The 72,089-nt window shown below is 35.8% G+C and overlaps 3 protein-coding genes and 11 non-coding genes across 14 annotated transcripts; 4 read left to right on the top strand and 10 right to left on the bottom strand.

Annotated features, from left to right (window-relative positions):
- Positions 1–2,750: 2,750 nt before the first annotated feature.
- On the bottom strand, positions 2,751–4,157 carry LOC115443794 (SOX domain-containing protein dichaete-like). Its single transcript, XM_030169360.2, has one exon. The coding sequence runs from the start codon at positions 4,063–4,065 to the stop codon at positions 3,325–3,327; it is 741 nt and encodes a 246-aa protein (XP_030025220.1). The 5' UTR covers positions 4,066–4,157; the 3' UTR covers positions 2,751–3,324.
- Positions 4,158–13,365: 9,208 nt separating this feature from the next.
- On the bottom strand, positions 13,366–13,484 carry LOC115443869. Its single transcript, XR_003938667.2, has one exon. It is a non-coding gene; the product is annotated as a 5S ribosomal RNA (ribosomal RNA).
- Positions 13,485–33,309: 19,825 nt separating this feature from the next.
- On the bottom strand, positions 33,310–35,406 carry LOC115443764 (transcription factor sox-2-like). The gene has a single exon (XM_030169322.2). It carries the CDS (start codon positions 35,197–35,199, stop codon positions 34,540–34,542), a length of 660 nt encoding a protein of 219 aa, XP_030025182.2. The 5' UTR covers positions 35,200–35,406; the 3' UTR covers positions 33,310–34,539.
- A 2,967-nt stretch (positions 35,407–38,373) lies between these two features.
- On the bottom strand, positions 38,374–38,492 carry LOC115443946. Its single transcript, XR_003938690.2, has one exon. It is a non-coding gene; the product is annotated as a 5S ribosomal RNA (ribosomal RNA).
- Positions 38,493–38,565: 73 nt separating this feature from the next.
- On the bottom strand, positions 38,566–38,684 carry LOC115443906. Its single transcript, XR_003938678.2, has one exon. It is a non-coding gene; the product is annotated as a 5S ribosomal RNA (ribosomal RNA).
- A 72-nt stretch (positions 38,685–38,756) lies between these two features.
- LOC119190360 lies at positions 38,757–38,875 on the bottom strand. The gene has a single exon (XR_005112876.1). It is a non-coding gene; the product is annotated as a 5S ribosomal RNA (ribosomal RNA).
- A 73-nt stretch (positions 38,876–38,948) lies between these two features.
- On the bottom strand, positions 38,949–39,067 carry LOC119190368. The gene has a single exon (XR_005112882.1). It is a non-coding gene; the product is annotated as a 5S ribosomal RNA (ribosomal RNA).
- Positions 39,068–39,139: 72 nt separating this feature from the next.
- LOC119190359 lies at positions 39,140–39,258 on the bottom strand. The gene has a single exon (XR_005112875.1). It is a non-coding gene; the product is annotated as a 5S ribosomal RNA (ribosomal RNA).
- Positions 39,259–39,330: 72 nt separating this feature from the next.
- Positions 39,331–39,449, bottom strand: LOC119190358. The gene has a single exon (XR_005112874.1). It is a non-coding gene; the product is annotated as a 5S ribosomal RNA (ribosomal RNA).
- A 72-nt stretch (positions 39,450–39,521) lies between these two features.
- On the bottom strand, positions 39,522–39,640 carry LOC115443862. Its single transcript, XR_003938666.2, has one exon. It is a non-coding gene; the product is annotated as a 5S ribosomal RNA (ribosomal RNA).
- Positions 39,641–40,614: 974 nt separating this feature from the next.
- On the top strand, positions 40,615–40,733 carry LOC115443902. The gene has a single exon (XR_003938677.2). It is a non-coding gene; the product is annotated as a 5S ribosomal RNA (ribosomal RNA).
- Positions 40,734–41,791: 1,058 nt separating this feature from the next.
- On the top strand, positions 41,792–41,910 carry LOC119190357. The gene has a single exon (XR_005112873.1). It is a non-coding gene; the product is annotated as a 5S ribosomal RNA (ribosomal RNA).
- Positions 41,911–41,983: 73 nt separating this feature from the next.
- LOC115443895 lies at positions 41,984–42,101 on the top strand. The gene has a single exon (XR_003938676.2). It is a non-coding gene; the product is annotated as a 5S ribosomal RNA (ribosomal RNA).
- A 10,123-nt stretch (positions 42,102–52,224) lies between these two features.
- On the top strand, positions 52,225–71,686 carry LOC115443708 (transcription factor SOX-14). Its single transcript, XM_030169234.2, has 3 exons — positions 52,225–52,723; positions 68,192–68,492; positions 68,766–71,686. Exons 1-3 carry the CDS (start codon positions 52,521–52,523, stop codon positions 68,928–68,930), a joined length of 669 nt encoding a protein of 222 aa, XP_030025094.1. The 5' UTR covers positions 52,225–52,520; the 3' UTR covers positions 68,931–71,686.
- The last annotated feature ends 403 nt before the right edge of the window (positions 71,687–72,089 follow it).

Genomic DNA, 72,089 nt, shown 5'->3' with positions numbered 1-72,089 from the left:
ATTAATATTTTTTTTATGAATTAAATCAACTTTTAGTTAAATATTTCTGACTGCATATTCTTATCTTTAATTTGTTTATATTTTCTTTCTTAATTAATATTTTTTTTATGAATTAAATCAACTTTTAGTTAAATATTTCTGACTGCATATTCTTAACTACTAAATTTACTCTTTAATATTTGCTATTGAATGGAAATAACAATTTTTAATATTTTATCTATATCTATACTTATAATAAATCTGTAGAGAGGTCAATTCTGTACATGAAATATATTTCCAAAATAACTATCAGGGGGTAATTAGGGATCGATACTGATGCCAAAAATGCAATTAGTAAAAATTTTGTCTGTCTGTCTGTCTGTCTGTATAACCGTTATAGAAACAAAAACTACTCGACGGATTTTAACGAAACTTGGTACAATTATTTGTCATACTCCTGTGCTGGTTATAGTATACTTTTCATCACGCTACAATTAATAGGAGCAGAGCAGTGAAGGGAAATGTTGGGAAAACGGGAGAAGTTACTGCATTTTTTAAGCTTCCGTCGCGTGTGCAACCTTAATGGTTAAAGCTACACAGAAATCATGTATGACGGAAATGTTCTCCTTACAATTATGTAAAAAATATCCCACGACAGCATATGTCTATCTTTTATGGTTGACTCACAATAACACGTGTAACTCCCGATAGCTTAGCAGTTCGAAACTTTCTCATTATATTTGTCTACTCTTACGTTTATAACACTCCCAGTCATCCCTAATTAAAAAATTAACATTATTAAATATTCCATAAAAAAGAATCATAGAAATCGGTATAGAAACACCAAAGTTATACATGAAATACGCTAATAATAAGCCATCATGCGTGAATACTGAATCATGCTATAAGGATTATTTTTGTATATATATAAGGTCGCGAACGCACAGGCAGGCGGCTTGCTTGGCACCTAGAGGCTAGCGAATCACCTAGCGAGTAGCTTCGTAAAACGAACATTCTCGAACGTTCGCGACCGGCTCCATTTTTGAAGTCCGAAATCCACGCGGGCGAAGCTGCGAGCGGAAGCTAGTTGCTAATAAAATAGTAATTATACCTATTTAGACTCGTCCCTAATCATATCGTCGCGTGGGAGGGAAAAGTGGGTGCCCTATTTGCACTTCTGCTTACCCCTTCGTAGATACAAGTCGTGATGTATGTTATACTTTTGCTTGCTGTTAATCAAGGATGGCGTCACAATAACCGGCGTATAGTCGACAGTAGTTCGATTTCGGCGGTTCGATTCCCGCCTTGAAATATGTGACTTTGAACCCTGTGTCTACACTGTTATAGTCTAGAATCGAAATGGGAGTTAATATATTCTTAAGAGATCCATAATAAATATTTTAGTCAGCGATAAACTACACAAGCTTTTTGTTTATAAAATTTTACTCATAAATTATTTAAGTAACGCGAGAAAAAGAATAAGTACTTATAACAAAGTTTAAATTATTAAGTAGGTGACTAATATCTGCCACGGATTAAGTTTAATGCGTTTTATTAAATTTTTAGTTTAAATTTATATATAATTGATATTATTTGATCTCCTTCATAACTCTATATCTTTTAAATATTTAAACGTTACACACTTTCCTGACAGAAACTAATCCGGCATGCTTTACTATGCTATAATCGTGTTGAATTAAATAGTAGTAGTTGCAAGTTGTAATCTCTGTGCCGGACAAACCAGCTAATAGCTAACTTATAACTCTATAAGTAGAGTTAAGTTCAATCCAAATCGGAGTGACAAACAGTTAAAATCATAATTGAAAGCGGTTTCTTTTTGTAAAATAAATACGTGATTTAGTGATTATTGAAATTAAAATGATTTTAAATAACGAGAACCAAATCTATTATATAACATCTAAGACAAAGAATTAAGTTTTCAACTTTTAATATCAAACTCAAAATCCATTCTCAGTAAATGTAACACCGATCTTGATACCTAAAGAATAAATATTTTGTTGTAAATAAGCAAAAAAATACACGTTGAATCATAAACCTCCTTCTTCTTGAACTCGTATAAAACATTTAAAGCTGATATAAAGGTAAAACAACTATATGCCAATTAAATATTGCTAGGGCTATTCAGTTAACTAAAAAACGGCTGCAAACATTTTAGATAAAAAAAAGTTCTACCAAAATTGTCTCAAGAAGCAATAATAACTTGTAATATGATCACTATACGGTATCTTTTTCGTTATCTATACTTATAAAGAGGCAAAGTTTATAGATTTATAGGGACTAATCTTTAGAACTACTGAATCCGTTTTGAAAATTCTTTTATCAATAGGTAGCTGCATTATTCCTGAGTGTTATAGGCTATTTTATATCCCAGAAAACTTTGTCAAAGGGCGGAGCCGTGAACAAAAACTAGTTGTCAATAAATGTAAAATTATATGTTACCCGTAGAGGTGTTTTAAATAATGAACCTTCATTATATTTTGTTCAATGTAAATTCAATCAAAATTGGTATTCTTGCATAATTTACGGCAATGGTCAACGTAATTTGAATTTGTGCAAATATTATTATTAAAAATATAGTTGATGGTGTTTATCTAGAATATCAATTTCTTTCAACTTTTTTAAGATGTAGATAATACAATATTGTAATATCTATTATATTGGTTTGAAATGTGTCGAAAATCAAAATAGATAAATTAAATTGTATAATTTAATTAATCTACCGGTTGGATGTTAGATTAAAACAAAACATGTAAAATAAAAACAATTTAGTGTTTATTATGGCATTAACAAATTTGTTTCTTGTAATACTATCATACATCGTTGGTACTGACACCGAATACTTATCAACACTAATATATACACGCACTAACTTACAATCAACACAACTATTCACTTACAGTTACATCTACAACTTGAAACCAATAAATTAATACACGTTACAATTAATTGGAGCGAAGAAACTCGACTGCGAAGTGACACCGAAACAAACAAAATCAACAGAGAACTAAAGTAATACATTATCATCTATCTAACCGGCTAACTGTAATCACCTACGACAAAATAATCTCTTTTTGGTACCAATCTCACTTCACATGAACGGCGAAACAACGTTACCTTCGGTCAGATCGCGTCGAAAACGAAAATCACAGCTTAAACACGACCGGCGCAGACATATGTACAACCGCGTGACACGAGACACGCCAACTCTATACTCTATACATTATTGTTAACGAATAAATAATCGATTGTCTTTAACACAGTCTCTGGTAACCACATTGCCGCACCTGTCCGGAGCTGGCTCCTTCAAGGCAGGCAGGTTGGTCTTCAATATATGACGGAGACGGGCCGCCTGAGCTGGTCGTCGTGCGGGCTGTGCTGCGTGGGAGTGACGGGCGACACCGGCGAGGAGGGCGCCGCGCCGTACTGGTGGAACAGCGGCGACGAGAACGGCTTCGGCGGCGCCGCCGGCGACGTGTACAGCGACGAGTAGAACGAGGACACCACCGCCGCCGCCGACGACGACACCGTCGGCAGCTTCTCCGCCGTCGGCGCCATCAGCTTCGAGAACTGCAGGTGGTCCAGCTGGTGCGGGAAGTACGGCGGCACCGCCGGGTACGGCAGCGCGTCGAGCGGGCCCACCGTCGGCGCCGGGCCGGCGAAATATGGCAGCGGGAAGCTCGGGAACGCGCCGGCTCCGGGCGCACCTCCCTGCGTCGGGGGCTTGGGCTTCCTGCGCGGCCTGTACTTGTAGTCAGGGTGCTCCTTCATGTGCAGGGCGCGCAGCCGCTTCGCCTCGTCGATGAAAGGCCGCTTCTGCATCTCGGATAACAACTTCCATTCGGCGCCGAGCCGCTTCGATATCTCGGAGTTGTGCATCTTCGGGTTATCCTTGGCGATCTGACGTCTCTGCAGCCGAGACCACACCATGAACGCATTCATGGGCCTCTTGATATGTCCCTCGGACTGCGGCGAGGTAGCCGGGATCTGCTGCGGCGCGCTGGGATAGTCGGGCAGCATCCCGGGATGCATGGAAAACGCGTACGGGTGATGACTGAGGGTCGACATGTTAAGTTTGTTGAACGTTTCTGTTAGAGCATTAGCTCTGTATGGCACAATGGTGAATGAGCACTGATGAAGTGATTGTGTCGCGTCGGAGACGGCCGATGGACTGACGAGGCAGAGCGGCGCTCGCGTGGGTCTCGGCGTGCGGGGGGGCGGGCCCTGGGCGGCGTGCGCGCGACCAATGGCGGCGCGGTGCGGCCCGCGCCCCACCCTGCGCCCTGTCTCGCTCGTGCTGCGGGCGCGGGCGCGCTCGGCCCCGCTCGCCGCCACAGCTGTTCGAAGCCATGCCGTTCAATGCGACCCGCGACTCATGTAACCGATGTCGAATACAACCATTGTTGTATTTTTTGGCCGATATTGAAACTTATTTAGTGTAAACATCTTTTATGATTATTTCAAGGTCAATTTTACTTCGACCGGAATTACGTTATGCAATGTCGTACATCGCACATCGAGCTATTATTATGAATGTTGTTTTATGTACTCAATTTTATAATAAATTTATGTGTACAGACCTTTGTATCTTTAATTAAATTTGTTAGACTAACTGTGTACTTCGAAGATCTATAGACAAGTATTCATTACGAAAACACAAATATTTTATAGGTACTGAAGCCGAATCACTATTAACGCGACAGTGCTTTCCTTTTTATATTAATGTAGATCGTCACACAAAAACTCTAAGATGCTGCACAATGAAGAGTAAAAAATGTATTAACCACAGTTTCGTAGTTAAACTAAATATGCATTTCACTTATATCGACAATTTAATATATAGCATAATGTTTATTTCAAAAAGAAATGTCACCATAAAATCTAATTAATGAAAGTTGTTCAATATGAATCTACGATTTTATCAGGAACTAAATATTTTTATTAATTATAAAACAGTTACATACAACTAATAATGTAACAATGTTAAAACAATACATTTTTATAATTCTCATAACGTCGGCATTCCATTTTCAAAATCAATAAAATATGAATACAATACACAAATGAAGCGTGACAAAAACGGTTTTAAAAATAGAAACATTTGACACGCTTTTGTGTTGTCAAAGGAGACAATTTGCGGCCAGTAACAATCAACGTTACGGAATGGCCACCATAAAAATACTGTGAAACCATTATTTACTAAATGTTGTATTTAATACATAATCGGACTTAGCGAAGCCGACAATTCTGTTCTTTGTTCAAAAGAATTGTTTTAAAAATTGTTATTTCTTATTCAAATATTTGAATAATAAAATAATTATAATCTCTTTATGTTATTGTTTTTCGACATCTGTCGGTTTGGGTTTGACTATTTTTTTAACGGTCGGATTTTAACGGTACTGTAAGTTCTTAACGGAAAGACTCTACATTTAAAAACATTTAGAATCAAAATGTGTAATCTAGAATTAAAGGTGCCGATAGCTTAGTTGGCAGTTGAACAGACTGCCGAGACGAATGTCCGCAGGTTCAAAGCCCAAGGACACGCACCTCTGATTTTTTTTTAATATTTATGTGTGTATTATTTGTAAATTATCGCTTACTTTAACGAAGAAGGAATACATTGTGAGGAAGCTTGTATACCTAGGATGTTCTCTATAGAAATATTGGGCATTTTTGCATTAAACTAGCGTGGTCCGCTAAGGCCTAATCCCTCTCAGTGGTAGAGGAGGCCTGTGCCCAGCAGTGGGACAGCATATAATACAGGACTTAAATTATTGTAATATTAAATTACCTTACCTCTATGTAGAGTTTATTTTAACATACAAAAAAATAGTAGAGTCCTTAAATTTCTTCGCGAATAATATAAAACCGGCAAAACTACTTTAAATGCTAGACTATCTTACGCACTGTCTCACAGCAAACTCGAAGCGACATTTAGGTTCCGTTTCGCATGAGAGATTTACGGATGCTCAAACCCTTTTCATTATTTCTTATTCCCTTTAGGGCGGGCAGAGCATTACGATTCTTCTGATATTATTAAGATTAGTAGCTTTTTAGGCATCTAACAACAAAGCAGTGCATGTACATAGCGCCTTCGTTGTTGTTAAACTTTACATACCAGAGAAGATTATTGATTCTATCTCGACGCTACAAAAAAATACGGACAAATACCGATTTTTTGATTAAGAATGCGATTAAACAACATAGTAAGTTACAGACCGGATATCTGGAGCAAATTTGCGCTCCAACAGTTATTACAAATTGGGAATAAGCAGTCTTATTTGAACATCCGATTGACAAGATGACACAGCGTATATATTAATACAAAAATAATAACAGAAAATATGCTAATATGGGCAATAAAAACGTGCAAATCACGATATGGAAAAATATGAAGTATTTTACATTCGTGTTTTACTATTTCACGGTAGATAACCGTCGCATGAACACTAATTTTTTGTATAACAATCTACCCAATGTCCACTCTATATAATCTTAGAACTCTGGTTATTAATAAGAAAATAAATAAAATGCTGCGACTGCCTCGGTGGCGTAGTTGTATTGCATGTCCGGTACAATAGCGCTCTGAGGTCCTGGGTTCGAATCCCGGGTCGGGCAAAGTGATATTTGGGTTTTTCTGCTCAGTATCAGCCCGGAGTCTGGAATTTGTGCCCGATATGGCGATAGGCTCGCCCCCTATCACATCATGGGACGGAACATACTTGGCGAAAAGTGGGTGCCCTAGTTGCGTCTCTGCATACCCCTTCGGGGATAAATGCGTGATGTTATGTATGTATGTATGTAAATAAATAAAATAAAATACCTTATTTATCACGTAGGCAACAAAGCTGCACTTATGATACGTCAAAACAAATCATAAGAATAATTATGATTACTTCTAAACAACTATTAAAATTACTTATATAACTATGGACATTCTAAATTAGGGATAAAATTTATAATGAAAACAAGGTACAAACCGAAGTAACCAGCTCGGGCTGACTGGTAGGAGGAAGGATAATACCAACACTATAATATACGGTCTTACTGTTGGCTATGGGCCTTCTCTAGTTAGATGATACAGCGATCATTGTATTGCTTCACACAAACAAAAACCAAGACAATTCAAACACGTATACAATTATACATAATTCGAGTATGCGAGGGTACCCGGTATAATATAGTGCTGATGGTAGGATATATTTTATATCCGCCGGAATAGCTACCACCGTACAAGATATTAAAACCCGCCATAGTGGCCCACGTAAGTGTGTCGTGTTCCGGGATCAGCCAGTGTATATTCCGTTCCAACAGGCCAGTTTTCGCCACTGGTATCTATAATCTATAGTATCTTTAATGTTACAATATTCACACATAGACGCTCAGTATATACACTGAGTACTAATTCTTTTTTTTTATTTATTTATTTATTAAGAAACAAACAGTCATACAACAAACATTAAGACAACCATGTACTGATATAAAACTTTAGAGAGCATAGTATTAGCTTAAGAGACTTGTTTTAAGTTTCTAAATAAACGTACCAATACGCAAGTTTCTTTTATTTATTTATTAAGGAACAAACATTTGACAACATTGGTGAGAAATATCATGTTATAGACCTATAGTTCCCCATCTGTATTACATAGCAAAAAAATATTCAAAGCATTGTCGAAGGTAGTTGGAAAAATACCAAGTAAGTACATATATCTGATATGTTACAATGTTTATTATAACTCTAGATTACAAGCATCGATAATGCATATCAATGCTTGAAAGGCGAACATATCTAAGCGACAATCAGTAAATTTTTGAGTAGAGTGCTTTAAAGTTTTTATTGAATGAAAATTCATAACAATTCTACTTTTTATTTTATAAAGATATAATCTAATGTTATTAAAATTGTCCAAGACATACAAAATCTAGATCAAATGACGCAGAAAAATATGGCGAATCTAAATATTTATATAATTCATTTTCGTTACATTTGTCGCTTAGATATGACTGCCTTTCAAGCTTCGATATGTCTAAACCTGGCTTCGTTCAGGCCAGGTTCCATCGCTCTGTACACTATATCTTCGACCGTATTCTTTTTCTTTTTAAAATCTTTATTTAAGGAGCTTGGTCGTTATTTCACGACTATATCGCTCCGTACGTACATTTTACCCGTGCCTACTAAATTTTGATGAAATCAAAATATTTTTTTACAAAACCTTACCTCTTCTGATACAGGAACCGACAAAAGGCCGTATTCTTTTGGCCAGGAAAAACTATTACTCATTCTGTCCATTACCATTCCACTTTATAGTCTATCAAAATTTACATCTCGATATGAATCGTAAAATTCCCAAACATTTATTACATCCTCAGTTATTAAAATAATTAATTTCATTACATAGGTGGTCTCGTAAAAGACCGGTAGCGACATCTAGCGGAGTTTATTGGAATTACGCTCGTATTAATCCCGCAAGCGCCCCGCCGCGTGATTCCACTCGTGTAAATGTCATATTATTGTAGGACATAAAAATTTAACAAATTTTATTTTTACGATTAAATTAAGTTGTGTCTTATTTGCAAGATAGATAAGGAATAAAATTGTTTGTATTCCATTGTATACAAAAGATATGTAAGTAAAAATGAGAAAACTTTGTGTCTTTAAAACAAAAAATGACAAAATAACCAATTCGCCTTACAGTAAATATTAAAATCTTACAATTCGCAACAACCAACTGCAATTAGTCATATTAAGACTCAAAATCAAATGTCTCAAGATGACGAATAATGAATAGTTCCCTATAGATCTTTGCAATTATTCATGAGCCATTGAAAAAACATTGTTCTATTTTATTATTTTAAAAGTATAGTAGGGTTGCCAGATACATACTTATTATTTCCAAGACAGTCTTACTAGGGTTAGGTAGTCGGGATATAACATCAAAATAAAAAGAAATCGGTATTTAATTTGGCGTCGATAATGACTTTTACTTGGGTTTTAAAGGGAAAAGAATAAAATTACAAGTCTTTTTTAATACATACATAACTGCCTCATATTCCGGGTCATTTTGAATTAGCGTTACTTAATTAAACCATAAACTTATTTCCTAAAAAAAATAAATAAATAAAAAATAATAATAAGTTCCACAAACCGTAGATGTAAAATAAAAAGTGTGAGTTTCGAACAAACAAAAATACCAATTGAAATTGATCTTTTCATTTCATACGCCGTAATGCTAATACTAGTCTAAGAGAATTCATCGCAGCGACAAAATCACACTTTCAGTCAGAAATACACTCACGCACAAACCACATTTGTACTTAATTACAAAGTGTTAAAAATATCAGAAAACTAAAGCCGGTATTTTGGCGAAAATATTCGTTATACATAGATGATTTCTGGCACATTAACGCACGTAAAGACGAACATGTGGTTTCAAATATTACCGAAATATCAAAATGACCACAGGGCATATAAAACAGATACTAAGTATATATTTAAATAATATAATTTAACCAGTACGTAGTAAAACAAGTAAAACAAATCAAACATAACTTTGCGAGTGGCATAAGGTACTAACAAGATGTCAATTCAGTATTTAAGAAAAAAAATAGGCATTCCGATTCCAACACAGTAAAGTCAACTAAAGGCAAAATTCCACGACATTCCCAGATTTCCCAGAAATTTTGCAAACTTAAAGCGTAGTAAGTAACCTGAGCCGGTCAGTCTAAAAATATCGACAGCAACCCTACAAAATCTTACCAGTTTTTACAGCCACTAATAAAAGTTTTATATGGCTTCGATAAAATTATTCAGAACAAACACACATTACGTCTTTATTCTGAAAAAGGCAGACCAACTAGTACTCCCACCTACAAGTTCTCATGACTGGGGACGAGCCTATCGCCATATCGAGCAAGAATTCTACACAGGGGTTATATGAATACAAAAATGCAATATTACTTCCCGACTCGGAACCTCAGAGCGGTATCGTCGCGCAATACAAGTACGCCAGAAGCACTGAAAGTTATTCAGTGTTTTAAATTTCATCATCTTCATCATCTCAGCCACAGGAAGTCCACTGCTGAACATAGGCCTCCCCCAAGGATCTCCACGTCGACCTGTTGGGAGCGGCCTGCATCCAGCGACTTCCTGCGACCTTAGCCATGTCGTCCGTCCACCTTGTAGGCCTTGTAGGATTTAAATTTGATGTGTTGATAAGTAATTAACTAATCTTATTGAGTTAACGTGTTAACGATAATAAAATACTCAGCATTTCTCGCGGCTTTACCGCCGGTAAAATCTATCCTGGAAAAAACTTAATTGGGAACTTTTCCAGAATAAACAAAGGTACTTATAGGAACATAGTTTATTTAGATGCCAAATGTAATTAATATCCGTTCAGCGATTTAATATTTACTTCTTCCAAAAATCTAGATATCATAATAAGCTTCTGCATTTATAAATACTAGTAAGACAATGGGAAAAACTAATTAGAATAAATGAATATATCCATCTGTCTAATTAGACTAACTTGTCACAAAACTTTATTTTTAGTTTTGTTTTTTTTTTATTGCTTTGTATGTCGAAACAGAGATACGACCGCGTATAAACAGTAGAAACACCGTCCAACACCTTGAATTTCAAAGTATTGTTTGGTATTCCACTGCGCTCGCCATCCTGATACATGAGATATAAAGTCTTATTATGTCCAGTAGTTACACTCGTTACAATGTCCTTCAAACTAGAACATAACAGTGACTACACACTGCTGCTTGGCGGCAGAAATAGACATTGCGGTGGTACCTACCCTGGCGGACTCTCACATATGAGAGACCTACCACCAGTAATAGTTTGACCCGCCAGCAGGCTCTACAGAACAACAGATAAATAATACGTTGTGACTGGAATCTTTCTCTCACTCTTATTTGGAGTCAGCCCAAATTTCTCAAATATTGCAGAACGGATTCATCACGCTATTTAATACTTTTGAAAAATAAGCAAAATATTTTAAAATCTTGATACTATTAATTTCTAGTCTGTTATATATTTTGTACTGTGTTATAGATCTTAAGATTGTATAAAAAGGAAGATGAAAATAAATATAATATTTCTTGAATATAAAAGTTAATGCAAGCATGGAGATTTTCATTTGCCAATTACAAATACGATAGAGATAAACGAATATTTACATTCGCCTATCCAACTATCCACAAACTTTTGGGTTCTATTCCTATACCTATATATATTCTGTCACCGTTTCCTGGGATAGAGTTCCTGAAAGAAGTTTCATGTTAAGTGGATGGTTGTAACTAGTAAGCCAAATTGATTTTGCAATACTAATGAAAACAATGCGCCGATTTTAAGTTGAAGTGTGAAAGTTGAAAAACAAGAAAAGATATATAAAAATAACGCGATTTAGTTTAATATATTCATCTAGTGCAAAGAATAAAGCGCAGGTTAAGGCTATAAGAAACGATCAGATCTCACGAAATAATAATAAAATAACATGAAGCCATCACGTCCAGATCCCTAACATTGGAAATACATCTATCTACCCCTATGGGACACAACCGTGATTATATACGTAATGTAAGTAGCCTCGGATCAGACAACATTGAAGCATAAATCTGCCCATTCGCCAACCCCAAGCCGTACCTAATAAAAATATATACTAAAAGCATTCGCACCTAATTATTCATTCGACGTCGGTTCAACAATGGAGGCAGACGCCTGAAGTCATATGACCCGACGTGCGCCGTCCCTGTCTATCCTGATGGAAGTGAGAGGGACATCGACACCAGCTAGTTAGACTAGCTGAAAGCGTTCTGCTCCCAGCGGTAACAATGCCAGGGCAAGGCACAATGGCAGCCTACCTTAATGCCTATTCGCCATATCTTCCTATTTTAATTTACTCAAATTTCCCATGACACTTCAATCCGTATATTATTGTGGATGTGATTTTTTTCGGGTCGGGTTGTTTTTTGTCGGTTCGTAAACGAGGGTTAGTTTCTCGTTAACCTTAGTTAAATTTGGGAGTTTAATTAATCGGAATTGGAGTCCTTTGTCTCCAGACAATAAATGCCTGTCTGCATGTGTATTGTTTATTTTTGTAAATAAACTGTATATTGATTTCTTTTGTTAATGCGAATGTCCCCCCCCCCCTGTGACCATGAAGGTTGCAAAGTCTTCGAAACGTTGGGAGAAAACTAAAATATAAAAAACCGCGATAGAATCCGGAAAGTAGTTTAATTTTAAACTGTATATTTTAACACAAAGCTGCATCATTTTCATTTCTTTCTCTTAATAGAGCAACTATTTTTCCTATAAGTCGACGAATACAAATCAATTATATACATAAAAAAAAAAGATTTACCTCCTTATTCATAGACGTTATTTATCTAAGGACGGAGTAAAGCTGTGATAACAAGCCTGTTTCGCAGTGCTGACGGCATGGCAGCCTTCGCAGTGCGTAGCTATAGGGCCGTTGTGATTGGCTAATATTGTTGTATCTCAATATTCTTGTTCTTAGATAAAAAAACGTCTATGAATAAAGGGGTTATTTTTTATAATTATAATTATTATTTTATAGCATTTTATATACACGACAAAATCCAGCTAATATTACCACTTTCATTTAAATTAAACTATTATACGAATTTTATCGCGATTTTAATATTTTACTTTTCTCCCGACGTTTCGAAGACTTTGCAGCCTTCATGGTCACGGGGGGGACCCCCCGTAAAATAGTTTAATTTAACTGTCTAACATTCGCGTAAACTTAAGAAATCATTATTATCATGTTCCTTCTATAAAATCTTCACTCACATATCTATCAAAATCCGGGCTAATATCACTAACCGTCGGTTGGCACACGCGACCTAGCCCTCCCTATATGGCGAGGGAGCTCCAACGTCTATTATTTTTCAGCAAGAATGCACTCAGTTAATGGGCAGCGGTGATAATATGGTATTGTGCCGCGGAGCCGTCTACCGGAGTCAATCTGCATAATGCGACCATTATGCACTACGAAAATTCATTTATAGATAGTTTTTAATAAACTAATTAACTTAATGAGAGACGAAAATGTTTTTATGCGACTGTTTCTTCTTATGAAGGCGATAGGTTTTCGAAGATTTAATGGTTTAACGTCTTGATAATAATATCTTTAATTACGTACTTAATTATCAAGCTTGTAATTTATACTGCTGTATTGTACAATTGGGCTCTGATAAACAAAATAGACGAAATGTGATATACCCAGATGAACTTCTTACAAGAGACTATTAAGGAAAGGTCTGGAAGATTTGACTTTGGACGGAATTATTTTCGTGTTTTAAGAATTTTGATTGTATAATGTAAGTCGAACAAAAAGCCAACATCACGCGGTGTTCCCAGGCGGTCACCCATCCAAGTACTGACCGCGCCCGACGTTGCTTGACTTCGGTGATCGGACGAGAACCGGTGTTTTCAACGTGGTATGGACGTTGGCGACCGATATATCCTTGCGAATGATCAGATACTAAATCTTTAATAAATAAAGACAAAACTGAGGTAGTTTAATAAAAAACATACAATACCAAAAAGACTTAAACTAAGTCCGTTATCTTCTAAGTATTAAGTCATAGCAGCTGACAAACAACCGTATTACTTAAACAATAGAGATTATAAACAAACAGACAAAAGAACAAACATTTGAATCGCACCCTTGTTAAGAACAATATACCTTGAAGACCGCAATAAAGATCGAGTGTTTTAAATAACCGTTCAGTGTAACAATGTAGATAATAATATCAGCCCTGTATTATATACTTGCCCACTGCTGAGCACGGGCCTCCTCTACTACTGAGAGGGATTAGGCCTTAGTCCACCAAGCTGGCCTAGTGCGGATTGGTAGACTTCACACACCCTCAAAATTCCTATAGAGGACTTCTCAGGTATGCAAGCCACCATGTTTTCTTCCACCGTTAAAGCGAGCAATAATTAATATAGATAAAATTAAAATTAAGTATTTCCTAAATTATGACAATATTTCGCTTTATTTGTCTAGTTGCGTATGAGGCTTGTACAACATTACATTTTAGATTCGATTTCCGATTCCGTTCATAAATCAAAAAAAAAATCTAAGTTGCAATACGCTCAATATGGCGGTAGACATCTCCTATTACGTCATAGATCGGTATCATTTTTAATTGTCATATATATTTATGCTATATAACAGAAAAGTTACTCTATTGCACCTAATGGTAAGTGGTACTTAGAGTATTGACTGACGAGAAATTATCCATCGCCAGTTGTCTTTACTACGCCGCGCCGGCCAACAAGATCAGAATATCGAAAACCATACGCGACACACTAACGTAGGCCACTATGACAGGTGTTTTTACCTTTACAGTGATTTTTCGGACGAATATGAACTTCACACAAGCATACCTAACTTCTACTAAATACAGTCCGCTCGCGAGCTCCAAGGAATCATATGAAAGGTTGAAGTAATGACTTAATACAATGATTTTATCGATATTGCGTTATCGATGAAAATGGGTAGTCAAGCATTGAACTTACGAAATACATTTATTACATCGATAGCATAATTTCGATAAAATCATTCTATTAAATCATTAAGTTAGCGTTCCGTAAGATTCCGATAACATAATTTAGACAAAATCATTCTATTAAATCAATAAGTTAGTATGTCTTAAGATTTCTCGGAGCCAGCGTGTGGATAGCACATTATTTACAAAATCAAACACTTCGAAATAACAAACCTATGCAGGTGATATATTTAAACAGGAATATAATCATTTTGTTAAATCCCTTACTTTCACAGATAATTACACCAATAAAGTAATTCTAAATACCGACAATATAAAATTTCGAATAAGCTCTACTACTCTCGAAATAAAGTTGCTAATGCAATAAACTATATAATCTCAGCTTCAAACACAATGGTTTTAGTGGACATTTGTTTTTTCCTAAAGCCGGTTCATAAGCGCGATTATTTGCTCTTTAAAGACATTATTGTACATAATTATTCATTTTATACGTTGCTTTGTTCTGTTTATTACTTAAAAGCTATTGTAGAAAATGTTTGCAACCAAGGACACTATTAATATTATTAAAACTTGCGCGAGATATACTAAAGTAAAGTAGGTAAGTCACGTCGCGAAGGCCTCTCGATCACTGTGGTCATGAAGATGGCCTACCTAATAAATTGAAACTGGTTGGCGAATCTAATACGTGAAACCGTTTTCCTATCTAATATGGGATACTATTTAGTTAATTAATAATAATAATAATATCAGCCCTGTATTATATACTTGCCCACTGCTGAGCACTGGCCTCCTCTACTACTGAGGGATTAGGCCTTAGTCCATCACGCTGACCTAGTACGGATTGGTAGACTTCACACACCTTCGAAATTCCTATAGAGAACTTCTCAGATGTGCAGATTTCCTTACGATGTTTTCCTTCACCGTTAAAGCGAACGATAAATTCACAAAGAATGCACACATGATTTTTTAGAAACGTCAGAGGTGTGTGCCCTTGGGATTTGAACCTGCGGAAATTCGTCTTGGCAGACCGTTCCACACCCAACTAGGCTATCTCCTGGCTGTTCGGTCCTCCGCTCTCCTTGTGTACAGTGGTCGCTATCCGGGCGGATATAAAATATATCCTACCACCAGCAAACATACAAACCTATTCACCCGTAGACAAATCATTAATGCATTCCACATTGCTATTCGTCAGCGGTGGAGATGACGTAAGACATGCTCGAAAAATGTACTTCGAACCAGCATTACACCAATCCAAAAACCTCTCAACCCTCTAACCAGAACAATAGTTCTAGCAAAAATAATATACTTATAAGTATATTTAAGTAAATAAACTAATATTACTCTTATAACAGAAGTTGAGTTCCTAATAACTACCAAAGTTATAACACTTGGAGGAAACTTGAACGACATTTTTGCACGCGGGAACTTACTAATTAACCCCGGGGAACAAAGCCGAGTGTGCCATATACACACACCCAAAGACTGGGGTGACAACAAGCGTTACTATTACTTCCTATTTATTACTTAAAACAATTACATGCAAACGAAAATATATCTTAATCCAATGGCACAAAGTTGAAATTGCAACGGCGAGTAACAAAACAAGGGTTACCACACCCCAGAAAATGTCATTGGAAATTTGACTCTAAGATATGACAACAAAGTCCGTATGTCCGTGTTGTAGTGATACCAAAGTTATCTAGGGTTGGCACAAACAAGTTCATTATGCACTTAGACAATTAGTGTACGCCCGCGGCCGACTCTTTCATTGTCAGCCCTGAACCCTTCCGGTGTAGCGCCTTGCTGTGTGGTTCGCCTGTTTCATTATTAAATAAAGGGGATTTGAAAATCTTATCGTGGAAAATCTTTTTTTCTCTGTTCAAATAAAAACTCATTAATATCGTTTGCGCGTATCTTCACGCCTCCACGAGGGTGGGCAGGCGCTTTGTTGACGTCACACATTTTGTAATACGCGTTATTAATATGCAAAGATGTCGAATGGAAAAAGTTTTTTAAAGTTGTGAGATGAGACAAAAGCAGAGGTTTCTATGGTAGTGTGATATCGTAATAATTATGAACGTATATTTATGCTTGTATTTATATTCGAGAATAAAAAGTTACGTAACGTTACAGAATATTCTCGATATTTTGGGGACCAATATCTACCTATTATTTTGTTCAATTTTGAGGTGAATCTTTTCCTCACAACACCGTCTAAATAATACTTAAAATTCACAACCTCTATCAGCAATCAACATTTGTTTACGACACAGATTTTTTTTTATTTCTGCCTCCATAACAGCCACATACATTCTTGTATCAGGGTTTCCGCAAAAACTAAACTCATTACCGCTCGAAAGCCTCATCAAATTCATTTACGTGCCAACCCTGAAACGCGATGACCCAAACTCCACACTCCGAGCCTTACTAGTATAACTAAAATTCAAAATCCAGAGCTAGTAAAATTGGTTAACACGACACGTAGTGAAACGGAGAATGCACGGTGGGTGGATATCCGACCGCGGCGTATCTGTCCAAGCGAATCCGAATAACCGGCCAAATCCGAATAACCGGCCGAATTCGGAACGTATCCGTCTAAACCGGCGCGCGGCCACTCCGGATCGCGAGCGGACCATTGTTTAGAATACGTAGTGCATATTATGCACCGTGCTGAATTTTACACAAGATATTTGTGCGAAATTGTTTTGGTACTGAAATGTTACGTTTGCGAAGGAAACTAAAATCTGAATATTAATAATTTACGAACTATATTGATGTATAAAATTCTTAGGATTTTTCAAAAATGGAATCTAGAAAAACTGTCAATAAAGTTTGTAATGGTAAAGCCACAAGTCTATCAGTTTTACGTATTTTATTTGTAAATAGAGGCGAAATTCGTATAAACTGATACCAATTTATAATATTTGGTCACTGAACAGCAAAAAGCCTTTACACCAAAATCACAGCCGCAGCACGCGGTGCAAACCTAATTATTTACAAAACAGCAAATCTAAGCATTACGAAATGTCAATGAAATCGCCAGTTTACAAATTCCTAATTACAAGTCAGGGACACACGCCAATCCGCGTGGATTGCTAATGCGACAAATGTTGCGGGCGGGCGGCTCACAAAGGTGCGAGCCACAAAATTGCTTGTTTTCACACGCGGCGCTGTTAATCATTACGTGTCGGTAATGTAACGCGGCGTGTGCGCACTGCCTCACGGGATTGTGACGTCATACGATTTGTTTTAGGTGTGACTGTGTGGGTAGAGACTAGCGCTTTTGTTTCTAATAATCAGTGCTTTGTTTTAGATTTTAATGAATGTGGAGGCAGTATGAAAAAATGTCTTAGTTATAAAAAAATGCATTGCTGGTGGGTTGTTAGTCGTTGTTGTGTTGTAACAAGGTCTCTCATTCAGTTGTATAGATATAACAATAAAAATAAATATGTCGAATTCAGAATATCCTCCTTTTTGAAATCGGTTAAATACTAAAATGACCGAAATTACAAATATTACAGATTTATGCTTTTACCATTAGCGGTGCCTTACACACTCGTTTACAAAATATGTAACACAACGTGCAGTAATGAGAAACAAAAAAACAAAAAGAAATCACTAATAATGGCGACAAAGACGGAAGGCAGTATTTTGGCGACTTCAATAGATATGTTGAATACTTATCCCTTTGTTAAGTAGTGATCAAACTACAGATGATGATACGTATATATAGTCATCATACGGTCATCTGGCTAAAGAACAGGTCTCAAAATAACGCAACATGGACATTTCACTCCACACTAACACCATCTATTTTCTAACCGTGCCACACACGACAATGGACCCGCGCCCACACGAGTTAGAACAAATTGCTACTTGCGGTGGCGACGTGTGATCGCGATTCAGCGGCGCGCGCAAATTACCCGCCGCGTTTTGTTTCCCGCCGACCTATTTGTGCACGCTTAGTGTGCGCCACGCCTAATATTCGGTTTTGGATTACCAGTCGACTAATTTAGATATTTTATTGTTCTCACGGTTTTGGTGGAATGTTTTAGTTTTGATATTTGGAAATGAAATTTGTGGTACCTTGAGGTGCTAGTGGTGACAGTGACAATGGTAAGCGAAATGGTGATATATATATCAGAGGCCGTCAAGCAAACGAATCTTTGTGAATAAGCTGAAGAGTTTGTTTGTTTGAACGCGGTAATCTCAGAAACTACTGAACTTCTATCCCGGAAAAACTTTGTCACGCGTGCGCAGCGGGCAATGACGTATAATCTTAACATTACGTAATAATATCATGACTTGAGCATTCAATCAGTGTTACGCGCCGCACTCTTGCGCATTCAAACTACAAATACAAGTCTACGTATACCAAAACAAACAAACCAAAACCAGTACATTATCGCCTCAATCTCAAATAAATAACAATGTATAAACATTTAAACCGATTTAATAAAAGAATATAAACATATAATGTTATCAGATCGCATTTCTGCTTTCATTCTTTCTTTTAAAAGTGAAATAAAAGAAGCGGGACAAAGGCTCGTACCAGGGGCGAGTGGAGAGCCCTCTACACCAACCACTTGTAATTGATATTCACGATTATAACAATTATTGGAATTTATTATTTTTTTTCTTTCAAACGGTTTTTTGAGGTTTCTGTTCTGAAATCTTGAGTAGTTTTGACTTGTGTGAAGGTATTAATATGTATTTGTACGCGATAGCCTGGGTGAGAATGGAATGGACTGTAGAGACCGAGGCCTATAGATTCAGACCCTAGGCACACACTGACTTTTCGAAGTTTTTATTTCTTAGATCAATACTTAGATCAATGTAAGAAATAAAAATTTAAAATTTTTATTTCTTACATTGATCTAAGTATCTGTTTCTTGTTAAATTAGGCGTACTTAACTAGAAAAAGTCAATCAAATTACTGTAACACGTATCGTAATAATGTTATGGTTAATGGAAGTTTTACTAATCTATCGAAACAATGAAGTTTGGAAATTATCTAAAATCTTATATTTATTTTGTACTTATGTCAGAAATAATATTAATTAACATATATTTACAATTAAACAAAATAACACAGATATGATATATAAAAAAACACATAATTTATTTGGGTGCAAATCTTATACGTATGATTGAAATCGCTTACAAAATGCATTTATCTATATAATTACTTATTTTTCTTCCATCAAATCGCGGCAATTTACTTTAATAATACCTATATATTAGGTAGATATTTAGAAAAGGAAAACTTCAATTATCATAATATATACAACTAAGTATCAACTATAACTATTATACTGTACAATTTCCTAGTATTGTAAATGAGGCTTCAGGATATTATAATAAAAATATGTAAAGCGTTAGGTATTGCCTAAGAATATAGGCCATTTACAAAGATTAAAAAAAAGTAATTTAAAATAGGTAAAACAATTAGTGTTAGAAAAATTGTGTCATACACTGCATTGTTCGCTTTAAAGGTAAAGGAAAACATCGTGAGGAAACCTGCATAGCTATGAAAAGTGCGATAAAAGAAGTAGTTTTATTTCAACAACATATCGGAAATTTTAAATTATTTGACGGTTTTTAGTGGTTTTGAATACAGTTTAATTTATTGTTAAAAGATTTATTTTAATTTTTTGTGTTATAAAGAAATATACTGCCTGGATGATGTTACTATCGCGCTGAGGTGTAGGAATTCTTCCCTGAAAAGGGGAAAAGGTATAATATGGATATATGTATGTAAGAACAAGATCTAACAAAAACCATTGCATAAACAACACTGAATAACTCACAGAAAAGGAATTACTTAGAGGACATGCTTATTCCCGTTATTTTAGTTAAAAACCAAACTCATGAAGGGATTTAAAAAAAAATGGACCAATCTGTAAGTAAGTTCGTTCAAATAAAATATTTTTTTCCTTCTCATTTTTTAAAGTCGGATGATAAGCAGTTGAATGTTGCTTTCCTTACAAGCATAAAGCCAGCGTACTAGTGCTTTGAATCAATAGATTCTGGATTATATTTCTAGATCATTCAAATTTGTGCGAGTTCTTATCATCATTTATATTATACCATTACACAATAAACACATCAATGATATCATAGGACATTATGGGGTTGGTAATGATCTAACTCCGCTTCTTTCGATAATACAGACAAGATCCAGTGCCGAAATAATTTTTTTTTATGAGTGTAGGCCGCTTTATTTCCGCCGCCCCATGTAGGTAGGATAATGTATGTATGTATATATATAGGTTTCTAAAATACTTAATAATTTTCCATTTGTTTGTATTATGGAAGGCACTAAAGTTAAATAAACTAATTAATTAAATCGAGTGAGCGTCCTCTGAAATCTGCCGCCCCTAAGAGGCTGCCGCCCTTAGGCCGAGGCCTATACGGCCTACTTACAAATCCGGGACTGACAAGATATTCTTCTCAATTTCTTTTCGCTCTGTTTCCGTATAGCGTACGGCATCACGGTCAACTGGTCCGAAGGCGGGAGGGTGCAAATCGAATTATAACGCCAAATTGAGTGCTAATTCGTCGGCGACTCCCGTGGGAGCGGCGCGCTATGGGACGCCGCTGGAGCTTGCTGTAACCATGGAAACGATGGGATATTCTACATCATGGAGATGTCAAGGAATTTTAAGAAGACTAACGGCCTGTTTCTCAGCTTCTGAGTAAATACCTCTTGTCACATAAATGTATAAGCCAAACAAATTAAAAAATCACACTTTATATACCAACATAAAAGGTGATAAGATGAGTACTATTTACTATTGCGGATTGATACAACTGTAAAATAATTTACTTGAAACTTCTGACACAAGCCTTAAAGAAATGAATTGAGAGTGTTTTTTACATATAATATGTATTTACCATATCCGTTTATTTGCAAGGTGGGTTGACGACATTGTAAAGTTTGTGGTTGAAACCTGGATGCGACTGGCTCGAGACTGGAAGAGGTAGTATTGTATGAGAAAGGCCTATACCACGCAGTGGTCCCTTATAAGTTGTGGATAATTATAACGATGATTTATCATGGTATTTTCTGCTCCAAAATTGTTATATTAATAGGGTAATTGAAGAATAATTCTGAGTGTATATACAATACATTGCTTTTAAGTTATTTAAGATTAAGCATTGCACACAAGTCTTTTTCTGTAGATCATAATAATATTTTAGATCCCAATAATTATTTTTTACATACCTACGTAAATTTATAATTTATTATTTATCCTAACAGTCACGTAAACAATAGATTTGTTATGTGTATTATAGTCATATATTAATAAATTCGTTATAGAAAAGTCTCACAAACCACCCAATTCGTGCACACCCGAAGCACCTCGGCTCCCTCTAGCGCTGGTACCAAAACACAGCCCCATGAGAAACCGCGCGCAAAGCGCAGCACTTGAAGATTTAATCGCGCCATTTTTTTGTTTTCCCTTTGTCATGTCGTAACGCGATTGTTTGGTGCCGGGCATTCGAAGCACTCGTCGCTCAAGTGTCTATGATATTGTAAGTTGACGCATGAATGTAATTAGGGCGAATGTATTGACTTGTGTAATTAAAAAATATTATTTGAATGTGGATTTTTTTCGTCTGAGAAATCGTTGTTTAGTTATGGAATTTGTTCTGAATTGTTTGTGTTAGAATGGTATAATATTTTTATAAGTGGGCCAAGAATACTCCACATTAAATCATTGAAACATATTTAGTGATAAATCTTGATTAACAAAGAATTGTAGTTACATTTTAAACTTCACAAAACTATAATTTAAAAAAATATATTCGTAAGCAATTCTTTAGGATTATGTCTTACAGTTTACATAAATCGCAGTAGCCGCAATGAACATTGTTATTATTATTGTAAGCATCCGAATTCATCGCGTAAAGCATCAGTAACCATCCTCTGTATTTAATTCACCCTTCATAGTCGGATAAAACGTACTTACAATCAGCATGGAAATGAACGAAAAATAAATTAAAACGAAATGAGAGTTTAAAATTGAAATGCCGCCGCGTGGTGTCAAGATAAGCCAACTTTTCGCGCAGACATGAGAGCGGGAATAGTGATCGGTCTATCTGAATGTTTTATATCCAGCAAATGAACGAAAACGCCTGACAATAATGTTATAGCAATGTTGTGTCGCGGAGGAATTGTATGAGTTTTATTCAAAGGGATTTATGTAGCTGATCTGATGAGACAACAATCATCTGATTAGTGGCAGCCTAACAGCGTACTAAGCTGGAGTGAAGAGGTTATATGTGCTGCTCTGGGTTAAACAGTCAAATTATGTGTGGATCTCCCAGATTTACGCAAGATAATTGTGTCCCATATGACGATTGCTGGATGCAGGCGGCTTCTAAGAGTTTGGTCTGGGAATCTTTAGTGAAGGCTATGTTCACGAATGGACTTCCAAAGGCTGAAGAATATCTGCCGGAATTTTATTCGAGCACAGTTTAATTAAACCTTACAGCATGAAAATATGTGTGCATGAGTGTAGACCCAAAAAACTTGTTAAATATTTGCAGTTATAGTAAATACTATAATGTATGCATAATAATTATATTAAGTAGAATCAATGCAAAATTCTCGAACTCATAATAACAACAACAAGAGTAAAATAAATTGTACATCATTCATTCCATTTTCTCCAACTTAAAAACTCAAATAACGTACGCATAAAGATCCATAGATAATAAATAACGGTATAAAGTCAACAATACCGACCAGAGACACACCCGTGCCGCATTTTTAACCAAAGAGAATCTTTTGTGTTACATCCAACAATTCATTTGTGGGGGTGTTTGCGGATGATTGTTGCATTTTAGGTCTTATGTGTTAGTGATAAGGGGGCCGCGTGTGTATGGGTAACGTTGTGTGGGTGACAATAGCCGCTTTCAGTGGGCGGATGCAGGTTTTTTGACAAATGGCTAGCTGGACGATTTGTCTCGTGTAGGGCGACGGACGCAATGATTATATAGCGTGGAAATTATAGACTGGACACTCTTGATAGCAGTATCGAACGGTAAAATTTTTCAAAACGTAGCCCGGGGCAAGAATAAAGCCTTAGTTAACATATCGCGACCAATATAAAAGAAAAATAAAACTAAGACAAACGTAAATAAACCTTAAAGGAAAGTCGGCAAGAATCGGGCTGAATGGACGCTACGCCACTGCTTGTTAGTCTAGATTTTTTTATATTAGCCGCCCAAAAAAAAAACGAATAGTTATATACATACATACATACATAACATCACGCATTTTATCCCCGAAGGGGTATGCAGAGGCGCAACTAGGGCACCCACTTTTCACCAAGTACTTATGTTCCGTTCCATGATGTGATAGAGGGCGAGCCTATCGCCATATCGGGCACAAATTCCAGACTCCGGGCTGATACCGAGCAGAAAAACCCAAATATCACTTTGCCCGACCCGGGATTCGAACCCAGGACCTCAGAGCGCTATTGTACCGGACGTGCAATACAACTACGCCACCGAGGCAGGCAGGATAGTTATATGGCTTTTTTAAGCTAGAAACTGACCTTGTGCTGCATAATATTCTTATAAATTACACACCCTGTATAATATTAAAATGTCCACATAAGTTATCGCTTTATTGTTTATAGAAATATAATTAAGCCATTTATAAGTTAGGCTAGTAAAGATTCCCAAGTTATGCAATCACTTTGTTTATCTAGAAATTCAATAATATACACTCAAGTTGCCTAGCTTTAGTACCTGCTGACAAAGTGATAAGGTTACCCCGTAGTCCTGGTATCAGTTACCTCATTCCAAGGGTTTAAGCACATGAATTTGATAACATTATGAATTACGAAATAGTGTGGAATGACTGGCCTGGCCTTAGACGAAATGGATCGATCAGGAGAATCCTGAAAGAGAAACTTATTGTGTATTCAAATCTAAAAGAAGAAGGCCGTCGTGAAAGATATACAGGTTTCAAAAGTTAGGAGGAACCACATTCAATTCGCGGTTTTAATGTTTTCTTCCTTCTTCGAGGAATCTTCTCCCAACGTTTCGAAGACTTTACAGCCTTCGTGGTCACGGGGGAACGGAGGTGTTATTCATGCGCAAAGTCAAAGTTACAATATCTACCTACATTTTATAATTATACAACTTTTTAAATTTTACATTACTTATTTTAGTATTAAACCGCAAAAAAATCCGAAAAACAGATTAATTTTAATGTCTAACATTCGCATAAACATAAGAAATCTGAACTTTAACACTTAACTTTACGCTCGAACTATGTAATTACATGTTATATAGGTAGAGAAATAAAAAAGATAGAAAAGTATGATCTAACTCAGAACTTCCAGAGACTCCGCCGAAGTAGACATCACAACCTGCGGCCTCTCTCTACTCTTTGACCAGCCCAGGGCGGGCCAGCCTAGCGCTGGTCATAAAGAATGTTATGATATTATATCATTTTTCCTCGAACACAATACTGAATGTGTACGCCGCCATTTCCTGCCTCTAATGCTTTCCTCCACGCATTAATGTGTCTTACAGTTATTACGTTTTGTTTCTGCTTTGTATTGATTTAAATTATTTATTGCGTTTTGTTAAAAAAAATAGAATTTTACCCAAAGGAGGGTTGAAGAGTGTCCCTAATGATGAGCTTATTTCAAATTTGACTAACCACGTCTACCACAAGTACTGGATAATTCACGTTGAGTGAACTGTAAATCTCAATTTCCAAACCTGAAAATTGATCTTAAAGCTCAATTATAGCCGAAAAACGTAATGTATTAGTACTTGCTCCGGTTATAAATGCATCTCATCCTAAACTCAAGGTTATTACAGGGCCAGTCGATGGAATTTCATTACTACTTTATAAAAACCAACTGTTTTTGACACCATGGGCGCGGCCAAGCTTAGTTTTAGGAAGGCACACCTTCACACATAATAATATCATTGAGAGTTTTTTTCGAATCAAACCGCGCGGTTTTTTAAAAAGGCTTTATCATATAAACCTCTGTAGTCAATAGTTCCTATTGTTGCAGATTTATTCAGTGACCATTTTTTGTGATGTATTTCTGGACAGGGGGGTGCTCATACACCTACTTACACCCCTCCCGGCGCCCAGTTGACACTAAAACGTTAGCCCTAAATGAAATTAAATTTGTTTTCTATCACCAATCATCTCTAATAGTATTCTATTCTGTAACGACTCTAAGGCGAAATCCTTTCAACCTTAATTACAACCACAACCATAAACAACTTTTAATCATAAAATTGACCAATAAAGCATCATTTAGACATCTCATCGCGTTAAAACGCGACAAACGCGTCCTTTCAGCGTCAGTGGCTCGCTCACTTCGCGTTACTATGCTAAACAGAATGCCTCGGAACAAAGTTGCTTCTTCCATCTCAATCACTTTGTCTCTAAGTTATTTGATGCTGTGAAGATGGATTGAATTGGCCTAAATTACGACACGTGTAAAAACGTCACATATTTGGAGTCAATGTAAATTTATTATATAGTTTTTTTTCTTACCCGACTAAGAAAGTAAACAAATAGTTGATATTAGTTGTTTTCATTCGTTTGTTTTTATCCCACTGTACCGTTTTACAACATGCTGTAATTATTTATTTTTATTCTGTTTATTTTCTAAATGTTAGTGCGTGTTTTCATGTGTTTATTATACATGAAAGCACGTACGCACTAACACGTCCTTGCAATTATAAAACGAGAATACAATGTAGTCCTTATTTGTACGATTCCTTGTAACAAATACACCCGACACAATAACAGTGCAACAAAAAAAGTCTTTAAGTTATTGAATATAATACTACAAAGAAACAAAAATCGATTGACCATCCATAAAAATAAATTATAAATAAAGCTCGGTTTTATTTCCAACGACCAATACTCTACATTTCGGCAGCACACTGTCTTATACACTTTGAGCGTCTGAAATGGATCCCCCGACGCTATAAACCGACTACAGAGTACAGACGCCCTCGCGAATTATTTGCATTATAATGTAACCGAATTATATTGTCGCCTTTATATCTGTTTTGAACAGAAAGTGATTTGAAATTGAAATCGTTATACAACGTCCTTGTGATTCAATTAATTGTGTAACTTTGTAATGGAGTTCTTTTTTGGAGAATATACAATCATAGCGAACTTCGAGGTAAGATATTATTGTCGATCCTATTTATTTTGTAACATCTACCTGCCATCATTAAAAAAGTTCTTCGTAAAGCCAAGGCCTCGAGCCAAAAACTTATAAAATATAATTCAAAAACTGTTCAGTAACAAACGTTTTATTGCCTCTCAAATAAAGTTTCGGAACGCGCCATTAACTAAGTTTCACTATTATCGTTTATTTATTATTACTATACAATTATAATAGCTATCGTAAAAAATGAAGGACATATAATAGATCGAAAAAATATTGTAATCTTTAATTTGTTTAAAAGCCATTGGTGTTGCGATTTTTTTTTATTTTTGAACAGACGGTTATCAACCGACGTATACCCAACATAGCTTTAGTTATTTTGAGCCTCAAAACAAAAAAAACATTATTAATTGATAATGTTAATTAATCACTTCTCACTTACAAACTATTAAGATCTGAAAAGTAGAAAAACAGAAATAAAATACATTGAAATAACGAAATAAACTACTGCTAATCAGAATAACGCTTTATAAATATTGTACAATTGATAATTTTTTCTTTATCCGCAGAATATCATCGGAAATCTTACTGGCATATTACCGTCATCAAACCACGAATATGGCTTTGAATGACGAGACGAGTTTGCTGTTCGCCTGATGATAAGCGATAAGACCGCTCATAAACAGTAGAAACACCATCCAACACCTTGAATTACAAAGTAATGTTTGATATTCCACTGCGCTCGCTATCCTGAGATATGACATGCAGTGGCGAAAGGTGAAATTTCTAAAAGGGCATCCGACACAAGATAAAGCTAATAATATTCATGAATGCGGTCTGCAAATCTTTCTAACTATAATAAGATCCTGTATAAAAGGAAGCCGACAGGAATCAGACTATATGGACCTTTACTGATAAAATGTTAAATCTTATATCCAGTAGCTACACTGGCTACAATTAATATGACTATGCTAAACATCAAAATCCACAATTATCTGTGACAAATATCTTCATTTATGGATAAAGTAAAAACAACGCAACGCCAAATTGTCATAACAATAACAATAAATAACAAAGCGGAGTGCACAGCGGGTCTCGGAGCATCAGTTCCGAATCATTTCACCTCATAGTAAATATCTTTTGTGTGATGCCATTTAGCTAACGTTGTTGGCCATTATGGCAACTTTGGGGGGATGGTACTACTAACTCTATTTGGTGGTGACAAATTGTTTTTATGACTGTTTTATGTTAATGTTTGTTACGGTCTTTAAGTGGTTTTTTGGTATTTATTGAGATATTAACGTATTTAGTCGCTGTAGTATATTGTCAATAAATAGCTTTTGCTCGCGATTTCGCCCGCGTGAAGGAGTTTTCCGGGATAAAATTCCCGCTGTATATTTTTCTGGGATAGAAACTTGCCTATAATCTTCCCAGGGTTTTAAACTATCTCCATACCAAGTTTCATAAAAATCCGTTCAGTAGATTTTAACAAAATCGATAAAATACAGACAGACAGAAAGGGGAGATTATGTTATACAATATGTATAGATTATGAGGTTAGTAGCTTTAATAATACTTATTTATTTCAAGTACCAAGACTCATTATATTTGTTATTATAGGGCTTACACTAAGTTATTATGTTTGGAACTGCCGAGATGAATGTCCGCTGGTTCAAAACCTAAGGGAACACACCTCTGAATATTTAAAAAAAAATATATTATGTACGTATTCTTTATGAATTATCGCTTGCTTTAACGGTGAAGGAAAACATCGTGAGGAACCCTACATACCTGAGAAGTTCTCTATAGGAATTTTGAGGGTGTGTGAAGTCTACCAATCCGCACTAGGCCAGCGTGGTGGACTAAGGCCTAATCCCTCTCAGTAGTAGAGAAGGCCCGTGCCCAGCAGTGGGACAGAAGTGAACTTTTTAATCTTAATTTAGGGGCTTCATCGTAAATTCACAATCATGTTTCTTCATCTGAAGATGACAAATGTTGTATAAAATTACGCAGAATAAATCCTCCTTCTTTTTATTGATAGTCAAGCGCTCACTATCAGAATGCCATCATTATAAATACACGTACCTTTTAAAAGAAATCCTGTTGAAAACGCAGCGTTGCCTGTACAAAATCGAATATAAGTTGTACATAGCGACAAGTACGGAGGGAAGTTGTTACAAAATGGATAAAAATAGCGCGTAACAGCCAAAGTTGTACATGTTCTGAACGTCCAAATATCACGAAGCAGCGCGCGAGGTAGGCGATACTAGAAACGGTATAATTAAATATCCATACGAGTTGATATTAGAGGCGAATAGGTCGTCAGGCGTAGGCCCCCCACGAGATGGACCGACGATCTGGTGAGGGTCGCCGGAGTCCGATAGATGAGGGCGGCTCAGAACCCTGTGGCGCTTAATGAGGGAGGCCTATGTCCAGCAGTGTACGATTCCCGGCTGAAATGATGATGATGGGTCGTCAGATCTGGCCACTATATCAGGATAACCCCACGAAAAAAAATAAAGTCTCGAAGTATCCTTCCAGATCTGGCCAGTATACTTGGATAATGCCAAAAGGAATAATGCCTCGAAGTCTCCTTTCAATGATTCATATACACTGCTTGTGTTCTCGAAGATTACAAGACGTTATTATTGTACAAATGTCAATATAAGCCCGGAGTCTGGAATTTGAAATGGCGATAGGCTCGCCCCCTATCATATCATGGGACGGAACACACTTGGCGAAAAGTGGGTGCCCTGCTTGCGCCTCTGCATACCCCTTTAGGGATAAAAGCGTGATGTGTTTTATTATTGTTCAAATTACTTTTATCAAACTGGTATAAGTGATTATGAATGATCTCCACTGTCCCTGCAATATTATTTCGACTATCGAGGAGTAATCATCTCTTATCATGGGATATCCCACTCCACTTACCATCAGGGGCAGGTCACTTCGGCGTGCCCCTAGAAAAAAAATGTATTGACGACGATCATAGAGTAATATGGCTGTAGTACAAAAGTAAAGCTGTCAGATCACACTGGTTGTCATTAAGACAAAATTACTACCATGGTCGAGTCTGCTCATTTTCCATATAAATCCGTCCTATATAGTGATTCTATCCTCAAATATCAACAATTACTTCATGAAAAATGTAATTGAGTATCAATATCGCTTCTTGTACTTCCCCTATCTACGAGAATACCATATCCAAGCGTACAACTTTTGGCCCATTTACGACATTTATACAGAGATATCAACACGACAAATCTAATATACTCCCCTTTAACAATGGCTTGACCCTTATTCTTTAGGCGTTAAGGTTGAAGATCGCATAGATAATCCCATATGAAGAAAAATTCTAAGTTTGTTACTCGACGTGGAAAAAGCACGGGTTCTATGCACGATACATCCATCATTCATTCCGTGTGCGGTGTGAAAGACGTCTGTGACGATTATGACGTTCGCTTCGGTGATACAAACGATATTTTCTACCCAACAAACTCTTATGACGAGGTATTAAGAGCTATTTTAGTGTCATAAAACGCAATATGAATTTTGCGCATGTTGAACACTTTTGTATGACGCGATGCGAGCAGGATGACGTAAATTCATGAATTTATCAAGCGATTGTAAATTCTTCATCGTTCACGATAGGAATCAAATTTAGTTGCATTACAAATAGATTTGCGATATATCAAACTTAAAATGCAAACGTAACGAAGCTTTGATAAATACCGGAGTAGTTGCTGGGATTGCATCTGATTTTCACGCGTGATTCAATTTGAACTATATTCCTTGAGTGTTACGATTGAAATACCATCGCAGGTGGGCATAATGCTCAAGTGTTAGAGATAGGTGTTAGACAGTTGTCTAGTATTGTTGAAGAGTCTTACATGCATGTTTCGGTAAAATGCATTGGAGTTGTGAATGCCATGTGCGACGGTACAAAGGAGCACCATTTACTGAACGCTGGAAACTGCGTGTTGCTCTATCGTTTTAAACACAGCCTTTAGATCACGTGACCCGTTAAAGTACGCTTTTAATGAAAATCCAGGTTGATGTTGGTATCATTTTTTGTATACTGTTGTGAAATATAGTTTTAGGGTACAATATTTTGAGTTAGAATATCAAGATGCAAAAAATGTTTTTCAAATTAAGAAATATCTGAATTGTTTAGAAATTTAATTCTAAATTAGGAGCCTTTATCTTTTGTTTATCCCTATTTATTTATCCCTTTTAACGGAACTAATTTGAATTTATATTCATTTCATTCCTCAAATCACACATCTCAAAACACGTAATCACGGAAATCCTTAAAAATGGTCCTTCGAGCCGGATTCAATGTTAATTTAAATTGAAACCCTTCAACACGCTAGATGTTAAACTTAAGATCAAATTAACCAATAACGCTCCCTTGTGAAAACATCGTGGAAATCGAATTTTGTTAATTACTTCTATCGATTTACATTCACGTTTCACTGAAATGTGCTTTCGATTGTTATGAAAATATATACCAACGTTGGTAAGAATTAATTACTGCTTGGTATTGAATTAAATTAAATGTATTTGTTTTATGTAAGACTAGCTTTTGTACGCTGCTACGCCTGCCTATACAGTTCTGGTGATAGCCTCAAGTATTAAAGGATAATGTAACTTATCATTTTTCGGAAATCGTACCAATACTCTACAAATTAACGCAAAACAGAAAACGCAACTTTACAATTACCATGACGCATGTGCAAAAACCCGTTAAATTGCCTTTATAATCCACATTTGAAAAATGACAAACTATCGAATACAACATCAACTTTCGTGTAATTACCGGTTGTAATTCTAAAGGTGCAAACAGACAAACACGGCTGTAAGCGCCTAGGATGCATCTTCTTGTCTATCTTATAAAGAATACGAAGAAGAATAAGAAGTCAGTCAGATCTGCAGAAATAACTAATTTCATTATCATTGTGATTAACTTAAAATTAAGCAAAACGAAATTGGATAGTGTGGTTTTTCGACATAACGACAACTTATATCGATTGGAAATCTAAAAATTGTGGTAAATAAATAAAAAACAACATATATTTATTGGACAAAATTTTATGTCTTAAGACGATAGAAATAAGGCAACAATATCTATCAAACCATGAATATATTAGTTCCATCTCTACCTGATGCTGGTGGTAGGATATATTTTACATCCACCCGGTTCGCAACAACCATAGTGTTAAAAATAGTGATACAGTTAAAACCCGTCACAGTAGCCTACGTAAGTGTCACATTCCGGGATCGGTCTGTGTATATCCAGTTCCAAAAGGCCGGCATAATTGTGTCGAGGGGTAATCTTTTCTCATCAGTCGACACTCTGTTGGACCGAACTCCAGTTACCATCAGATGCAGTGCGATCATACTGTATCCGTATAAATAAAACCTCACATTCATGGCCTATATATCAGAATCACTAGATTTTGCTCGCGTGATGGAGTTTTCCGGGATAATTTTTTTTCCGACTTACTTGATATGTATCGTTATATACACCAAATTACACAAAATCATTATAAATTGTAGCCTATGTGTTATTCTGATGTATAATCAATATTACTGTAAAGTTTCATCCAAATCCGTTCAGTAGTTTTTTCGTGAAAGAAGAACAAACATCCATACATCTCTACTATCCTCACAAACTTTCGCATTTATATCAGTAGGATATTTCCAACCACAATACCTATTACTAATCCAACTAACGTGAAATATAAACGTCACCCCTTCTAGTAAACATGAAAATCAATTACAGTGTCCCCATCAATCTGTTAAACCGCCGCGTCACCGCGCGCACATTATTTTTATTCAAACATTCGACAGACAGCCCTTTTCGATGCAACGTGATAAGGAAATGACTGGAGGGAAATGTTTTTGGGGATCGGAGTGGGATCGAATTAAGACCTTTCAGGTTTGCTGAAATATGCTGATTATAATATACTTCTACTGCGATATACTTTGTTTGGTCGGCAGCCTCGATGGCGCAGTTGTAATTATACACGGTACGAGTACGACTATCGCGTTGAGGTTCTCGGTTCGAATTCTTGGTCGGGCCAAAATAATTGTGACTAGGTTTTTCCATCTTTAAAAAAATAATCGTAGTTCGGAGTCAGGAAGTTGGAGGTGTGACCTCCCGTGCTTCGGAAAATACGTGAAGTCGTTGGTCCTGCGCCTAATCTCTCTCCGGTCATGTCGGAATGCCGTCTCACCGGACTATGAGAGTGAAGGAACAGAGTGTACATGTGTATTGCGCACACACTTGTGTACTATAATATCTCAAGCGCACTTGGCTGATCTCCGTTGAGATTGGCCGCTGTGGCCAAAATTCGGTTAGGAAGGAATCACTTTATTTGTTAGTTGTTTGATTTCTTGCCCTACTTGAAATTCAAATCTAATGCCTCCCGATCCAACTTTTGTTAAATAAGCAGGTTGATGTTTTGGTAAAAGAAAAGAAAGTAATTATAAAACCTACAGAAAATATTTATTTAAATTCACAAACGATTTATAAACTTATAAAATAGGTAATAACATAAAAGTGATTAATTGCTGTCGATATTATTTACAATTAACATATTTTAATATTTATATAAAAGACTACAACAATGGGTAACTCTTTGTGGTATTTCAAACCATTTTAATCGTTAGTGTTCGTAAGAATATTACACATCATAACAATTGTTGGCAATAACTTACATAAGTTCACGCCTTTAACTCCGAAGGGTTAAGCAGAGGCTCAACTAAAAATAGCTCAACGAACCATGACTTTTCATTCACAGTTCGTCGAACGGACATCCATGAAGCCTATCGCCATATTGGGGACATGTTTCAAATTCAGGTAACGTGGAACATATATTGAATCGAAAACATAGAATAACTGTCTTAGAAATCAATCTCAAAACCCAACAATCATTGGTCAAAATATGGTAACTTTGATTACAATCCCGTGAAATAAAAATTAACAAACAAAAAAAAATTGAATTAACCTTACGAACCCTTTAACGCTAAGCAACAACCAGACCTTAGTAATATCTTAACTATAGTTAAAGCTTTTTCTACGAATAAACATTTAGTTCACTACATCCCGCTTTCGGGTTATTTTATCACATTTTAGAATTGGTTATAACAATCATATCTAAGTTATAAGATTACATTATTTATTTTTTTCCATTATTGTAACTAGTGTATGATATTTCGGTCTAAAATATAAGTTTACTATACTTATTATGTCTGTTTTTGAAAATAGACGATTTCGTGTTTATTATAAGAAGAAATAATATGGAATCTAAGAAAATAATTTTGCCACCCGTTATAACTAGTAAAGGAATTACAACGTGTTTTATTATTCGCACCACTATGTACAATAAAATATGACAATGAATCTCTACTAAAATTATTTAGATCAATCAAATTAACTACAAAAATTATCCAATAAATGTGACATAAATATTCTCATTAGGAACCCTCAAGCATTACTATATGGTAAATTATAGATGAAGATTTGTAAGTAAGAACTATATTTGTGCTTAATTTCTAATAAAGTTATTTGTCTGTAAATCTTTCTTAAATAAATAAAGAAACCCTGTTTTGAAATCATTTCTTTGTTAGGAACTGAATGACCTTAAAGATAATTGAAAATGTTTTAATTTCTTTCTGTTTCTCTTCATTGTGTATTCATTCATCTATATCCAGCCATATCCGACACAAAAGTCTCCTTCAATAATTAACATAAAGTGACATAAAAAACTGCACATATTTTTTAAATTATAAACAGATCTTCCGCTTATTACTGAACACCAAAAGGATAGTGATACGATATCCTCGCAACATCACCAGGGACATAATGCAGGTCTTGATACGCCTTCACCATCATTTGCTGGTTTACCACCGCAAACGGTCGTGGAGATATGCTCTCTATTGAGGGCAGGGGTCTTAAATCCAGACTTGGCAGGGACTCCTCCTTGGGGACCTGAACGTACCCTGACTGTGGGATTGAAGGAACTGTGTACGTTATCATATTATTGTACATGAACTGATGATCGGAATAACTAAGAGGTATTTGATATGAGGATTCAGCTCTTGGCTCGACTTCGATGAAAGTATCTCTCGTGTATGCTGGTTGGCTCGAGAAGTTGGTAGTATCAACTCTGTTTTTCCTTCTCGGTCTATATTTATAATCTGGATAGTCCTGCATGTGTTTGATCCGCAATCGCTTCGCTTCGTCGATGAATGGTCGTTTCTCCGACTCATCCAGGCTCTTCCATTCCAAACCTAATCGCTTCGATATCTCCGAGTTGTGTAGTTTCGGGTTTAACATCGATATTTTCTTCCTCTGCAGCCGAGACCACACCATGAACGCATTCATAGGCCGCTTAATGTGGTATGGGTTGGAATGCCTCGATAATTTCGCTTGTGGTTTGCTCGGTATCTCTATTTGGTAAGCCATTTATATTTGCTTCATTCAGTGAATTGTTTTCAAAATCTTCTTCTATATTTCACAGGGTTCTGTTAACTATTTCATTTTGACACATTTCAATAAAGTTTTCCCTAAACCTTGCTCCAACTTTTGCCTCCAATTTATTCACTTAATCTGCATCCTTTTGGCATGTGTCATCCGCATCGCAACCAAATCGTTCGAAACACACGTTCCAACGCGCCGGGATCGACTGACCAGATCCGAGAGCAACTCTAAACCCTGAATACCGTTATTAGTCCAACAATAGTCCGAGCACAATGCGAATGACAATTTTCCACGTATTATCTGCGTCTGAATAAAGAGCGGCGACAATGCACTGATTGCTCACAAATTGTCAAATGATACTCTTGTATGTTTTGTGTGGCGCGCCTCGCGACGCTCCATTAAAAGATCAAATGGTATAGTTGGACACAGAAATGCTACTGTTGCGAATGTGACCGTAAACGTGATAATTATGTGATAATTGCGTTGTCTGTTCGCTTTTGTCTTGCTCTTCGGTTTTATTGGGTTTATGTTCGGTGTTCAGCTAAAGTAGGGATGTACTAAAGCTGACCTCCACAACATGTAAACTGTCAAGTCTAGTGTGCCAGTATTGTTACTTTTGTTGAATGGTTCACCAGCTTCCTGATATTAACAAAGTACTATTATCTTCAAGAAAAAGATTAATCATATTTTACTTCTTATCTTAACCTACTAATATTATAAATGCCAAAAATTGTGTAAATGTTTGAATGGTTATATGTTTGTTAAAAATAAACGCAGAAACAACTAAATTGATTGGAATGAAATTTGGTACAAAGGTAAACTTTCTATCAGGTGGGCTGCCTTTGGAGCCAAAAGATGCCATGACCTGCCCTCCAAAATAACATTTAGCTATTCAGAATCTGCAGTTGCCTTCGAATGTCCAGTCTCGGGTGCAGGCCTACCGCGGTTATTGGACAATGTGGGTTGTTAGACCAATCTGGACTAACTGAGCCCTTCCGATCGTCTTCCAGAGGGGGCTTGAAAGACTGTACTCTCAGTTTTTTATTGAAAAGAATTGGATGTAATCTTATTAGCAGATAGATATTAGTTATTATTATCGACGTTTTTCATCTAGCAATCAGTCTCTCTAATCAATTTTTATAGCAATAGCAGTGATATTTTGTGATCTACGCAAATTATAAACACTTAAAATAGCACAAGAATTCTATAATGCAAGTGGCTGTAAAAGAAGACAATAAGAATTTGATAAAGACGGACATGAGATGGCTTCCAGAAAAGAATGAACAAGTGTTTAGAATTCAGAAAGTTTTATATAAACTAATTACTTGACTTGCAAATCAAAGGACATCTCGGTTGTCGAAAAGTAGCTGATACAAAAAGCGATAGTGTTTACTTCGCCTATATAGAATAATTCTGTTCTAGCACTATCAATACAAAGCTTTGTATGCATAAGTCAGGATTCTGTCGCTTATTGACTGCTGACCCAATACCGGCGCGCCTAGGAAACGTTGCACAATACATTGAAATCCGTTGAGGGATTAGACCACTCCTAAGTTTTATTGTGACCAACAATGCTCGCGTGAGCCGTTGTTTGGCAATTGCATTCGACGCTGTTGTCAATGAATGATGTTGAAAATTAATCTAAGGGTCTTAGCAATACGTGTTATTACTGGATGCGGTACAGGCTGTGGACTGAGAGACTTCTTGGTAGGATATTTATATCCGCTAGAATAGCGACCACCGTGCATAAGGTGTTAAAACCCGCCATAATGGCCCACGTACGTGTGTCGCGTTCCGGGATCAGATGTGTATATCCAGTTTCACCAGGCCGGCATAATTATATCGACTGTTGAGGAGTAATCATCTCTCGTCAGTCGACATTCTATTGGACCCCACTCCAGTTACAATCAGGTGCAGTGGAGTTGCTTTGCTGTACCCGAATAAAAAAGACCCTGTACGATTCCCAGGTCGATATATTTGTGTATTTCTCTAATGTGATTGGCCAATTCTTCTTTGACGTTAGGTGAACGAAAAAACACAATTTAAGTTATTTCTACAAGATGAGTGAAAAGCATTCTGCATCTTACATTTTCATATTGGATGTTAAAACTTTGATACCATTGCTCTAATGGAACTTAAAATAGAAAACTCTACGATGGGACTCTACATCTATTCTAGTGTTTTGTCTATATTCAAAGACGTCTTAAAGAAACTAATAACGACAGTGAGTTAGAATACTAATGTGGTAAAATATTAAAAATAATTAAGCCTAGTAACATATTGATATTAATTAACGGAAAAAGCAGATTAAGTTCGACGGTAGAGTTTAAATAATTTAGAGTGGCAACTCATACCACTTTCATAATCATAAATCTGTACAGACTTATTAAGAACTATATGGTACTAATACCCTTTTCCTTTCTTTTGTGTGTATTTCAAATGTAGGAAAAATGGAGACTACTAACGCCATCTATGGTATCGAACTAATAGTAATTCAAGTGATTAAAAATATAAATAGAAATAAGTTGTTTATTTTTATTATATACAAATAATATGACAAATAAAACTAATTGGTAAATAATACAAAAATTATACACCTTACATTATTTTAATTTTAAAGTATATCAGCGCCATCTTTTGGAGTTAAGAAGAACTACCAAGTGAGTTTGTATTATTAGTACTCTACTTTGTGTAGAGCTCCTTTTCAACCAAAATAATTATTACAAAAGAGATGCCGCTGTACCAGTTTTTAATAAATTTGATTCTCTCGCAAGATGACTCTACATTCGTAAAAGTATTTCATTTTCACGGCTATAGAGTATTATGAGTGCTTACTTCCATACTCCTTTTTAACTTTTAAAACTATAGAATCTAAGGAATTAATAACAATATTACACTATAAAAGTAAAATGGTGGTAGATATTTTCTTGACGACCTTAAAATACTGTAAAGAAAACCTCTATCTATAATTAAGGTGAAAAAAACTTACAAACGGTACTATTGTAGTGGTCTGTTAGTTTTATAAACAGGATTTTACCTTAAAATAATAAAATTTAACTAGTTTGCAAACTAGAATATGAAAGTCTCTTTAAAATTAATAAAATGATAAGAGAGAAAAGGCAATTATAATTAATTTAATTTAAACTAAAATAAGCAAAAAGCCAACATCACGCGGTGTTCCCAGGCGGTCACCCATCCAAGTACTGACCACGCCCGACGTTGCTTGACTTCGGTGATCGGACGAGAACCGGTGTTTTCAACGTGGTATGGACGTTGGCGAATAGCAAGCCATAGCGAGAGTGTTCTACATCATACTGTGACGTCATAATACATGATAAAATCAACAAAATACACGAACATCACGCGGTGTTCCCAGGCGGTCACCCATCCAAGTACTGACCGCGCCCGACGTTGCTTGACTTCGGTGATCGGACGAGAACCGGTGTTTTCAACGTGGTATGGACGTTGGCGAATAGCAAGCCATAGCGAGTGTTCTACATCATACTGTGACGTCATAATACATGATAAAACAACAAACAAAAAGCCAACATCACGCGGTGTTCCCAGGCGGTCACCCATCCAAGTACTGACCGCGCCCGACGTTGCTTGACTTCGGTGATCGGACGAGAACCGGTGTTTTCAACGTGGTATGGACGTTGGCGAATAGCAAGCCATAGCGAGTGTTCTACATCATACTGTGACGTCATAATACACGATACTACAATAAAACAAAAAGCCAACATCACGCGGTGTTCCCAGGCGGTCACCCATCCAAGTACTGGCCGCGCCCGACGTTGCTTGACTTCGGTGATCGGACGAGAACCGGTGTTTTCAACGTGGTATGGACGTTGGCGAATAGCAAGCCATAGCGAGTGTTCTACATCATACTGTGACGTCATAATACATGATAAAACAACAAACAAAAAGCCAACATCACGCGGTGTTCCCAGGCGGTCACCCATCCAAGTACTGACCGCGCCCGACGTTGCTTGACTTCGGTGATCGGACGAGAACCGGTGTTTTCAACGTGGTATGGACGTTGGCGAATAGCAAGCCATAGCGAGTGTTCTACATCATACTGTGACGTCATAATACATGATAAAACAACAAACAAAAAGCCAACATCACGCGGTGTTCCCAGGCGGTCACCCATCCAAGTACTGACCGCGCCCGACGTTGCTTGACTTCGGTGATCGGACGAGAACCGGTGTTTTCAACGTGGTATGGACGTTGGCGAATAGCAAGCTATAGCGAGTGTTCTACATCATACTGTGACGTCATAATACATGATAAAACAACAAACAAAAAGCCAATATCACGCGGTGTTCCCAGGCGGTCACCCATCCAAGTACTGACCGCGCCCGACGTTGCTTGACTTCGGTGATCGGACGAGAACCGGTGTTTTCAACGTGGTATGGACGTTGGCGAATGGCAAGACATACAGAGTTTTCTATATCATACTATGACGTCATAATCCATGATATTAAAATAAACAAAAAGTCAACCTCACGCGGTGTTTCCAGGCGGTCACCTTCGTGTGAAAAAATCCTTTACGCTAAATTATTTGTAACACCCGAAGAGTCAGTAATAAATGTACAAAATGCTCTAAAGAACATCACCGACTTTGTATTTGTCTTACATAATCATCCAAATATTTCTACTAAGTTTCGCATTAGAATCATAAGCTACCGCTTACATTATCAAAGTTTTTGTAGAGTCACCTTTGTCAACCAAACACGCATGAATTCACACGATACAACTTTTGGTAAACGAAAGCTATGTGTCACAGCTCACCTGAATTGTATGTGTGTTCTGTGATTTCGAGTCCGTACGTTACTTTATAGGTGGCGGAGTGGCCACTGATAACTAGTGGTGTGTTTTGGTTTTCATAATGCTGAGATTGCCACATAGTTATCACTTTGGATATGTAATATGTTAAAATTCTTTGTTTTTTTATATCTATCACATATACCGCAACAATCAATTATCCTTTCTTTCTTTTTTTATAAGTAAACTTAAAAATTCAAACTCTACTCATTGATTTACCAACTATAACGAAGGAACTAATATTTGTTGAATTATTAACCTTTTGCTTATATAAAAAAAAACTGTCAAAATTAGTAAGTATAAGCATACGTATTAAAATTTACGACAACCGATGTATGTACAATTTGGCATGAATATGAGGAGGGGTATTTGCTGCGTGAAATTTATATAGCTTCGGACCGCACTTTCTCGGAGTTCTAAGGTATAATAATAACTAAGGATAATTATTTCGAATCGATTTTTTATGCCAAGTTACGATTAATGCAAATAATATTTTTTATGACTTAGTAAAATTAATTCTCATTCTAAATTATTATAATAATGTTAAAAAACACTTGCTATGTCTTATCACTCGCCAACGTCCATACCAAGTTGAAAACACCGGTTCTCGTCCGATCACCGAAGTCAAGCAACGTCGGGCGCGGTCAGTACTTGGATGGGTGACCGCCTGGGAACACCGCGTGATGTTGGCTTTTTGTTTGTTGTTTTATCATGTACTAGCTTCCGCCCGCAGCTTCGCCCGCGTGGATTTCAGATTTCAAAAATGGAGAAGGTGCTCAATTTGTCGGGATGTTTTTTTAATTTATGGTGGTATGCAGGTGGTCCGATTGTCCGGTCAGGGTCTGATGATGGGATCCTGGTGAAATCGAAGGAACTTTTAACCATTAAGGTTGCACACGAAATGACGGGAGCTTAAAAATGGAGTAACTTCTCCCGTTTTCCCAACATTTTCCATCACTGCTATGCTCCTATTAATTGTAGCGTGATGAAAAGTATACTATAACCAGCTCAGGAGTATGAAAAATAATTGTACCAAGTTAAGTTAAAATCCGTCGAGTAGTTTTTGTTTCTATAACGGTTATACAGACAGACAGACAAAAATTTTACTAATTGCATTTTTGGCATCAGTATCGATCCCTAATCACCCCCAGTTATTTTGGAAATATATTTCATGTACAGAATTGACCTCTCTACAAATTTATTATAAGTATAGATATGCAAAAGTAGCTCAAAAATTGTCCATAACGAAAACATGCATTTTAAAGTATAACAAAAGAAATAATATCGTGAAGCCAACCAAATAACTAATGATATATTAAATTTTGCGACTGTTCAATTTAGTCGGGTCCGCGATATCACTTTTGTTGAGTTTCAGAACGCGACATTACATTATTATATTCTGTGCTCCAACGCACACTGCTTTGATGTTAGGAACACACCTACATTGCTTAGACAACAGTGAACTTTATACAATAGCAATAAAGCTCAAATTGACTCTACGTATTAGTTAGAAAACGTTTGTATGGGAAATAGAAAAATGCTGTTTTGAGGATTTTCCCGGCAATTATTCGAATTTTTCTCACCTTTTAAATCTTCCCTAGACCTCCACGAATAATTCAAGACCAAGATAAGATAAATCCGTTCAGCCGTTCTCGAGTTTTAGCGAGACTAACGAACAGCAATTGATTTTTATATATATAGATTATGACGTCACAGTATGATGTAGAACACTCGCTATGGCTTGCTATTCGCCAACGTCCATACCACGTTGAAAACACCGGTTCTCGTCCGATCACCGAAGTCAAGCAACGTCGGGCGCGGTCAGTACTTGGATGGGTGACCGCCTGGGAACACCGCGTGATGTTGGCTTTTTGTTTTATTGTAGTATCGTGTATTATGACGTCACAGTATGATGTAGAACACTCGCTATGGCTTGCTATTCGCCAACGTCCATACCACGTTGAAAACACCGGTTCTCGTCCAATCACCGAAGTCAAGCAACGTCGGGCGCGTCAGTACTTGGATGGGTGACCGCCTGGGAACACCGCGTGACGTTGGCTTTTTGGTGACACTTTTAACGGAAGTATCATCAGGTTATAATAATTCAAATTGATACATATTTAGTCATTTAAACAGAACGGCCTTTTCATAATAACTACCACTGTATTATTATTTTCGTCACTGAATGTTGTTACATTTTGTTCGTTTATTTCGTACTTACATCTCCAATACCATACTATTTCTATTACCAGGTACTGCCTTCTGGAGCTGATATAAAACAATCTACACTCACTTTCTGAGGAAAATAAATTAACCTTTATCAGTCCTTAGTATACTAAATTAATAATCCAAACATACGCCATTATCACAGATATTTAATGAAGCTTACCCTCAAAATCAAGAGGTCTTTACAACTGCTATAAAGTGCAGATTTCCTCATTGGTTCATCATCTATCATTAATATTGTCTGATTCATCTGATTCTCTAAACATTGCTTTATGTTTTTATCTACCCATGTTACAGCAAAAACAGAGCCACAATATACTCCCTGCTTATGCTATAAACGCAATTTAATCAAGAAGTATAAAAGTGCGATTAATATTCCTCACATTCTGGTGTTCTCTCTGCTATATAAATGTCTTTGTAGCTGCCTAACTGCGGTGGGACTATTGAGACAAAGCAAAACGCAAGGTGTACGAAATACATTGCTAATAAGTAAATAAACCGATTAAAACTGAATTTCCTGGTGGAAGGATATATTTTATAACCGCCAAAACTAACACAAGGTGTTAAACCGGCCATAGTGGCCAACGTAAATGTGTCGCGTTTCGGAAATAATCTGTGTATCCGATTCCAACAGGCCGGCACAATTGTGTCGATTATCGAGAGGTAATCGTCTCTCGTCAGTCGACATTCTATTGGACTCCAGTCCCCTTATAATCAAGTTCATAAGGGTCATTTTTCTCTACTCGTATAAAAAAGGAATAGATGCAGCGATCAGAAGCAGATATATTATTTTAAGTGGTATACTCTCTCTAGTCTATAGACTTTATCATTACCTCACTTCAAAACTTGCGTTTTTATTACACTCCGCACAATAGATAGGCGGTGTTTGATGTAAACATTCTTACAGAGGCACAAAGCCTTGGCGCTGTATTGAACCCGCGGAGGAAATAAAAATATCATATCAATAGCGACATAAAAGAGCGGCGAGAGACAAGTACACACCACGTGAGGTACCAAAGATTTCAAATTCTATATCTTCGGATTTTATTGTATTTTTTTATCAAAGTTTGATTACACCGAGTCACGTAGAGCTAATGCTCCCTATGTATTTTTGTCTATGAATGTAAACGAGGCCATCTAATAGCATATAGTTACCGTTGTTATGAATGTACACAATGTCAAGGCCATACTCAGTCGCTGCCTAGCGTAAAAAACAAGTCCTGATAATATTGGTCCCTACATATTAATAATCGAAGTGTAATAATTATTAGCTGATATGTTTTTCTTCGCAGTATTGTACCTATATACCAAATTAAGAAAATAATATTAATTAACCGGGTATAATAAAAAATATAATAGCCACACTAAATTAGCCGATTTTCGTTATGAAATTGGTTTGAAGGTCTACTTATTTCCATAAAAAATATGTCCGCTTCTAAAGCTATATACATTACTACAGTGTGCTAAGACTCAAAGCTGTATGCTGTAGATACTTTCAAAAGGTAATCAATCATACGCTCTTATACTGGATACCTTTGTATAAAAAAATGTACTGTATGTATTATATAATGGTATATCTAATAAAAATAAATAAATAAACTGAGAAATTGCTAACCCTTGTAAACGTAGTATAATTTTTAATACACAAGTTAAATCATAATTTAAAAAAAAAATCAAATTACAAAGGAATAAAATCAAATAATCATCAATTACCGAGACACATCTTAAGATCAATCGCGGACAGTTAGCCCACTGTGTAGCAATTCGTTTTGGCGGCACACAGAGCGAAGAAATAACGTTCCACTTCTTTATATTCTTTCGTATTATTTGTTTGTGCGAAAAGCCTGATTTACACAAGAAGAGTTTCTCGCACGACGGAGACGAATATAAGAGAAAATCTCGTTTTTAATAATGTATTACACAATTAAACTTCAGTACACACTCATGCATACTAACCCAGAAGCAGTAGACAGAGGCGCAACTGAAACACCCACCTTCAACCGAGCGTATTCCGCCCCATGATGTGATAGGAAGCATTGTACAGGTCTGGATCCGTAATGAGAACAACACACTTTCACGAACTTAGAATTTTTATTAATTATTTACACAGTACGTAGGCGAGGTATATATCGTATAATAATTCGAAAAGGTCTTATAGGTTCCTCGTAGAGTAAACCATATCGCGATACAATTTTTTCCTGGCGCCATCTATTGGCGTGTTACTAGAACTATAATTAAAAATGTGTACAATAACCTGCGGCAAGTGATTGGTCTGAACAATCACATTGGGCACAAATTCCAGACTCACTAAAAAAACATCACTTTACCCGACCAAGAGATCGAACCTAAGACCTAAGCACTGCAGTCGTACCGTAGCACAATATGCTACTGAAGCAATCTTAAACTTTACAAATCGTGTCTATTTGATTTCTACGTCATGTACACTGAATTTTCATGAATGAGAAACAAATGAAAGCTATTTTAGTATTTATTTAATACAAGAATATATTTTTTTGTACATCCGTCCGCAAAATACTTCTACGAAATATGACATAATTTAAAAAAAATGTGTGAATTATTAATTTGATTTTTAAATTGTTAATTAGCACTTGGTAATGTTATATGCTCATTATATTTCCCATCATTTAAGTACGTTGTTCAAGACTTAATATAGCCTATACGTGATACATTGACTACCCGGTGACGACGATTCTCTAGGTATTAACTAATCTTATGCCAGTATTAATTCGAACCCAAATGCTCATCACAAAGTATTCTGACGAGCACTAAAACATTTTTATTCATTAAAAATCTGATATTTTAACCCGCAAATTTAATTAAAAAACAAACCTCAAACAGTTTAATTCTATCACCATTTATAGCCAATTGCAATAATAAAAACACCATCACACACTTCTATTCGCTGTCCACACACCCGTGCACAAAGCGTGATGTATGTAAATAGTAACAGATAGCGACGGACAGCGCCAAACGCCCAGCACATAAAACTAAGGCTTAAACGTCGCAATAACAATAAGTTAAGATTATAACACCATTTAAACTTCACGATTTGTTTACATTTCACACCTTTAAAATTACAATGACGCAAGTGTATAAAACCGATTGACTTTTCAATCCACATTTGCAAAGTAACAAACTATCGAATGCAACATCGACTTTTGGTAATTACAGAAAATAATAAAACGTTTTGCTTCAAATTCGGCAGCCAAAATTCATACAGAGAATTCCACTGCTGAACAAAGGCTCACCCTAAAAATTCTCAGGCAGACCTTTCAAAAGAGGGCTGCATCAAACGTGTTTCTGTGACCTTTATCAATATCCTAGCTATAAGTTTTTTAATCATGTGCGATTTTACTAAGGCCTAATCCCTCAGTAGTGGAGCAGGCCCGTGCCCAGTACCGGGACAGTATATATTACAGGACTGGTATTTTGAGTATTATTTTATGATAGTAAAGAAGTAAAATTATATCGGACCGATTTTTCTATGCTAAAATGTCGTGACGTATAAATGTCTCCACAGAGGGTTGCCTTACCGCGCGAGGGTTGGCGCCTTTTTGTATTTTCTATTATAGCATTATGCCGCATTATTTTCATAAATATGGCGGCTTAAATGCTCCCGCGGTTATCATCAGATGATTTACAAACTGCTCCGTGTTTGCCCGCTTTGTTAACGTTTGAACCAATTACAAACTTGGCTCCAATGTTGGCTTGTACCAACAATGATTTTTAATACAATAAAGAAGTGTATGAAATATGATTTTGTATAGTATTATTTTTATCAAGGCTTAGAACTAAATTAATTTGGAAATGTTATATCAACATCCAAAACGTTTCTTTGACGTGACATGTGCAGGAAAACAATAGGAATAGGATAGGAATATTTAGTATAAGTTTTTGTTATATCGCTGGTTCACTATTACAAGGTTCTATATTAATTTGTAATTTGTTGCAGAACACAGATTAAAAAATTTCACGTTGCTAAAAATTAGAAAAGACAATAATTAAAGATTCCTCCATTATTTATCTTTCGGGAATATTTAAAGTATTCACTGATAAATACTTCAAATTATGTGATATAAATATTTAAATTTGCACATCAACGATAACATAGAAGCTTGCAGTGGCGAAGCGTCCATACAAGCCGATTCCTACCGGGTTACCTTTTGTAAATTAATTAAAAATAATAAAAGAAAAACATAACAAATATAACTAGAATAATAATAGTATACTCAAACAAGTCATCTTATACTTATTCAATTAAATCAATACTTCAACGAATACGATACATAGTATCAATTCGTTAAATCGTAACTCGCGCGCAGTGCTCGCGCCTCATAGTGTTCGAAGTGAACCCGGCCGCGCATAGCTTCCCTCGCGATATTGTTGTCTCTTTCACACGCAGCGCGGTGTCTTTGTCTAATCTTTTGGAAGTGACGTAAAAATACATGTGTGCGTGCGTGTATGTGTACTTCAGGGTAACTCGAGAATTTGCAGCTTCATGTTGAGCCATTGGCGCGAATTTTTTTAATAATTTAGAACGTATTAATTATTGTTTGTGTATAGTGTGCGTTATTAATATTTGTTGGAGTGTTTTAGGGACCTATGTTCAAAATAATACTGATTATTTTTAAAATTTTAAGTTTAGACATGTTTATGTTAGAAGGAAATTATTAAGTATTACGATATTTTATTGATTTTATTTTCACTGTGAAATGCGTATTACATCTGTAGAAAAAAAAAACTTCGGGTTCCCTTTTGAAAATTTTCACCCTTCGCCACTGGAAGCTTGTAATAGTGAGTTAATACCTTCCTAAAAATTCTACTACATCATATAATTTCCAGTTACATTATTTTTAAGAAATGTTATTTCAGAATTTGAAATAACATTTCTTAAAAATAATGTGAAAAAAGGAATAATTACTTTTTTAAGTGACAGTGAATTATTTTCAACGACTAAATAAATTTGAATTGTATTTTTTTGTTAATACAGTAGGTTTCCTTTTAAGTTTAATAAACATTTTTCCTTTTCATTACAGTTCATCGGTACTTGTAAAACAATGGCGCTACGTGACCGGAGCGTATTGCTACGCCGTAGCCGTGTAGCCGCCGGCTACAATAACCACGTCTACGAGGGTCTACGCATATTGTAACATTTACTGTTATTTAGCTAAGAGGATATTTTTTACTTTATTGTTTTAAAATTATCGTGTATTTAGTATTGTTTGCAGCTTCCTTAGTTTAATAGCTAGGTATATGGGCTATGTATCAGAGCAAATCCCAGGTTGTGAAACACTCCGTGTAAGTATATTTTTTCTGATTCCTTAAAGAAATGTTACGCTGGCCCCAAATTAATGTATAAGAAGAAGAACGGCAGGTCGAAGACACCCTGTACATTACCAGATCAAGTTATATTTCCTTTTAGAGCGACGTTTAAAATCGACAACCGCTACAATCACTTAGTTGTAGCACTGACCAACAATAATTTCTCGCTACAAAATGACCCAATATTTGCTACAAAAATCTCGTAAATGTCAATAAACGCTAGTCGTCACGAGCGGGCGGGTCGCGTGTTCCGCCCCGCTATTGAGCGTCACGTGACACGTCAGTAACCACGTTACTCGTGGACGTAGCGGCGGACGCGGCGAAGCCTACAATGACGTTTCGGAAAACCGACATTTTCAACCAGCTTCGTAGCGGCTCGATGAATTTCATGGTTCAATTTCGCGTTTGCGAATCGAAGGCTATTTTAGGTTATGTAAGCTCACACCTATTATCTCCGAGGGGTGGATAGAAGTGCCACTTGTCCAAACTTTACTGAGTTTTCATCTTTCCTGTTATCTATCGTTGTATCAAGCCCTTATTTCGAGTAATTAGAAACTACTCGAAAGCTATTAGTAACTTTATCTGGAAATTATTATGGGGTAGACTTAAAAATAGTACTTGTACCTTGCTGGCCTCTTGAAGCCTTATTTCATCAGACTATGGAGTGAATATACATTTCGTGACACGCATTAGCGCAAATTAACATTCTTATAATATTTTTTTTGTGTTTTATGTTATGATTTCTATTTTTCATCTATAAAATGAAATATTTCCAGTGATTGTTCTCCCAAGACCCTCACTTCCTCATGCTCATAAGACAACCACAGTCCAGTGTTATTTCGTTGTCCAATGCCGCGTAGTAGGTTAATGTGTTTACGTCGGCCGCAGTGTGTACCCAGCGGCCTGCGGCGGCGCGCTCGGCCGGCAAAACGGTGCATAACGTGATATTGTCATCGCACACATGGAATTGTTTCTGGTATATGCGGGTGGTAAAGTGATCTGCATTGATACATTGATCTATGCGGACACTATGCAGGCCTTATCAATGTGCAGCAACAGTCCAAACGCGTTATGGGGACTGTTTTACGAATTCTAAATACTCGTCACATAAATTTAGTTATAAGTCGACCAAATACAAAAGTCACTGTAATCTAAGCTCGCAAATTAATAGTAACGATACGAGTACTATTTACATTAGCTCTCTAATACGATAACTGATCTTTATTTGAAATTTATGAAAAAGTTTATTATGCAGTATCATCAAGTTGGAGGTTTTTAGAATTACTGTCTCAATGGCGTAGTTTTATTGCGGGAAGACAGCGGTGCTGAAATTTGATCCCGTGTCAGGTATATTGTTGTTGAGTTTTCTTACTCAGTATCAGTATGGAACCCTCACTCAAATCCAAGGGAGGTCAGTGAATCCTCTAGTTGTCCCTATGTCTGCTATGCTATGCTAATTTATCAATTAATGCACGCTTTAACGTTGAAGAAAAATATGGTAAAGAAACCTAGATACTTAAGAATTCTACATAAGAATTTTAACGGTATATAACGTCTGCAAATAAGCACCAAACTAGCATAGTTGAGATCTACATAACGTCAAACTTGTCTCATTAATTTTATGACTATATAAATGATGTTTTGTGTGGTTAGTACGCGATAGTACCCCGTCTGCAGGTAACCCAATGATGGAGGTCGCTCTGTTTCAATTTCACGCCCGCTTGCCAATCAACCGCGCGACACGACGCGAGCCGGTACACGTCTTACATATTCATATCAAATATATCCACACTAAACACTGGTATTTACTGATATACTATGTTATATGAATGACGAAGGATACACATGATTTCTACTGGCATGCCTTTTCAAACTTGTTGGAAATAAACTTAATATTGACAATTTGGGATTTAAACCAGTAATTAGGTATGAAGTTGTACAGCTTATCTTGTGTAAGATGATTTCTAAAAATAAATTAGATAATTCATCCTTAATGGGTTTATTATAAACACTAGTTTTTAATCACCAAAACATACTCAATAACATTGGCTGAATAAGGAAAGCGATTCATCAAAATAAACTGCGTCTTTGATATTTCAAATATATGGTATATACAATAATTATTTCGGGTAAGTTACTTGCCCTTTCTTCTCTAGGAAACTGCTTCCCGAACTGTTGGTAGAGTAAAAACCTGACTGAATCTAAATTATAATGTTTTCATATTAAAATAAGTTATTTAATTAAAATGAATATTCAGTTTGCTAAAAATATATCTAATATTCCCTCAGTCTCACCTTTTCCATGATCCTACAACTTTAAACAAGTTATCAACAAAAAATACACGTCACTCCTTAAATTCAAAGGTGGATTTTGAATCTGTAGAATTTATTCGATTTTCAAACATATCATCACTGGCTTGTACGAGTTAAATATTTTTTTTTTATTAATGTATTTCAACCAATCCAACCAATTCAAGTTGTAACATCAACCACACGAAATTACATCCATTTAGTTACATAGCATACTTTGTAGAACAATACATTTGTACTAGCATATACAATAAGCTCATAGGCGATTAGCGCGCATTCAGACTGTCTATACTCATTGTGCTGGGAGGCTGGGCGCTGTCCTCTCTCATGCAAATTACAAACGTGCCCTTCATTGTCGTTTTGTATGTGGGTAGACAGAGACTATACGGTAATATGGTGGTTATAAAATACCAGTTTAGTTGCTGTGGAAATTTTATTAAGATCTCATAGTCGATACTCCATAGTGTTTTTAGTCCGGTGGCGTAGGTGTTTTGGGTGCGCGGTTCAAATCCCAGGTCGAGCAGTCACGTTGGGTTTTCTGCTCACTAGTCTAGAGGCTGGAATTTGTGCCTGATATAAACTCGCCTCTTATCAGCTTATGGGACAGATCACACATGGAGAAAACTAGGTGGGTTTGCTTCTCTGCCTACGCCTTCGGGGTTAAAAGGCGGAATGAACGCGTGGCGTACAAGAACTTCCGTAATGATTTTACGTTTTATCTACATATGAGGTCAGGTAGTAGTGGACATACATTTTCGTTTTCTTAAAAGATATAGACAATATAACCGGAGCGTTATGCCACTTAGGCGAACGCAGTGGTGGCATTTATGAGGCTATTTTTTATAGAAAGGTTTGACGTTTATTATCGGGCTATACACCTCCTCCAGCTGTCAAAAAATGCGAGGTAAGCTAAACTAATTTGGCTTAAACTTTCGACAACAAGCGGCGTGATAATCGTGGTTTATTTGATTTTTGCCTCGAACGTTAAATATTCTTATATTGAAGGTACTGACGATGAGTAGGTCAAGCGACTTAATATATAAGTAGTTTATGTATAAAAAAATCAATAATTATTTATTTTATTGTAATAAAATACATATCTGTTTTATATTTCTAAATGTGTATAAACCTAAGGCGCCAGACAGACGTTAAAATATTGAGAACTTTCTAGAAATAGCGACAATCGGTCATAATATTGTTTTATTTGTTTACAATCATATTTAAATTATTATAAGACAGTTTCTAGAACAAATTGCTAAAGTAATCGACCGTCTGCGTCACACCTTACATAATACTATTAACCTCGATAACTACAAAATACTACAAAAACAATCTTAATAACTTTTGCATAATATACTAAGGAAAAAATGGTTAAAAATATCCAATGAGTTTTATATGAAAGAAGTATTGTTGATTAAAAAAAAGAACTAATGTTTATTATTACACTAGTTGTTGCACGTGACTTCGCCTACGTCCTTAAGTCACTAAAACATGCTCTAATCATCTATAGCGCCATATTATGACGTCAGCGCCATCGATATAAAAAATCATATTATTTCCCATACGCGCAAATTATCGGAATAAAAAGGAGCCGAAGTGTTATTTCAAGATATGATCTATCTGTGAGCCAAATTTCATTTAAATCCGTTGTGCTGCTTCTGCGTTTATTTGTAACAAACATACAAACATTTTCACAAACCAGCATTTTTAATATAAGTAAGAAATACGATTTTTAGGAACTATCACTGACAATTCGGTGGCAAAAACAACGGCCAGAGTGTATTATTATTTTATTTCATTCTAAATCTGTATTATAAATTAATAACTATTTTAATTTAAACCTTATCACCTGGACATAAAGTTTAAAATTATATATTTTTTTACATCAACATGCAGCGCGTCCAACGAAATATTAATAAACACAGTATGTATAAAAATATATTTCTTATTATCGAGTATTTAAAAACAGCCCAGCCATAAACATGTAGCAAACCTTCTAAAATTAGAACCTCATTCATAAAAAGAAAGTTAATTTCCATACAACATTTATTCACCCTTAAAACCCGCCAGTGTAAACGCGACCTAACAGCCGCACAATTATTTCACCTAAATCACCGTCCGCTCGCCACACATCGCAAATTGGTTTGCCATTCGATTACTTACGAACGCGTTCTTTTCTCGCCAAGATTGTGGCTCAAAAAGAAATTTAATCTCGCTAATAAACATGCAAACAGACGCAACGGCTACCTGTTGCGAACGCGCTAGACAGACCGCGCGCCAGCCAATCAGAGGCCAGCGTCCGCCCACGACGCGCTCCCATTGGGCCACTGCGCCGGAGAGGGGAGACATGGGGGGAAACAGGCCAGAGGTCTCGCTAAACATGACACTGGCAAGAAAAGCGCCGCATTGAGCTTTCGGTGAGCTTTTCACGGACGCGCGCGGCTTTACAACACTAATCTGTGTTACGTGATGATCAAAACTAAAAACATTATAAAATAATTTTTGTTTTTTATTACTGGCCATAAATATGAATTGTAGAAAGTGGTTGATTAAAAATAAAATTTAAATTTAGAACTGTCAAAGTTTTCTTTTTAATTAAAAATGTCGCTCGGAAAACAGCCTAATGAGCATATCAAGAGGCCTATGAACGCCTTCATGGTGTGGTCGAGAGGGCAGCGGAGGAAGATGGCACAAGACAACCCTAAGATGCATAATTCCGAGATATCGAAGAGGCTGGGAGCGGAGTGGAAGCTGCTCACCGAGATGGAAAAAAGGCCGTTCATTGATGAAGCAAAACGATTGAGGTAAGAGATAAACTGGCGAAGGTACTATTAAACGGCAGTGCTAAAATTATTATACTTAGCAAAAATAAGGATATGATATAAAATGTGTCGAATTAGGTTATTATTGGAATCTTACAAGGTTAGATGTATACTTATAACAATACATAATATTTAAAATTGTTTTACGTGAAACAATTGAAGATAATTGAAGTAAAAACGTAGACGTAAAAATTAATAATAACATAAAAATCTTTACATAAATAGTATAAAAATATTAAATATTATATAAGCAAAAGAAACAAATGCAAAATCTTTGCTAGGTGCAAATCAATTTTCTAGTAAGGTTTTCACATAAAGATACTGTTTTTGTACAGCCAACTTAATTAAAAAGTATTATAATAAGGTTGACGTAACTATCACAATGCATCCCGTAATTTCCACTTTGCTCCAAGTCGGTTTCTTATTAGTAATAGTGTTCCATTCAAGATCTGAGGCGAAAACTGCTTTTTTATCAAACGACAGAAAAAATATAATGTAATCAAATTTTTACCGAGTATATTATTTATGTTATTCATAATTATACAAAACTGTGTCTTTTTTACTTTAACTTACTGCAATAATTACCAGTTTTCGTAGAAATTTAAACTCTATGTCCCTAAAATCTCTATGGATTCATAATAACGCATTTTTTCCTAATTGTGATTTTATATCTTGGTCATAATTGTTTTGTTAAATTTTGGCAGTAGTTTTAGCAATATTTAATTTAATACGTAAATAATTTAGAACTATATGAATTATTAGTAAAAATTTATGTACAAATAATGCCAACTTAATATCGCAATATGTGAAAAATATATAATCAGTAAAAATATATTTATAGGTTATAATTTTTTTTCACAATAGTCTTATACTACAATACATAATAAGGCCTGAATTTCTTTAACCTAAATATTTTCGGTGTCTCAATATATTAATTTATTTCTAAGATCCTTACACACTAGTCCATCGACTTTATGAGTATTTACGGTCATGAACATCAGATGACTAGTCCGTTTATCGATCTTACTTAAATAAACAAAATGCTATAAAAATCTTAATTGTTTTGCAAATGTTTGTACACCGTTGAATTAGTCACAATATCTTTGCTGTTATATATCGATTATAAATAAAAAACAGGCAAACAGACAAACAACCTTTTGTGACATTACACAGCGTTCTCAAATGTTGTTCGAATAGTTCAATGTTACCTTTATATGTTTTTATCGTGCACTTAAGTAATAAAATACACTATGTAATCGGAATATTATATTAATATTAACCTACTACAAAAAATAGAGGGTCATGTACAATTCGATGCAAAATTTTATTTTTTCTTAGATAGTTTTGTCTTATTTTTTAATAGTCAAATAATAGAAAAAAAGATGATTAAAAAACGAATTAATAACAAGTGGTTTATGGAGCCACTGATGATAGGTCTCTCATATGTGGATATGTGGGAGTCCGCCTGAGTAGGTCCCACTGCAATGTCTAGTACTGCCGACAAGCAGCAATGTGTAGTCACTGTTACGTTCCGGTTTCAAGGACATAGTAGCCAGTGTAACTACTGGACATAATGCAACTTAACATCTCATGTCTCAGGATGGCGAGCGCAGTAGAATGCCATACAATAATTTGTAATTCAAGGTGTTGGATTGAGTTTCTACTGTTTAAGGGCGGTCATACCGCTTACCATCAAGTGAACGGCAAGCTCGTCTCCTCATCAAAAGCGATAAAAAATATTTTTTTTTGCTCTATGTAGCCTGTTTCTTATTGGATTATGGGGTAGATTCAGCTTCAGTGACCTTTGGCTACCACAGTTACGTATCTGCCTATGTCTTTGAGAATTATGATGTAAATATATTCATGAATATTTTTAAAAATGACCTAATTAAGTATCTTTTATTTTAGTATTCATTGACTTGGATATTATTTTACAAAAACAATAAAATTAAAACAATATAAAATCATAAATCACTTAACATTTTATTGATGATACAAAGGTTTATTTTGGTTTATAAAAATCAAATAGGAAAGTCAAATATCATGGCATATAATAAAGTAATGGAATTTTATCATAATAATACAGATTTACCAATATTCTTTAGTAAATGCAAGTGTAAAGTCTCCTTAATATGTATATTTTGCGTTATGGCATCTTATAGAGTCAATTAACTTTATTAGGTATATTAGAATCATTTTTAATGTCCGAAATAAACATTTTAACTTTTATAAAGCCTAAACCTTAACATGAAAATCTTTGTGCCAAAGAATTGTCCATTCCTTTTTTAATAAGAGCCTTTTTAAAAGCTATCGCATAGACATTATTTTTTGAGCGTTTAAAACCTGTAATCTAGACACTAATGCTAATTATCTTAATAATAATATCGGCCCTGTATTATATACTTGCCCACTGCTGGGCACGGGCCTCCTCTACTACTGAGAGGGATTAGGCCTTAGTCCACCACGCTGGCCTAGTGCGGATTGGTAGACTTCACACACCTTCGAAATTCCTATAAAGAACTTCTCAGATGTGCAGGTTTCCTCACAATGTTTTCCTTCACCGTTAAAGCGAACGATAAATTCACAAAGAATACACACATGATTTTAGAAAAGTCAGAGGTGTGTGCCCTTGGGATTTGAACCTGCGGACATTCGTCTTGGCAGTCCGTTCCACACCCAACTAGGCTATCGCCGCTTAATGATATACAATATTATTACTAAATCCAATAAAAAGAAAGAAAAAATACCTCCCGCAAGAAACGGCACCAGCCGCGAAGAGCAAACAATCTCACGAAACAAAAACTATTTAATTTAATGCTCCTTTCATTATCTGTTTTAATTTTTTTATCTGTGGGTAAACATTTGACGAACGCACCTGTAACTTGAACCAATAAGGAACGTTGATTGTATTTTATTTGTTTAATTTTTTTTTCAACTTGTGTGTTTATTAGTTGGCTGTTAAAAGTTATTTCGGTTACTCTATGCTAATAGTAGGATGTATTTTATATCCGTCCGGGTAGCGACCACCGTACACAAGGTGTTAAAACCCGCCATAGTGGTCTATGTAAGTGTAATCGTTCCGCGATCAGCCTGTGTATATCCGGTTCCAACAGGCCGGCATAATTGTGTAGACTGTCGAGGTGTCTCTTGCCAGTCGACATTCTATTGGACCCCGTTTCACTTACCACCATGTGCAATCACTATGCCGCGCCCTTAAAAAAAAAACTTTGAAGTCTTCCTTCACCTATATAATTGTAGGTTTTTTAACGGACTGAGAAATTCCGATCCATTATCAAATAACTATTTGAACTAGATCTCTCCTTTCTATGAAAATGTATACTACAGAGGGATCTAATGGCTGTTAATTAAATTTTATGAGCTTGATCTTTATTAAATTCTTATTAATATATAAATTTATAGTCTTATATCAAACTCCTAAAAAAAAGAAAAAAATTATTACGTTATATTATATAGGATATTTTCAAATGTACCTTGGTTACGATTTACATACGAATAGAAAAAAATCATTCCTCATTATAGCTTTAAAACTAACAACCCTGTTTGTTTAATGCGACAGTCTTGTGTGGTATCAACCCTTATCTCCTGAGACAAAAACTATTATTTGTTGATTTAGATAGTTTTGTCGCGAGGGCCACGTAGGCGCACAGTGGTACAGGATTAACTAAACAAATAACAAAGCCGCCGGATGTGAGGCGTTATCAAACGATAATTAGGTTTATCGTGTCCATTAGATTTTGTCGGTTATTATTTGTTGAGATTTACGTAATCAATTTATGTAAAGCAGAGGTTTTGATTTTCATATTTTATTAGCATGCTCAATACAATACAAATATTCTTTATTGTAATCATAACTAGGTGCATGCTAGGTGTTGTTCGCGACTTCGCCCGCGTCTAAAGCCTTTTCTGCTATAAAACTCCCTAAACAACTATAGTGATTCATAGCGCGACCTATACTACACTAACGCCATCTATTTAAATAAAAACAATTATTTCCCATAAGAGCAAATTACAAAAATTAGCCTGTATTTTAATCTAGGATACAGTCTACCCGTGTGGCAAGTTTGATCAAAATTCATTCAGGTGATTCTGAATTAATTCCTAAAAAACATAAAACATTTTTACAAACTTAGGCACTTATGATGTAGGTAAAAAGTAAATTTAGTAAGATAATTAGTTATAAATTTAAGTCCACCGCCGCATCTCATTCTATAAAAATAAAAGGTACCTTTATGCAATATAATATTATAATTCTTTGAGTTATCAAAATTGATTAAACTATAGAGATAATGTAAATCTTCAGGGATGTTTTTAGTTTTATTTTCCTAAAGCAATAACCTATAGAAAACAAACTCTTTAAAAACAGAAAATTGATGTGAAGTACTAATTAATTCAGTATACGTACTATCATTAGATCGTTTTAAGTCATGTTATTGAGAAATACATATTCTTTAATGAATTTGAAACGAAATATGTAACGTAAGTGTGTCGCGTTCCGGGATCAGCCTGGGTATATCCGGTTCCAACAGGCCAGCATAATTGTGTCAATTGCCAAGGAATTACCATCTCTCATCAGTCGACATTGGTTGATAGGTTTCTCCTATAAAAAAAATAGTTATAAAAGAATAGTTATAATAAAATTAGATATAAATAAATTATATAACTTGTAACATTTTAAATTAGGGATAAAATTAATAAAAATAAACCAAAGAAAGTGAAAGATAACGCGTTGCGATCCTCACCGGCGAGGACATGAGCCCAAACCTAACTAACCTACCCACCTTTTACTATCTAAGTGATGACTATATAGGGTGTGTTGGGGTAATACGGGATCACGGTATTTTACCGTTTCAAGAGTACTTTCCAATACAGCTAACATAATCTGCAATGCTATTATTTTGTGTACAATTGTTTGCCTCTGTGTTCCTCTTAGTTATACAGCAGCGTATTTTTGTAAACCTAATACATAAATCAATGAATGTTTTAAAATTTAGCAGTAATCTTGAAAAAATAGGATTACCTCGTAATAATCTTATTTAAAAAAGAACAATGTATGTGACGCAATGTGCAATAACTCTTAACTAAAATTTTTTGTTTTTTTTTTAAAACATAGTGTTTTCTAACCAGTTATAAACTGTAATAGATTTTAACATCTGTTGCATCATTTAAATTCAAATGCTAAATTGTTTTGCTTATTAAACACATAGGTACCTAAAATCATTCACAACGAGGCCATAGGTTAGTTCAATCATAAAATTAAAATCTAAAAGAAAAGTTGTCAAAGAATATTTGCACCTCGGATGAGTTTTGTTGGTCACATTGCCCGACGCTAAGATAACCAAAAAACAGTCCGAGCTTGGGTAAAAAGGCAATCATTTCGCACACGCAGATACACTTCACACCCACAATAGTAAATAACTCAGGATAGATTGATAAAACCATAAAAATGTTATCGCATGACGGGGATCGCGTTCACAAATCGTCCAACAAATCATCACAATTCGTACGCTCAGCCCCAATGAAAGGGACAGCATTAACTAGTGACGTGGATTTAATTGAGCAATAGATATTCGCAAATGCAAATGCAAAAAGTGTTAGTTTCTGAAGATCAAATAACATTAATAAAAAAAAATTGTTGATTTTTTCGCGGTTTCTATATTATAATTCCGACGTTTCGTAAACTTTGCAGACTTCGTGGTCACGGGGCGAACTGAGGTGTTGGTAATCCGCAAAATCGAAGTTTTAATATCCACCTACATTTTACAATTCTACATTTTTTTTTTAAATTATCCGCTGTCCGGTCTACGCAGAATGAGCTCAGTGTTTTGAAGTGTGATGATGATTGATTGAAGAAATTTAAATTGATGTCGAAGGACGTAATTTCAAATAAATTTAATTGATTTTATTTTGATTGCTACCTCAATTATATGATTCTATGATTCAAAAAAATAGATTTTTTTTTTACTGTGGTAGAATTACGCAATGGATAATTTTGCAGCAATGAGTCACCTAGATCAGGATCACTGCCGCTTTTTTCCAAACAATTGAGCAAATATTTGTTGTTCACGTATTGATTTTCCCATGCTGTTATTTATGCTGTAATATTATCTTAAAATATGGAGAATGCGAAATGAGATCTATCTATACTAATTTATAAAGAGAAAATTTTAGAAGAATTTAAGAACTACTGAACCTTTATAATTCTTTTACTAAAAGCAAACTACATTACTCTTAAGTGTTACTACTTTTATCCCTTGAAAATATAAAACAAGTCTTTTATCCTGGAAAACTTTTTCATTTGGTTGGAGCGGCGTGTATTTAGTATTGCATAAAAAAAGTTTTTGTTTATTTTAATGTTTATATATGAAATTGCTGTTTTGATTCTGGATTTTTTGTTATAATAGTAAACTTAATGATCCCCTAGCGTTGTGTTTATTTCAGGAACAGATATTTACGCGCATAGTTACTAACAAGGTTATTTATTTATTAGGTACAGTTGGATACAGACTATAGACTAAACAAATATTAGATCACGCTAAACAAAAAAATAACAAAGTGATATGAAATTCCATATTGTATCATATATGGCATTATGACATCCTATCCACGTTTTAAAGTATATTATAATATCATTAGTTATTAACACGCAACACTCCTTTCATCCCCATAGGTGTAGGCAGAGACGCAACTCGTACACCTTTTTCGCGGTGTACATTCCGTCCTATGATATGATGAGGGGCGAGCTCACCGCCATAGCGCACACAAATTCCAGACTCCAAGCTGATGATGAATGAAATAATATAACTTTATTCGACCGGGGATCTAACCCGAGATTTCTACTGAGTAGAAAGACTGAATATCATTTTGCCCAACCCGGAGATGGAACCTGAGACTTCAGCACGGTAGTCGTTCCGTAATAAATAATAATAGGTATTAACAAATTGCTTCTTATAAATGAATTCATTCATTGGGGTATAATTTTCCTCAAAACTGACGAACTCTTACCTCTGAACTCAGATAAATTACCATGTGAATTATAAAGCCTCCTTGCTCTATGCCTAACCAGGCTTTTACATCCCACGAGGATGGCTCTATGCTATATTTTATAAAATTTACACTTATACATATGTCCCCCCTGTGACCATGAACGCTGCAAAGTTTTCGAAACGTCGGGAGAAAACCAAAATAATAAAAACCGCGATAAAATCCGAAAAATACTTTAATTTCAATATGTATATTTTTACTTTTACCCTATAATTTTATACTGATGTCACCCCCGCATAAGAAAAGTTATTGGCGTTTATAATATTTTTCAACTTAAGCGACATCGGCGATTTTTTTGGACTGAAACGGATAAAAAGCAATAAATTAGAACATGTATTGATATCAAGTGCTTATTCTAATCATTTAAATAACAATTTTATCGGAAACAAGCCACGCCTCTATTATTATATATTTGAAGTAACATCAATATATTTCAATGGATGCTTATTATTCTTAAGTGTTTTGTATGTATTCGCGATCGCTAAGTTCCATGTAGTTGGTATTTGAATAATTGTTTTTATTGATAATCAAAGTATGATAATAGCTTCGGTGAAGTAGACTATCATAGCTTTTCCCCGCAGGCCTATTTTCGTGAAAAAATTTATTCGGGATAAATATTTATCCGAACTAAGTTATATAGCTTCCTATAAGTGAATAAAAAGTCTAAATCGGATTTAAAAACTAAAAATAATGACAAATTGTTTCAAAATAAAGCAACTCTGCTATATAGTTATTGTTACTTTTATCCTATTTCAGATCATTTTTTTCTCTACAGGATTTATGGAACGTTTAAATCCTTTTTACGTCCTATGCCATTAGCGAAAGAGGTAATTATGGACAAGCCTGTTACTAAATTGTACTCTTTTATACCTACATACTTCTCTAACCTAGGAACTACCAGTTCCAGACCGTAAACCTTGCTAATAGCCCTCTATACATCATATAAATAATAAGTGTCACATCCAAAAAACAGAAGTTAAAGGTAACCCTAAATAAAAGTAAATTAAAGGTTATTACAAGTAGGTAGGTATTGTATTGCGTACGCGGTATGACCACTGCTCTGGGGTCCCGGGTTTGAATCACTGTATTTTATTTATTGATAATAAAAATATGATAACTACCTCGGTGGTGTGGTGATATTACGACACGACTGCGAAGGTCTCGGGTTCGATTCCCGGGTCGGGCAAAGTGATATTTGGGTTTTTCTGGTCACTATCAGCCCGGAGTCTGGATTGTACCCGGAAAGATAGGCGATAGGCTCGCCCACTATCATATCATGGGACGGAACACTTGGCGAAAAGTGGGTGCCCTGGTTGCACGTCTATCTACCCTTAAAGGGATAAAGTTGAGATGTATATTTCTAAAAGTAATCCTTCTATGACCTCACAATTACACATTTGTAAACAATATTGAATCAGTGGGCGACCACTACCAAATAAACCAAACCAATTAGATGACCATAGAAGAACGAAACCAAAAAATCAATAGACACACAACTCAATCAAAAGCTGTCTCAACGCGGCAACTTGATAAACAGAGCAACCCTAGAGAGCAGACAATTATCTGTTATTCATAGAGTATAATGTCTTGCATTGTGCGGCTGGGGGCGCGTTATCGGGGGTCGGCAGGGCTATAAAAATAAGCTTATGCTCCAATTCTAACTCAGTGGAAAAGACGGGCTAGCTATAGAGGTGTTTGTACCAAGCCTGGCTTTTTGATTTTTTTGGTTATAGTGTGGGTTTTGATTGATTAACGACTTTAGTGTAGTGGCTGTAAAGTTGATTTAGTCATTGGGGTTGTTCACAAATTATTTTGTTGGTTTTTTGTTTTGGGCTCTTTAAATATATTTTTCATCTTTTTGTAATATGTCAATCTGATTATTTTTTAAACAAATATGCTATGATTCTTCGCAGAAAAATATTTATTTGTTACTCTAAACTTGTTAAAATGGTTTCCTTTGACTAAGACATAAATGCACTTTTTCAGTGATTATAAAACTAAGTATAAAAGTTTCATTTCATTTTCACAATTTTTCTACTAAAGTATACCTACATAAAATATCTCTAAACAACAATGTTACAAATCAATATTTTCTGTAAATCATTTGGTAGTAACATCTCTATATAATTCCTCGCACCAAGAATTAATTTGCAAGGGTTGGATTTATTAACGAGCGTTGTAGCTGCACGCTCCACTATACGTTCAATTTTGTTTGATATCGTATTACCTACTCATTATCTACTGTCAATTCGTATAAAAGGGTTCGATCGTGAGAAAATTACTTGATTACCTTTTTATTGAAAAATAAAAGAGTTAAAAAAAGATTATGCCAGAGAATAAAATTTAATTTGTCAACACAAATTAAATAATAAAAATGATGGAAGAGCTGGTAGGGGTCGATCACACCAAACTTTTAAAGGAGGATATTTAATTAGTCCACATAAATTAAATTTAAATAATAATAAAGATGATGGAAGAGCCAGTAGGTGTCAACCGCACCGAACCTTCGAAAGTCAGATATCTGACATTCTTAATAAAGGCCAGGTCAAAAGTACTCTGAACCGGGGACAATGCATGATTAATGAAGGTAGAAAAAGCGAGAGAAGTATGCCAGAATCAAAGTGGCAATCCATAATCTCTGCCTACCCCTATGAGATAGAAGGGTAATACTATGAAACTACGTAATTAAAAAAGAGTATCCATATATTGTCTTATTATCTACTTACATCTATTATTAAACTTAGCAATAAAGTAAAATTATAAATCCAAAAGGCACCTGAGCTCATGCGGATCGGGACAGTAGTTACTAGCAGCGCTGGGTTTCAGCCTCTCCTAACTTCCTTTGTTATGCGCAAAGTTTAGAGCAATAGCCTACCAAGCGACGAGTAATCTTATATTTGGATAACAAAAAGTAAAACAAATTAAAAGTTATTCTCTTTATACGAAATAAATCATTAAGTAAAAAATTTTGTGTGACAAGATGTCACAGCGTCCTTAGATATTGATATAAAATAAGATATTTACATAAAATATATTAATATATGCATTAATAACGTGCTAATGACGATAAATAAAAAATATAAAGTATTTTAAGTCGGTGTTTTGCTAATTAACGGAAGATTGAGTAACTGTCACATAAGCGCAGTATTTTTATATTACAATCTTCCCAATATCCGCTCTATAATATAATCTTAGAACTCTTTTTAATCAAAACCATCATCCATTGAGTGAAGTTCACTAAATTGACTGCAAAAATAGGTCTTATGTCGCATATTTTTTCTCACAAGAACATATCAATAACTCCACAAAACTTAAATACGATTATTGAATGCAATATCGCATTCTCTTACGAAATCGTGCATTCTTCGGCCAAGGAGACCTTATTTTCTTATAATAATACTACCCGACCGTTGCCTTATCGGTCACAATGGACGAAAAGGCGCACCAATATTGACATTCATACACTTATCATACATTTGATGTATTATGGTATCGGTAAAAATTGTGTAATTTGACACAGAGACGTTTTGTACGCACTATCTTTAGTCCTTCCTTTCAGAGTCTTTAGGAAGTCAGTTTTTTTATACAAATGATTGACGAACTGGTAGTACTATCTACTGGTGATAGGTTTCTCATATGTGAGAGTCCGAGTGGGTAAGTACCAACGCAATGTCTATTTCTGCCACCAAGCAGTGTTTAGTCACTGTTGTGTTGCGGTTGAAGGACATTGTAGTCAATGTAATTACTGTACATAATAAGACTTAACATCACAGGGTAGCCAGTGCAGTAGAATACAATAGCAAACAATATTTTGTAATACAAAGTGTTGGATGATGTTTTTACTGTTTATGGGCGGTCGTATCGCTTACCATATAACGCTCTCTCGTTTCGTCATTTAAATAAAAAAAAATAATGCATTAGATGTAAAATCCAATCACAAAAAATTGGAATTGGAATTTATTGTAAAATTACATTATACTCAGTAATTACACTAGTTTCAAATTAACAAAGAACAGTGCATAATGGTACTTGATGGTAATAATATAACATTGCGGTATTCTTGCATTTGTTATAAAGTTTTACAGTACGAGGTAGATAAATATTAGCTTACCTGATACTTTGTGATAGTTAGCACGTATTTATAAATACTTTCCTAGAAGAATTAAAAGAGTTTATTGAGTAATATGGATTGGAAAAAGATAAAGGTTAACTAGAAATTCCATATCACTAAATGGTACTCTTTCTATCTGTGAACTACGTATAAACACGTTTAGTAGTTTCGGAGATGTGCGCTAACATACAGACAGAAAATAATTAAACATTTGTAACGTATTTGATTGAAATCTGTTTTGTGTCCTAATTAAATAAATAAATAATTATTGGATCGATGATTCAAAATTAAGAAAATATTTATTTGTAACAAGCAAGATTACATAACAATTAAAAAAAAAAGCACTTAAATCTATTTGGACGTCACAAAAGCGGCCCCAACTCAACAAATGCTGATATAAACTAGCGCTGATCTTCCGCTAGCCGTTTTCTGATCTCACAACGCCAAAGGCATAAACATTAGTGAAAAACTAAAAGCAAACGATTTGTGTCCTTTTAGTCGGCATCCTCTTCCTTTTTTGCTTCTCTTTCAATATATACTGGATTCTGCTGTTTTATTATATGTATACATATATGAAAAGCAACTGCAAGATTATCGCATTATACAAAATATAAAATATTTTCATTTAGAACCATCATCATCAGCCGCAGGATGTCCACTGCTGAACATGGGCCTCCCCCAAAGATTTCCAGATCGCTCTATTGGAAGCGGCCCACATCCAGCGACCTCCTGCTACTTTTATGAGGTCATCTGTCCACCTCGTGGGTGGATGTCCGACGCCGCGCTTGCCAGTTAGTAGCCTCCACTCCAGAACCTTCTTGCCCAATCGGCCATCAGTTCTGCGAGCTATATGCTCTGCCCACTGCCACTTTAGCACTAACTAAATAATATATACAGTGACGAATATCGACGTCTCCTTTTAAGTATAGCAATACTTCTATTAGGTGACACTGCTCTTCTATATCTATTAATTAAAATTTTGGCAATTCCCTATACGATTAAAAAGACATGTCCCTCTTGTATTTAACATACTGCCGAACTAATGTACGCAAGTTTAAATCCCAAGGGAACACATCTCTGACTTTTCTAAAATGATGTATATATTCTTTGTGAATTATCACTCGCTTTAACGGTGATGGAAAACATCATGAGGAAACTTGCATACGTGAGAAGTTCTCTATAGGAATTTCGAAGGTGTGTGAACTCTACCAATCCGCACTAGGTCAGCGTGGTGGACTAAGGTCTATTCCCTCTCAGTAGTAGAGGAGGCCCGTGCCCAACAGTGGGACAGTATATAGGTAATACAGAGACCATATTATTATAAATAATACTAATCTTATTAAAGCGTTCCGTCTTCAATACATGTCATTATTATTTAGTAGAACATAATTCTACAATCTGATAAACTGTAAAATTTACATAATATAAAATCGGTCAATAAATATTTATCTATATATTGTAGGGCCCGCTGTAATGTTTGTCTATACTGTGACTGGACCTTTTCAAACGAATGATACCACGTCACAGAAAAACAATATAAAGTGATAGGTTTTGGGGTGCGTTTTGTACAGTCAGCCACGAAAGTAGCTGAACAAATTCAATATTTCAAATAAGCTTTAAACTTCGTGTACTTATCAATAATTGTTTTTTGCCCACTAAAATAAATTTCAAATGGTTTGCTTTATTTTAGATAAAGTAAAAATTATATTTAGATTGACGTCAATGTGTAGAAACGCTTTAAAGTTTTGAATTGGTTTAGCTATTTTTGCGCCCGTGTATACACAATCATAATACTTAGTAAAACCTAAAAAATCGCCCTCAATTCTTGTCTTTAAATTCGACAATGCACTAAAGATTTTCTAGCACCGTGGGTATTCATAGATGTCGATTACTTACTCATCAAGATGTCAATGATCAACACAACTGCCTTTTGCTCTTTTACTTTTTGTTTATAACATTTCTGACTGTAGCATTATTCCCTACGTTACTCATTATTTTGATAATTCGTAACAAGGACGTAACGCATCACGTCACGTTTAAGGCTATAGAAATTGGCATAGAATACTATTCCATGCTAATTTCACGAAGACAACGTACCATGCCGTGTTACGAGTTTACACTGTAGTAGAAAATAAAGCCCCAGCGGTATCTAGGGGACACGCTAAAGAAGTGCTTTTAACACCTACTTATATTATTGAAAGAGCCAGTAAAGGTCGACCGCACCGAACCTTCGAATGTTAGATATCTGACATTCTTAGTAAAGGCTAAGTCACAAGTACCCTGAACCGACGGGAATGCATGTAAACATTGGTCAAGGTGGAGGAAGCGGGAGAAGTATGCCAGAATCAAAGTGGCAATCTATAATCTCTGCCTACCCCTATCGGGTAAAGGCGTGATACTATGAATGTATATTGTAACATTAAAATTTTGAAGGATAATGAAGTAATTTTTTTTGCTTCCTACTAAGTCAAAAACTGTACAATATTTCATAGAATTTTTACAACCATTCATACAATATACAACTTTCCTTCCGTCGAAATATTCCATTTAAAACCTCACAATAAAATCAACACGCACTATTGACAATGGAACACGGCATAAAGCTATCCGTTCATATCGTACAATATCGATATATTGACATTATTTCGATTATGTGCAAAGAAATACACACCGAAAAAATGACCGATAAAAAACTAGATATGTTCGTGTATTTTTTCCTCTCGTACTGGGCTGATATTGTTATTTTCCTTGGCGTTATCGTTTTTATTTGTTGGTCAAACAAAGTAATGAATTGATAGTGAAGTTGTGGAGGTCGTCGACCCGTATCGAATGCGTTTGGACGTCTTGGACGAATTGTAATCGAATATGTGTGATCTTTATACAATTTTTTATCGATAATATTTGAATAGTGTTTCTGAACGGACGTTAACTATTGACTAGTTTAAAAGTTGAATTTAAATATTTAAGAATTAACTCCTTTAGGATTGATAATTTATAATGTTGTACAATTCGTATAGTTTTGCTGCCAGTGTGCATGTTTCTGAATGACCTACGCAGAACCGTGTCATACAATTATTTATAAATGTATAGTGTTTTTCCTACTACTTTTTTCATTGCTATAGCTCTTTTAGTCAATCAAAATATCGCGACAATCAGTAAATAAAATAAATTCAATTATTTATTTACAAATGTTTAAATATCGCGTTTTTGAAACAACCTGTAGGCAACAAGAAATCTACTAAAATAATACAATTTTATAAAATAATTATTATCTATCAAGGTCATTATTCGTTAAAAAAATAAATCAATCATTTTTTTTCCTTATTAAATTATGTATCTTAAAAACAAATACAATTATCCAAATTTAAAATCGTCAACATCACATCACTAAAGTGATTAGCGAACCATCAAATCGCTTTATCGACGCGCGTTGTGAACTATAATAAAGCGCTAAATCACACACAATACAGTCGTACAAAACTGGTATACTGCTGAACTATCATCCGCGTGGACCACTCCAGTAATTACGATCGACTCGCTGACATTCGTCCGATTCTATCACAAAGCGCGCATAATCGGACGCCCTGTGTCCGACTGGCATACGATACAAGAGTGACGTATAAACACCGCCGTGTGTTCAAATGTGAACTCTATCTCGATAGTACACGGTGTGGATTGTATAGTCGGTGCAAAGCGCATAGTGATGGGGGCGTGCGTGGCCGGCTTCCGACCAACACAATGCAATAATCCGACTATTGTTGAGTCGACATTGTTGTTTTAAGGGAGTCGCGACGTTCGCTACAATTGCACGCTTTATTGCATAAATAATAATGTTATATCGCCCAGCGGCGTTTCATTGTGGCATTTTGTTGCTAAACTTATTGTATTGTGCGGTGATTGTTGTTATAACTTTCGATTTTAATTGCATTGCGCGTTGTTCCGTTTTGTTTTCGATGATAAAATTGTTTAACTTTAGTTGATTTTTGTGTTCAAACGGCTGCGGTTATTCATGAGTGTATTTTAAATTAACAAAGCAACATAAATACTTGTTTATGAAATATAATTTAAGTTATAATTCAAACAAGTTTGATAAAATTTTAATTATATACTTAATATATGTATCGATAATAGGGTAAGCAGAGGTATAACCAGCCATGAACTAGCGAACTATTTTTCAACTAATAATAATGAAAACAAGCCCAATCACACACAATATTTAAAAATATATAAAGCTTAGATCGATATCGCAGCAAAGTCTCACCATCTCTCTCTTACAGGGCACTACACATGAAAGAGCATCCAGACTACAAATACAGACCGCGGCGGAAACCGAAGCCGCTCGTTAAAAAAGAGCCGAAATTCGGCTTCGGGATCAACGGTCTGATGGCGCCGGTGCCGAGGCTGGTAACTCCATCAGTGCCCCATCCGGTGCCGCAGTTGCCGGTACCACATCACTTGCTGGCGGACAAGCCGGACCTAAGCCGTGCGCTGTTCCCACCACTACCATACCCGTTCTACCCATTCGCTAAGTTGCCGTCTGATGATGGTAAATTAGCGGCTGAGCTGGCGCATTTGCAGGTAATTTGTCACACATCATTTGAAAACTGTTGATCCAGTTTGATTGAAATCGGTATTAATTATTACAAAGTCCGATTTCGTCTTCAATTTAAGACTTAGTAAAGAGGTACTATGAGGCAGTTTAATGCATTTCTTTCTTAAACATTACCAGAAAAATATAAACGTAACACTGTTTTAAAGTCATAAATCTTCTCTTCACGTGATAACAAGCTAATTGATATTGAAGCTAAATTTGCTATTATGAGTTTTGCTCAAAACCTTCTCCCTCCACAGGCCCTGTACGGCGGCGCTCTGTACAGCAGCGCGCTCTACAGCAGCGCGCTGTCCCCGTGCGGGTGCCCGCCGCGCCGGACCCCCTCCCCCCCGCCGGACCTCAAGCGCCCCGTCGCCTACGTGCTGATGAAGAGCGACGAGGAGCCGCCCCAGCATGTCATATGAAGGCCGGTCGCGCTCCCGGCGCGGGCGTGGCCGTCCCACTGGGAGCGACCCTCGACCTCAGTCCAGGAGAGGGAGTGCAGCTCACCAGACAGTGTCTAGAGAGTGAGACTGAACTAATCTGTGGAAAGTGAAGAGACCGTCCTTTATTTCAACGCCGGTATATTTGAAGCCGGGAAACGATGTTGAAGAAACTACAGAGAACTGACGCCAAACTGTTTAGAAAGGAAAAGCTCTAAGGAGCACTAACAAACTAGATAATTGATAATATTTTGTGCACAACGGAGCAAGACGGTTACATACAGTTAACGTTGAATGTGTACACTGTACAGACAGCAATGGACTACGTGCAATGTGAATTTGTTATTTGTTAGACCGCCGCACGGCTTTGTACATTAGATAACATATCATAAACTGTACTTAGCTAGGGAATTGTCAATTTTGTAATCAACAACACGTCTAGGACGTGAATATCAAGTTAGGCCCGTTTCTATAAAATGATAACCTTATGGTATGTCATTACGCTAATGAACACAAATGAGGAATCCGATGCGTTCCTAAAATTGGAGAAAGGCTTAGACGAAGAAATTGGTTAATTCTCCTTTGCGGAGATCTCTAAATGTTGTTTAGCATAATCTCGACTGGAGTGTACATAGTATAGGTTATAAAAAGAGAAATGGTGCGATCTAGAACGTGGGGATTTTAAAAGACTTTGGGAAATCTCTGAGCACTAGGACTAATCCTGTAAAGATTTTATCCGTCGTAAAATAACGTTTGTCTCCTTCACGCACGTTTCATTTTTCTTTATATCATCATTTATTTGATTCCAAGTCGGAGCTAACAGCCACTTTGTCAATATTTTTCGCAAAGTTAACTTACTGTTTACTATCTGTAGATTTTGCGTAGGTATATGTTTTTTAATAAAACCAGTTCCGACTTTACAACTGAAGCTATTCATTCCTAACTTTCTCATGTATATAGGTAATCCAAAATACAGTAGAACAATCCCAATATAATAAACAAACATACATATCTAATTTGTACATAAAAATTATTATTGTAAATACACTTAACACTTAAGATCTATGTTGATTTTCGTTTGTTTATGTTTTTAAGATTTTTTTGTTTTTCTTGTCTTCCGATAAATCTTCGTAAATCATTAATATGTAATAAATAATAATACTTAAGCAATAAGATTTGAAACTTGGACTTGGATCAGAATGATTGACAATTGCGCCTGAATTACGCATACAATGTCTTGATCAACTGACCAAAAATAATAGAAATTATATTCTTGTTCTTTTGTGGTTACAAAATGACCCCGCTGCACTAATGGTGGGGTCTAATAGAATATCGACAGACAAGAGATGATACTTCTCGACAGTCGACACAATTATGCCGGGCTGTTGGAATCGGATATACACAGGCTGATCCCGAAACGCGACACACTTCCGTGGGGCATTATGGCAGGATTTACCACCTTGGTACAGTAGTCGCTATCCGGGCGGATATTAAATATACCCAACCACCAGCAAAGGGTTCTTGGGTGTTATATCACTATGTAAAAGCTAGATGTTCACATAATGTGGTCTTATAAAAGGTTGTGTTATATTCTGACTTCATCGGACTTGAAACTCTTGTCATATTGATAAAGCCTCAATTCGATTGATTGAGTTTCTTACGCGAAGTTTTTAGAGGCGAGTTCCGCCTGTTAACGCGGGCAAGTTTTGCCTCGCCACTATATTTTCAATTTTTAAGTTCTTTCAAGAATCGCAATTTCTCCGTCTAATTAATGCACAACGCTTCTACAGCAACTATTTGAAGCCACAATAAAGCCAAGCTGAAACATCTTTTACATAACTTCCCTTTTCTTGAGACAGTGTTCAAAATCCCGCGAGCCCCTCAATATCCAAAAATCACAAAATGCTTCAAGCCGAAATACCTTTTACATAACTTTCTGTTTCTCGCAGCAGTGTTCAAAACCCGTGGGTCTTTCAAGATCCTAAGAACCTGAGTTCCAAGGTAAACAATGTGCCATTTTAATAACATTAATTTGCAATACAAGATTTTCACGATATATATAATAGTTATTATATTTTATTAAACTGTAAATACGTACTTTTTTTTTATTGTTAAAGAGAGCGTAATATGACATCTGTATATTAGAATAAGATCAAACCCTCAGAAATCAAACCAAATACAGTACGTGACATTGAGTTATTATTATTAGGAATTTATAATTGCTTTATTTTTCTTGAAAATGGACAGATTCATGCATAAAACCGTTTGCCCACTATCTCCGTCGACAATAAATGATATTATTTGTGTTCTTTCGGACTGAGGAAGACGCGACTGCAATCAACTGTCCATCGCTACCAATATTATTTAACCTTCTCAAATCTGTACATCTCCACCAATTTAATTAATCGTGGACAAATTGAGTCTCGAACTTGAGATGCATCTTGAGATAGCGCTAACCAATCCACTACTTGCGAACTTAAGATTACCATCATTTCACGAGGCTATCCGATAATACAACTTATTTTTAAGTGAATTTCATTACTGCAAATAGTTTTGCTTAGAAAAACCAAATTGTTAAACCATGTTGTTAATTTGCCATGAACTGAATAAGATGTTTTGTAATATAGTAATTGTTATTTTTTTTATTGTTACAATGTTTGTTTTGTAGCGTTTAGTTTTTATATCGAATATCGTTTAAGTTTTGTACGTTTCAGTTGATAAAATAAATAATGATGCTATGTGTGGATTTTATTTACCAACTATTCAAAAATAACCCTTATAACCACGCAGTAAGTGGCAGATGTGAATAAATAATGATATATTAACGTAATGGGAAGACCGGCGATAGCCTAGTTGGGTGTGGAAAGGACTGCCGAGACGAATGTCCGCAGGTTCAAATCCCAAGAAAACACACCTCTGAATTTTCTAAAATAATGTGTGTATTCTTTGTGAATTATCGAAAAAAACATGGTAAGGAAACCTGCATATCTGAGAAGTTGTCAATAGGAATTTTGGTGTGTTAAGTCTATCAATCCGCACTAGGCGAGCGTGGTGGACTAAGGCCTAATCCCTCTCAGTAGTAGAGGAAGCCCGTGCCTAGCAGTGGGACAGTGCAATATGGGGCTGATATCATTATTATCA

This window comes from Manduca sexta, chromosome 23, assembly GCF_014839805.1.
Source record: "Manduca sexta isolate Smith_Timp_Sample1 chromosome 23, JHU_Msex_v1.0, whole genome shotgun sequence".
Classification (NCBI taxonomy): Eukaryota; Metazoa; Arthropoda; class Insecta; order Lepidoptera; family Sphingidae; genus Manduca; species Manduca sexta.
The sequence above is the reverse complement of the archived record's forward strand: the minus strand, read 5'-3'. Positions and strand labels throughout refer to the sequence as shown.

Excerpts from the sequence above, each read along its gene's own strand:
- LOC115443794 (XM_030169360.2), bottom strand. The coding sequence starts at position 4,065 with ATGTCGACCCTCAGTCATCACCCGTACGCGTTTTCCATGCATCCCGGG.
- LOC115443764 (XM_030169322.2), bottom strand. The coding sequence starts at position 35,199 with ATGGCTTACCAAATAGAGATACCGAGCAAACCACAAGCGAAATTATCG.
- LOC115443708 (XM_030169234.2), top strand. The coding sequence starts at position 52,521 with ATGTCGCTCGGAAAACAGCCTAATGAGCATATCAAGAGGCCTATGAAC. Across the intron at positions 52,724-68,191 it reads GATGAAGCAAAACGATTGAG|GGCACTACACATGAAAGAGC; the intron begins GTAAGAGATAAA and ends TCTCTCTTACAG. Across the intron at positions 68,493-68,765 it reads CTGAGCTGGCGCATTTGCAG|GCCCTGTACGGCGGCGCTCT; the intron begins GTAATTTGTCAC and ends CTCCCTCCACAG.